Source organism: Bufo bufo, chromosome 1 (assembly GCF_905171765.1).
Source record: "Bufo bufo chromosome 1, aBufBuf1.1, whole genome shotgun sequence".
NCBI classification, from domain to species: domain Eukaryota; kingdom Metazoa; phylum Chordata; class Amphibia; order Anura; family Bufonidae; genus Bufo; species Bufo bufo.
In genome coordinates this window covers 123,016,417-123,088,505 of record NC_053389.1, presented here as the reverse complement: position 1 = coordinate 123,088,505, position 72,089 = coordinate 123,016,417, and the positions used below count along the sequence as shown (strand labels likewise).

Below are 72,089 nucleotides of genomic sequence, written 5' to 3'. Positions count from 1 at the left end.
CATAGCAACGTGCCCCTGCGCTTTGGGATGTGCTGACTGACCCCCTTTTTCTTTGCAGTTTGTACTGGAGGTGTGGCTGCCTCCCCAGTCGTGCACTCCTTCCAGCTCGTCTGTCCCACAGGTTGATTTTAATTAGTGTTAGTATTTAGCTTGGCCTGCTCCCCCCCACTCACTGAAGCCATCTGGCACCAGCAGAGAGATAGTGTGTGGACTCTCATTGCAGTCCTTGGTGACCATGTGGCGCCAGGGGTGGTGTGGAGTGGGCCCGGCGTGCATGCTGGTAACTGCTTTCCCTGGATATAATGGAGGCCATTTTGGCACCGAAAATGACGGAAATTCAGGCGGATCCAGCATGTAAGTGGAACCTACACTTTCTGAATTTTATGATAGCCGCTACGGCACATAACAGGTATATTTAGTGTTAGGAACCCGTCTAACTAGAGATTGCCTTGACGTTCGGCAGACGGGCTCAAATAATTTTGTACAAAACGATTTGCCAAGTATCTCTAACTTATTAGTTCAGCATTTGCTATTATGATGCAATTTTGTACCTTATTTGATTTGCAGTGAGCTGTTGCATTGCTTGTTTTGTTTAAAAGAATATGGCGCATGCAAATATCGCCATATGTTTGCATGTTCGGCGAATCGTGAACGAGCAAACCACAAGGCCATCTCTAATAATGAGCCACAATTCATAAAAATCTGCCGCAAGGTAAGCCAACAAGTAGTTGGTATAGAGTCAGAGAAAAACATCTACCCTGCACCAGATTTATCATCCAGCCTGAGCCACTGTGAAAAATTTAGTGCAGGTCTAGAAAGCCTGTCTAAGCTTATACCATCTTTAGGATTAGTAATTCTAGTCTATAGTATTAGTACTCTATCCAGTTGCAATTTTTTTTTCAAAAAAAAAAAAATTATTGTCTTGTTCTCAAAAAGTTGATGGAAATTGTTTTGCAGTTTCACGGTTTCAGCAAAATTGTTTAAAATTATGTTGTCCTCAAAAAGTTACTGAAAACTATTTTTGATAAAAATTTTCTTTTCTCCACAAAAATCGGTTGCGTGTGCCTGTGTATACCAAACCAGTCTGCTTTGTCCATTTTATAAAAAAAAAAAACATTTTAAAACATATTTCTCAAAAAAGCCATATGTGCCTTATACTCTCATGTGGTGGAGAACACGGGCTGCTCCTAGGAATTGTCATTGTGCGACTATGTGCATACCACCATGGACACATGGAGCAGCTGATACAGCCAAGGACAGTGCTTCTCATTCACAGCCCACAGGGTCAGTATTCTGACTCCAATTGTTGTCATAGCGATCTATCCCTTGTAAGACCTCTGTACTTGGCCTGTATAAGCGGATATAATCACTGCGGACAATCAGAATGAGTGGATCTCAGTATTATGCGGTCAAAAGATGATACTTTCTTTAGCGTACCATGAAGAATACATGTGTCCCTGTTAGCTGCATCCATGATACAGGAAGTGCTGAACTCGAGAAGAAGGGTGGAGCATTGCAACAAAGCATATGAGTCATAGATCTCATGTTAGGGAACATGGAAAACAAGTGCATTAACAAAAAAGGCCATAAAAATATCCATAGGAAATGGTTCAAAGAATAAACTATATACATTTCCATCTACATTAATGTAAATATTAACTGTGTAACAGTATACTCCCCGTCTGGCATTGTAAATGTCACTATTTATACCATAACGGTAGTTATGCAAATACTAATAAACAACAGTGCAATTTGCTTTGATGTCTGAAGACCTGAAAGACATAAAGAGAACATACGTATAATGCAACAACTATAATGTAAGACTTCAAGTTGTATCAAAGTTCAAGACACTTGCTTCTTGAATCTAGTAGAAAACAGGGCGGCACTACCTTCTTTGAATTCGCGGTGCACGTGTCCGTGGAATGGCGTCCAAACAAACGTTTCAGAGAAGAAGACCGGCACTTCGCAAAGATGTAGATCACAATGTAGATTTATTCAGTCTTGCCCATGCAGCAACAATACCTGCATCTGGGTAATCAACATGTACTGTTCTCAGTCTTTTAACACGATCTGCAGATTCTGGTCCCTGCCACCTTATGAGCAAGTCAAGTTCCTCCTTAGTAGTAAGGTTGAGATCAGCAATAGCAGCCCTGAAGGTTGATCTCCAGGGCCTGTAGCTCTCTGGACAGTGGTCAAACCTTAAGAGGCTGGTGTTAAGTAGCTCAAGATGTACCATATACAGTACAGACCAAAAGTTTGGACACACCTCATTCAAAGAGTTTTCTTTATTTTCATGACTATGAAAATTGTAGATTCACACTGAAGACATCAAAACTATGAATTAACACATGTGGTATTATATACATAACAAACAAATGTGAAACAACTGAAAACATGTCATATTCTAGGTTCTTCAAAGTAGCCACCTTTTGCTTTGATTACTGCTTTGCACACTCTTGGCATTCTCTTGATGAGCTTCAAGAGGTAGTCCCCTGAAATGGTTTTCACTTCACAGGTGTGCTCTGTCAGGTTTAATAAGTGGGATTTCTTGCCTTATAAATGGGGTTGGAACCATCAGTTGCGTTGAGGAGAAGTCAGGTGGATACACAGCTGATAGTCCTACTGAATAGACTGTTAGAATTTGTATTATGGCAAGAAAAAAGCAGCTAAGTAAAGAAAAACGAGTGGCCATCATTACTTTAACAAATGAAGGCCAGTCAGTCAGCTGAAAAATTGGGAAAACTTTGAAAGTAAGGACTATTTGACCATGAAGGAGAGTGATGTGGTGCTGCGCCAGATGACCTGGCCTCCACAGTCACCGGACCTGAACCCAATCGAGATGGTTTGGGGTGAGCTGGACCGCAGAATGAAGGCAAAAGGGCCAACAAGTGCTAAGCATCTCTGGGAACTCCTTGAAGACTGTTGGAAGACCATTTCAGGTGATTACCTCTTGAAGCTCATCAAGAGAATGCCAAGAGTGTGCAAAGCAGTAATCAAAGCAAAAGGTGGCTACTTTGAAGAACCTAGAATATTACATATTTTCAGTTGTTTCACACTTGTTTGTAATGTATATAATTCCACATGTGTTAATTCATAGTTTTGATGCCTTCATAGTCATGAAAATAAAGAAAACTCTTTGAATGAGAAGGTGTGTCCAAACTTTTGGTCTGTACTGTATATGGCAAAGTCATTCAAGACTGATCTCTCACTCTTTGGTGCCAAAGTAACTTGTGGAACCCCTTGGGTATGAAAGTTCTCTGGTGATATAGGGTGAGGTTTACCAGGGTAAAATGATGTTGCATGAGCGTTTAACGGTGGTGTAGTCTCTAAGGCTTGTGCTGGCTGTGGCTTGGGCTATGGCTTATCACTGGAAGTCACCTTGTTGTTGGCATGAGTTGATGTGGTTTGCTGCATAGATGTACTTGTGTTGTAGACTTGAAGAGGCTTAGGCATATAGAGCTGAGATGTCTCTGTGTTGAGAGTCAGAACAGTGTTGTTAGTAGGAGGTACAGGAGATTACTCTGTATATTTACAAATGTTATGCTTTAGTACGTATTCACTGGTGCGTTCAACTGGATCTTCCAGTTCTGCTGGGATAAGGCAGTCTGAATTAGTACTTCGTCCCATTGCTTGTTCAAGGACTTTCAGCCTTGCTAGGGAAGCTGCTTCCTCCCTTTCCATTTGCAGAATCTTTATTTGTGAATCTGCCTCTGCTTGTTGAGCTTCCTTGCGTGCTTCTACCTCTGCTTCCTTTCTGGTAAAAGGGCTTTGCGCTTTTTATTATTCCGTATCAGCGCAGGCCTCTATTAGCTTGTCGCTTAATGTTCACTTTCTGGAGTGAGAGGATCTACGGTAGAAGAAAGTGCAGTGTGCTTGGTTGAGATGGATCTGTGAGATCTGGTCTCCTGCTGTTGAGTGATGTGGAGTCCTGCCTTAAACTTTGCACTGCGAGATCCCTTTTTTGGTCCAGTGTATCAGTCCTGGTCAGTTCTGCTGAAGAATCCTCTATATTAGAGTCCTGCAAGAAAGCTGATTATTTTGCAGACAGCCGCTGGTAGCGTTCATACGCAGCAAATAGGCAATTTATAGAGTCTCTTAATTCAGCTGGTTGATCATTAGAGTGTGACAAAACTGACATGCAGTGTGAGGTTCTGTCCCAGAGGTCTGACAGATTACTGGAGAACTCCTCTCTAGTGGCTTCATAGTTTACTCTGAGTTTCTGTGTCGGTTTTATTGTACGTTTGGGCCTTACATAGTGTTGGGCGAGCATGCTCGCCCGAACACCATTTTGACTCGAGCATCGCGATCCTCGGCACATCGCGGTGTTCGGCCGAAGTAATGGCACTCACTGTAATGCCGTTCCATATTGGTTAAAGTAAAGAACCGCGCTGCCTGAACAAGGAATTTTTTCCAACCGTGCTGTAAGCCCACCGAATTGATACAGGATAACAGTGCTTCCCAGCTCTGGATTCCAAACACACCTCCTGGATTCCTCTGCAGTGCACCAAAAATCACACTATAGTGAAGCACTTCGGATACAGGTACCACAACTTGTGGTTTATTATACTCACAAACGAGCTAAAATTCATAGCATATATAAAATCCTGGTAGTAACACTCCGCTGCCCGACCCGGGTTTCGCACTCAAGCTTCGTCAGGGGCGAAATCCATATTGGTTACTGGCATTACAGTGATTGGCTGGTCGGAACACGTCATTGGGTTCGGGTTCGGCTCAGTCTTAGTCAGGGAGAGCTGCAGCAGAAGGGACAGATAATGTAGGGACAGGAATTGGGTTGTTTTTAGGCAGGGTTTAGTGTCGAAAGGTGTTAGAGACCCAAAAGTCCTTTAAGGACTATTGTTTTATTTGGCTGCAATATATATTATTAGAGCAACATGCGTGAAATTGCGTGCAATTGTTTGACCGCTGCTGACAGTGACACAACCTCTGCTACATCTGTTGTGCTAAATTTACGCATCCTAAATATCTGTGACATTCAGCGCAATTGTTTGGCCGCTGCTGACAGCGACATTACCTGTCCTACATCTCCTGTATAACGTTTGCACATCCTAAAATCAGTGACATTCAGTTTAATATTCTCGCCGATGGTGACAGAGTCATTACCTGCGCTACATCTCCTGTATAACATTTGCACATCCAAAATATAAGTGACATTCAGTTGAATTTTTTTGTCGCTGGTGACAGCATCATTACCTGCGCTACATCTTCTGTATAACGTTTGCACATCCTAAATATCAGTGACATTCAGTTTAATTTTTTCACTGCTGGTGACAGCGACATTACCTGCGAGCAGTAAAGGACGGGGAAGTGGCCGTGCTGCTGATGGTGCACGCAGAGGCCATGGCCCTGTGTGCGGTGAAACTGTGCCTGCTGCCAGAGCACAAAAAACACACTCATCCACGATACCTAGCTCCATAACCCAGTTTACAGGGCAGCGCAAGACACCACTCTCGAAGTCACACCAGTGCAACCAGGTGGTTGGTTGGATTGCAGCAGATAATGCTTCCAGTTGGTTAAGCACCACCCTGTCTTCCACAAAGTCCAGCCTCAGTAGCCAAGAGTCTGGTCAACAGAATCCTCACCCTGATCCTCCTTCCTCCCACCATGGAGAGTCTTGGCCAACAAGTGATCCCACACTCGGATATTCCGAGGAGCTCTTTTCATCGCCATTCCTTGATTTGGCCCTCTCGCCAATCCCGCTTGAAGAGGGACATGAGGAGATCTTGTGCACTGATTCCCAAACTCTTGAGCAATCACAGTCAGAAAAAATTTATGGTGGGGAACGGCAATTAGTGTTTCACGAGGTGGATGATGATGAGGAGACAGTTGCCAATAAGTCAACGGCAATTAGCTTCTCAAGAGGTTGGTGATGAGGATGAGACACAGTTGTGAATAAGTGAGGCTCTTGTTAGGTCAACAAGTCAGTAGGATGACCAGAGTGAGGAAGTGGAAGATGAGTTGGTGGACGATGAAATTACTGACCCAACCTGGGAAGGCGGGCCACACCAAACAAGCCCGCAACTGTTCCCCGGAGCACCCCCTTGCGGCATTCTCCCTTGCCAAGTGGTAGGTGTTCCGCAGTCTGACGCTTTTTTGAGGAAAGTGTGGACGATAAAAGAATTGTCATTTGCAACCTGTGCCGTACCAAAATGAGCAGGGGCGTGCACCAGTCAGTCACCAGTCAGTCATCAGTCGGTAGCTGGAAGCAGTGTAGCACTGCAGTGGGGAAGTGGCAACAGGCTGTGCTGAAGCGGATATGCTTAGGGGACAAACAGCACACCGCTGCAGAGCTGTGGCAGGGAATAAGAGACCAGACTGAGCTGTGGCTCTTGCCACTCAACCTACAACCAGGCATGGTTGTGTCTAATAATGGCCGTAACTTGGTGGTGGCTTTGGAGCTCGGCAAGCTCAGACACATCCCATGCCTAGCCCATGCTTTCTCAAAACCTACCACAATTTGCCCGAGCTACTGGTGAAGGTGCGCCTCGTGTGTTCACATTTCCGTAAGTCCTCGACAGCTTCAGCCGGTTTGTCAACGCAGCAGCAGCGCTTGAAATTGCCAGCTCAGCAGCTGTTGTGCGACATGAGCAGGCGCTGGAACTCCACCTTCCACAAGTTGGCCAGGCTTTGTGAGCAGCAGAGGGCAGTAGTGGAATACCAGCTGCAGCATGGTCGTCACCTTTCCAGTCAGCTTCCGCTCTTCACAAGCGACAAGTGGGCATGGATGTCTGACCTCTGAGGTTTTACGCAACTTTGAGGAATCAACATAGATAGTGAGCGGCGATGCCACTATTATCAGCGTACCCATCCCACTTCTGTGTCTACTGAAACGCTCGCTGCTCACAATGAAGGCGGACGCTTTGCATGTGGAAATGGGGGAAGACAGTACACAGGGTGATAGCCAGACCACCCTCCATAAGTCTTATTAGAGCGAATTGGACGATGAAGAGGAGGAGGAGGAGCAGGAGATGGTTGACTCCGCTACAGAGGGTAGTAGTCATAGCAGGTTTATTCCATCTGTTCAGCGTGAATGGGCCGAAGAGGAGGAGGATGATGAGGAGATTGAGAGTCATCCTCCTGATGAGGACAGCTAAGTCTTGTCTGTTGGGACTCTGGCACACATGGCTGACTTTATGTTATGCTGCTTTTCCCATGACATCCCGTTATTCGCGTTTTGGCCAACACTGATTACTGGTTGTTCACCCTTGACGACACCTGCTACAAAGAGAACTTCTCATCTCTCATTCCTGTGGTGGAGAGGACTAGCAAAATGATGCAATACCAGAAGGTCCTTGTGGAAAAATTGCTCCAAAAATTTCCAGCTGACAACGCTGGCGGCAGAGTACGTAGTTCCTTGGGCAACCGAGGAGGAACACACAGCAGTTCTAACAGAGGCAGGGCAACACTCTCCAAGGCCTGGGACAGTTTCATGACACCCCGTCAGCACTCTCACCCTGATGCGCTGCCTAGTGTCACAAGGAGGGAAAAGCTTTGAAAGATGGTGAAGGAGTACATAGCAGACTGTGTCAGCGTCCTCGTGATTCCTCTGTGCCTTACAACTATTGGATGTCCAAGCTGGACACGTGGCATGAACTGGTGCTCTACGCCTTGGAGGTGCTGGCCTGCCCTGCCGCCAGCATTATAACTGATAAGCACGTCCGCCTGTCAACTAAAAATGCTGACAGGTTGACTCTTTTTAAAATAAACAAGGCCTGGATTGCCCCTGACTTCCCTACTCCACCAGAGGAAAGCGGCTGAACATAAAGGCACTTTAAATGTGGCTTTTATGGTGTATTGAATACACTGTATTCCCATGCACCCCTTCCACCACAAAAAAAAGGGTATATGATTCATTCTTCCTTTTCTCATCCTCCTCCTCCTCCATCATATCAACATGCTTATTAGGCTGCGGTCGCTCCTAATGTTTTAGAGGGTCAGCTCAGCAGCAGACCCTCACCCCTAATGTTTTAGAGGGTCACCAGCAGGCCCTTGCCCATAATGTTTTAGATGGTCAGTTCAGCAGCAGACCCTCACCCCTAATGTTTTAGATGGTCAGCTGAGCAGCAGACCCTTACCCCAAATGTTTAAGAGGGTCACCAGCAGGCCCTCGCCCATAATGTTTTAGAAGGTCAGCTCAGCAGCAGACCCTCACCTCTAATGTTTTAGATGGTCAGATCAGCGGCAGGCCCTTGCTCCTAATGTTTTTGAGGGTCACCAGCAGGCCATCAATCATACTTTTTCAAGGGTGTGTAGGATGCCCTCCTTTATATGTAACAAAGGGTATATTGGAGTGCCGGTTCCTTGTAATTTTTGGCAGCCCTTTCACTTAGTGCATAGGCTTTATGAGTGTAGGAGTACCACTACATGAACAATTGTACCACAATGTGAATGAGGCCCTCCTTTATGTGATATACAGGCTGTATCGGAGTGCCTCTTCTTTGTAATTGTTTGCAGCACTTGCACTTTATATACAAGTAAATATAGAGGAAAGAATGTTTCCTAACAATTTTTCCTCTAAAATGGATTTTATCTTCGTTTGTGTGTGTATTATTGTCAGTCTGTAAAAGTGACATACTACTCGGACAACATCGTTCACAGCAGCGACCGTGGAGTCCAAGATGCATCCATTTTAGAAAACTAACTGATGGTCACTAGGGACCTAAATACATCTTTGTATGTTTTTAGAGCTCCCCCACTACCACTGTCTAAGGCTTAACACTCAAGCATGGGATGCATGGAATGGGATGCATGGTGCCTGAGTGTTAAGCCTTAGACAGTGGTAGTGGGGGAGCTCTAAAAACATACGAGTGAATTTATAGCTACATCGGTGGCAGCAAACACAGCCACAATACAGGCTAGTAATATCAGTTGAAAAGAATTAATAGGTGTATAGCAGCAGCAGTAGTAGTGATAACAGCGAATAGCAATATAGTAAAGATTACACCACTGATCCTCTACATGAAGGTAGTGAACCTCATTAATAGGAGCGTACAAACAGCTATAAAGGCGACAATAGAAGTAATGCCAGAAAAAATAGGCCAGAAATAACTGTGGCAATAAACAGTAGAAAATATAAACAATAAGATAGAGCCAGCCCGCACCACTGATAGTTTTAAAGCAAACCTTTCACCTGCATTTCACTTAATAAACTATCAAAAGTACCTTATAGATCATCCTCATTGTGTTATCATACAGTCTTGTCCCGCTTTTCTGCCATGTATATGCATGAAAAAAAATCGCCTTATAAAGTACTCTTCTCCAGCTCCACAAGTCACGTTAGAAGTCAAGGGGGTAGCCCTTCCCTCACTCCAGGCTGTAACTCCCCTGCCCTAATCCCGCCTCTATGCAGTCTAATTGACACCCGGCTCAGTCGCCGGGACCGCGCTTGTACAGGCGGCGCATGCGCTAGTAGACATGTACTGTGAGGTCAGTTGATACGTAGTTGCAAGATGCATCCAGACATCCTCCCCATGCTGTTTGCTGTTCCCAAACCATTTCAGTGATGTTTCCATCAATTTCTGACCTTTTCCTGTGAACCAGACGAGGGCTGGCCCTAGGTGTTCAGGCGCCCTGAGCGAGCTAATCTAGTGGTGGCCCCTCCCCCGTTCACCTAAACATACACAAAGAGGAAAACAATCTTTGTAACAGTTTTTTTCTAATACAGATAATTTAAGTGCAAGTGCAAACAAGTACAATCATACCCAGTGTCACCCATAACCAGTCTCCTGCCCAGCTTAATCATACCCTGTCACCTTTACCCAGTCCCCTGCCCTTCTTAATTATACCAAGTGTCATCCTTACCCAGTCCCCTGCCTCCTCAATTAGACCCTGCCCCCCTTAAATTAAGGATGACAGACACTGAGTATGATTAAGGGGTCAGAGGACTGGATAAGGGTGACACTGGGTATGATTAAGAGGCAGAGGACTGGCTTTGGTTGACACTGGGTATGATTAAGGGGGGCAGGGGACTGGGTAAAGGTGACAGGGTATGATTAAGGGGGGCAGGGGACTGGCTATGGGTGACACTGGGTATGATTAAGGGGGGCAAGGTCTAATTGAGGGGGCAGGGACTGGGTAAGGGTGACACTGGGTATGATTAAAAAGGGCAGGGGACTGGGTAAAGGTGACAGGGTATGATTAAGGGGGCAGGGGATTGGCTTTGGGTAACACGGGGTATGATTAAGGGGGCAGGGGACTGGGCAAAGGTGACAGGGTATGATTAAGGGGGGCAGGAGACTGGCTATGGGTGACACTGGGTATGATTAAGGGCCTTAATCATACCCAATGTCACCCATAGCCAGTCTCCTGCCCCCCTTAATCATACCCTGCCACTTTTACCAAGTCCACTGCCCCCTTTAATCATACCCAGTTTCAACCAAAGCCAGTGCCCTGCCTCTTAATCATACCCAGTGTCCCCCTTATCCAGTCCCCTGCCCCCTTAATCATACCCAGTATCTGTCACCCTTATCCAGTCCCCTGCTCCCCTTAATTAGACCCTGCCCCCATTTAATGAAAGATATTTGGTTAAAAAAATATATATATATATATATATAAAAAAAGAACAGGTACTCACTATTTGAAGTCTTCTGCTCCCTCCCTGTCTGCAGAGCACCGGCCGCCGCCCTCACACATTAAGCGGATCCTTCCGCAGCTCTCTGTGAAGGCGCAGCACTTGGACGCTGCGCCTGCACCCTAAGCTCCTCCTCCACGCTCCAGAACCTGACCTGGCAGCTGCAGCGGCTCAGCTCGCCAGGCTCGCCTCACACAATCTCGGGCCGGCCTGCTGTAAGAGACTGACTGCGAGCTGTGTCGGCCGCCGGGCGCCCCTGTTGCCATGGCACCCTGTGCGGCCGCACAGCTCACACACCCAAAGGCCGGCCCTGAATCAGAAACCCTCCCCTCTTCAGAGCAGGGGGTGCCTGGTTTAATGCTCGGGTTCTCCCATTGACTTCCACTGTGCTCGGGTGCTCTGTAGAGCACCTGAGCATCCCAAAGAGTTCTATTTGAGCACCCGAGCAGTTTGGTGCTCGATCAACACTAGTCTTACACTCTGTTTGGTAATATCTGTAGAATCTGCTCCCTGTATGTCTGCCGTTTCAGAGGCATGATATATCTGCGTTGGGTCGGCCATAAAAGAGTGTTCAGAGCTTTTTCTAGACATTTTTTACGGTTTTGCAAAAAAATGGTACTGTCTCTTTAAGAAGACAAACAGCAGCTAGACAGGTGAGGTAACACAGTTCAATGTAGAGAAACAGTTTTCAACATTCACGTGAAGTGCAGTAAGCTTGTGCGACCGTGTGCTTTCACAAGATGGCACTGAGCTTGATTGCAGATTAGGCACCCACATATACACAGCAGGCTGTAGGAATTCTATACATCTTTTGACTATTCTGACTCCGATTGTTGTGATAGCGATCTATCCCTTGTAAGACCTCTATGCCTGGCCTGTATAAGCGGATATAAACACTGCGATAATTCTCAGCAGATAGCTGAACTCACCAATACCCTGTTCATCCACAAAGTTGCTTTATTCTGTACATCAGACAACAGGATACAGCAGAATGAATGGATCTCAGTATTATTCATTCAAAAGATGATACTTTCTTTAGTGTACCATGAAGAATACATGTGTCCCTGTTACATGTGGCCTGTTAGCTGCATCCATGATACAGGAAGTGCTGTACTCCAGAAGAAGGGTGGAGCATTGCAACAAAGGAAATGAGTCATAGATCTCAGGGAAGGGAACATGGAAAAAACAAGTGCATTACCAAAAAAGGCTATTAGATGGCAGCATATAACTAACCATAGAAATATCCATAGGAAATGGTTCAAAGAATAAACTATATAAATTCCCATCTACATTAATGTAAATATCAACTGTGTAACAGCATAGTCAGTGACACAGCACCACCACAGCAATGGTCCTTTTGACATCTCCATGTTAGCACTGGTCTGGTTTCCACACCAAGGCTCTTATCCACATCCTCCCTCCTCCCGTCCCAAAAAGAAACAGGGCAGAATGGTTCTTCTACTCCTTTCATAATTGTAAACTGAAGCGTTGCCATGCAGTCTTAGAACTGATCAGCCTTGGTGAGAGAAGCCAAGCAGCAGATCATTTGCACAGCAGCAGCCATTATAGTTTTATGAACATGATGTAGCAGTTTTTTTAAGTGCTATGTCAAACTGGCCCAGTTTGGTATCAGTGTACAGTTTTTTTCAGCCTCCAGTATATTATCAGAGAGGGTATTTAGTGCAGCAGGTGGCGTTGTCACTCTCAAGCAGACAAAATTGGAGCATATATCCATGCCACAATCTGCCATTGCTGGCAGTAGCTATTTATTGCAGACCCAAAATCCACAGCCACCATCTACCTGTCAGTCATGACATACTGTATTGCTGCTGCAGCCGAAGCAGCTGCTGCTCCAGCTATTACCGCCACTGCTGCTACCTCTACAAAGCAACACATCTCCTGCCTTATCTGTCAGACTCCATACTGTACTGCTGCAAACGTGTCTATTACTGCTACTAACCCTATACAGCCACATATCACCTGCATTGTCCATGAGGTTCCATATCCACACTCTACTGTCTGTTATGCAAGCGAGTGTGAACCCACTACGCCACTGACTGGCTATACTCTGGAGGGGCATGACTAAGCAACTCCCTGGTCTTCACTAGAACCTCTGATGGTGAGGATAGGCTTGGGCCATCAGGTTAGTTGCCAGGTGCCACTCCAGAGCAGTCCCCGAGTCAGTGGCAGCTGACCAGGCGGTCAGAGATATCGGTGCATGTACTGAGGGGAAGTATGTGGTCAGGAAGTCCAGGGTCAGGGCAGGCAGCGATCCAGCAAGGTCTGTAAACGAATTCCGAGGTCAGAGGCAGGCGGCAACAAGCAAGGTCCATGAACAAAGTCTGAGGTCAGAGGCAGGCGGCAAACAGGCAATTCCAAAAGCAGGGCCCAGTACACAGGAAAACAGAGCTTGAAAACACCTTCACACTTGGATCTAGAAAAGCTAGTGACCATGAGTTGCTCAGGCATCTTCCTGTGGTAGGAAGCACCTTTAAATACTTCCTGCAATCCAGCCATAGGCTGGTGAGACAGAGGGCGGGTACGTGCTGCCTCACAAGTGAGGAGAGACACACCCATGCAAGCAGGTCTCCAGCAGGAAGTTAACTCTGGCATGGAGCACAGATGCAACAGTTAAGCTACCTGCTGCCCGCGCTAGTCAGCACGGCGCATGGCAGCAGGAGGGAAAGAGGGAGCTTGGCGCCCGTGCCTGCGGGTAGGGGCAGCAGCGCTGGCACAGACCATTGGGCTAACACTATTGCTCCTCCAAAAAAAGGGGAGAATTTTTTAACGTCTGTTCAGAATAAGCCACTGCTCCTTCCATGTGTATATATAAGCATGGGCCGGCATCTGTCCCTTTTAAGTATAATTTTTGGACTACTTGTTCAGAACAATCCACTGCTTCTTTCGATGCTATCATGTATTTATAGCCACAGGTAGGCAATTTTTGTACTTAAAAAAAAAAAAGCATAACAATTGTGCTTTTTTTTTTAAACAGGCTGTTTGTTAACACTATCGACCATGCTTTTACCCATACCTATATACGTCAGTGTCACACTGACATAATTCACTATTGCTGTCATTACATTAAAGAGAGAGAAAGATAAGAGAGAAAAAAACATTAATTCTAGGAGACCTCAGAGTGTTATGCACCAATTTCAGGTCAATTGGAGCCCTTTTGATTCAGGTAGAATTGATTTGGACCCAAATAGATTTTTTTGACAGATGTTAGAATCGGACCCGAAACAAGTTCACTCATCTCTAGAGGGGATTCTTCAGTGAGAAACACCCGTGTTTGGCTGTGGATTTTCTACAGGGATAACCCCTAAAAACCATAAAATGCTATCCCTCCTCAATGGCGCTCTACTTGGCTACCCCTTTATTTTGCACAATAACCCATAATGGATCTGTACTTACATACTGTACCATTATTGAAGCTGCCACTTTTACTGATCTCCTTTTTTGTAGTATGCATGTATGGAGGACACCTGACCATATTGGGATGGTGTACAGGGACTGGGGGTCCCCCACCCCCCTTTTCCTAGGTTCCCTATCCTTGTTCTAGGGCCCCATTCATTTTGGTCAGGATTTGGTGCATTGGGGGTTAATGATATCATCCTGCCGTGCAGGAAGGGGCGTTTTGCATGATGCCCCTTTATAAGGCTCTGCGTCCCCTCCTTCTTCCTCTTTGGCAGAAGCGCTGTGTCCCTCCCTCCCTATTGTTTGGGTACGAGGGTTATTTTGGTGTGGGTTTTGGTCATGGAGGTCTTGTGAAGTCTGGACCGATGGTTCATGTTTTTATTGTGGCATCCTACTAAGTCACAGCTGGCGGCTGGTAAAGAGAAGTTGGATACTGAGCAGGTGAACTGGCGTAATCTGCCCGCTGGGAGTTCAGAGGCTGGCGGATCGCACGGGCTCAGCTATGGTTATGCCGTTAAAAGAATTAGCTGTGGCCGACTACCACCCAACAAAATCGTTAAATAAAAGTTATAAACTTGACATGGTTGTCAGTGTCATTTGTGGTGGGTTGGCATGTCGGGGCCAGGGGTTAGATGGTTCCCCTTCCCCTTTCTCCTTTCCTGAGAGTGACTACCAACAGTCTCAGAGGGTGAAATACCTAATTTTTATATGCACTGTCCTTGGCCTTTCCCTTCCTGCTTCTCTATTGTCACCCTGTATATACAACAATTGAAACCAAAGCTGAGCAAACACACAGAAAATCAGCTCCTGTGTCATTACATAGCAGCGTAGTTTCCCAATAACACGATGTAACGTAGCTAATTCTATCAATGGTCGAATCAAATTCTATACACAGTGGTGCCGATTTATTAATCAAATCTCTGCCAGACTGAAACAGGTTTTTCTCAATTGCATCTCTTTCTTTCCAGAATTCCAGAAGAGCATGTATGGCCGATAAGTCTCCTCATGCGACTAAGGTAGGTGCTCTCTCCCCAAGGAGACTTAGGCCTCTCACCGAGTTAAGGCAGTACTCTCTGCTCTGCACTGATGAGGGGCAATCACCCAGAAACAGCTGTCTGCAGATGAGGTGCTGGCCTTTTAAATATATGAGTCATGTCTCAAGGCCTATTTAAAGGGTTGAACATTGCCTTATAGGCCTTACATCTGGTGGCATTATAGGCAGAGAGGGTTAAGAGCTCATTTGCATCCCTTTCTCCCCAGGTTTTTCTCAAGAATTGCCCTGCATTTACTGCCATCTTTCCTTCAAGGCTAACCAGTTTGTGCCACATTTCCTAAGATGGCCAAAAAGTTCATTTCCAGTCTCATTTGACCAGAACTCCTTCTCCATGTGTTTGTGGAGTCGGTCACATGTTGCTTGGAGAACTCCAAACATTTTTCATGTTTTTATTTATAGAGGTTGTCCAAGACTGTTAACCTATCACTGCTGCTGGTTAATCAATATCCTCACCAGTGATGTGTTAGTAAGTGGTAAACCCTTAGCGGCACTTGTGTGAGCGCTGCTTTTGCTTCAAAAATTACATGTGCATTGTCTTGTTTGAAGTTTGTAGTGGCAGCACAGTGTTATTAGAACTGCTCGTCCCATTCACTCGACCCTCACCAATCTGATATTGATATATATTTATGAGTTATCACAACCCCTTTAAGGCAATGTTTTCTTTTTCTGGCCACTCTCCTATAAAGCTCCCCTCTGTAAAGTGTACGACGTATAGTGGTCCTATGGACAGATACTTCCATCTCCACTGTGGATCTCTGGAGCTTCTTCAGTGTAATCTATTGTTGGTATCTTTGTTGACTCTCTCATTAATGTCCTCCTTGCCCTGCGTGTGAATTTTGGTGGACAGTCTACTCTTGTTAGTTTTGTAGTTCTGCCATATACTTTATAAAGGACTGAATGGCACCTCATGGGATGTTCAATGTTTGGGATATTTTTTTTAACTCAACCCTAATCTATACTTTTCATGTGATACTTTCAGGACAGACAGGGTGATCTTATTCAGCTAATTATTTTAATATTGCTATTTAGGCTTTCCATAGCTAAGTAGGTGAATACATATGCATTCACAGCTGTTACATCTTTATTTTGTATTTTTTTTTTTCATTCCACTGTAACAATTTGGACTATTTTGTCAAGTCTATTACATAAAATTTTAATGAAAATCTATTTTTACTCCAGGTTATAAAGCAACTAAATAGGAAAAAACTAAAGGGATGAATACTTTCATAAGGCAGTGAATCGAGAAATGAACCAGTAAAGCAATTCAGACCCAAAAATGACATGGGGTTAAAAGGTGGCCACTGCACATTTTTCTGACATGTTTACAGACAGGTTTTATGCTGTCTGTTCTTTAAGCCAGACATTTCAGGTACATATTCAGTACAGGTAGGAGTTTCACTCGTACTACTTGTTTATATAACCTGCACGTTACCTGGGAATACAAACCCTGTGATTGCCACCTTCAGCGCCAAGGCTCCTTTCCTCAGTGTTTGCTGCACTCAGTGTTCTGTACAGAGACAATCTGTGCATGCGTCACCCATTGACTCAACAGTCCATAGAACTTAGTACAGGATGAAATATCTGGGGAAAATATTTATTTAATGGTGGCATGAGAATGAAAGTGTTACATTTACAATTTGACTTTAACCCCATTTAAAGAAAACCTGTCTCTGGAAAATTTATCTTTTTTGCTTTGTCCCCATTGATTTGTGCAAGGCATATGCTGCGACCTGCTGGGGAGTATGTGGAAGATGGGAGTGGTAGTTGCTATGAGGTTGGTAGTGGTACTCATGGTGGCAGTCTCCATGTTCATGATCCCTCGGGCTGTGCAGTGACTGGAGGGTGCACCCTTTCTTCGTTCAGGGCACTCGCTGGAGTTAGGGCTTCTGCCTGGTCGTTGGGGTGTTGGATGCAAGGCTGAAGAGTGGGTGAAGTGTCTGGCGGTTGACAGTCAGCAACCAGGCCAGTTGATAGAAATATATGTCTCTCTTTTCTAAAATGCAAATGGTAGTAGTAGTACATCCAGCAGCAACAAGGCACAGTTCTGAGGCATATACCTGTCACGTGGGTGTCAAGAACCACGCCTGACTCCGTTATACCCGGGGTCAGGAAGTCGCAGCGGTTGGCTGCGCGCTCTATGTAAGATAGGGCTGTTTCCTTATGGTAGCTTTCTGGGTTTGCTTTGCAACCCTTTTGGCTCACTCAGGGATCCGTAGCTCTTTCTCCTCAGCTGTTCCTTGTCCAGCACTCCCAACCTCCTTATATTCCCCTCTCACACTTCTCTGGTTGCCAGATATAGAGCTTCCTGCCTGGACATCTATTCTGACCCTCTGGAGCTGTGTTGCTGCGTTCTCTGGTTGTTGGTCCAGAACGCTACCCTCCGGATCCCTGTTGGACCTTTGTGGACTGCTGTGGTCGCCCACCTGGGTGTATGTGTTTGTCTGTATTGTCTGTCCTCTCCCTGGTGTTTCCCTCTTAGTGACAGTGGTGCGGACTAGCGATCCCACCGGCCCGTTCACTATCTAGGGCTCATTGTAGGGAAAGCCAGGGTTTAGGCACGTGATCGCCGCACGGGTGAGGAACCCGTCTAGGGACGTCAGGGCAGTCAGGTGCCAGCCGCAAGGTGAGTCAGGGGTCACCACCTTTTCCCTCCCTGTGCGTGACGCCGGTCATTACATTATATCTGGCCCTTATTTTGTGTAGGTAAAGAAAAAAAAATATATATATATATATTTTTTTTACCTACTTAGAATCCAGTATGGATCAAATTGCTGCTCTGACCAAACAATTTCATGGCCTGTCTTTGGAGGTGGCAGGATTGAAGGCGTCGGTCCTCCAGCAACAGCAGCAATTACAACAGACCGCAAGCCCAGCGGTTGCTACTGGTAACCAGGTTGTTGCGGAACCCAAGGTCCCTCTCCCTGACAGATTTTCTGGGGGAAGGGACAAGTTTTTGACACTCCGTGAGGCCTGTAAATTATATTTTAAACTGCGCCCTTACTCCTCTGGTAATGAAGAACAGCGGGTGGGGGTTGTTATTTCCCTGCTGCAGGGGGACCCGCAGTCCTGGGCGTTCTCTTTACCTACTGATTCCCAGGCTCTTCGGTTATGGATGAGTTTTTCGGGGCCTTGGGTCTCATATATGACGACCCTGACCGAGTCGCACTGGCTGAATCAAGATTACGGAGACTCCTACAAGGAGAGCGTCCGGTAGAGGAGTATTGCTCTGACTTCCATAGGTGGGCTACGGATACCCAATGGAACGACCCGGCTCTCAGGAGTCAGTTCTGCTCTGGGTTATCCGAAAGGGTTAAGGATGCGCTTGCATTATATGAGACCCCCTTTTCCCTTGATGCGGTTATGTCCCTTTCTATCCGAATAGATAGACGCATTAGGGACAGGTTGAAAAAACCGGAGCAATTGGTAACCCCTCCCAAGCAGCAGATAGTCTGTACGGACTTAGACGAGCCTATGCAGTTAGGAGGAACTACTCGTCAGGTCCGTCCTCCTGAGGCTCGCCGTAGGCGTGGAGTTTGTTTTTTTTGTGGGGAGAGGGGTCATTTCATTAATAAACGGAAAATGCAAATGTGATCGCACACTACATCCAGCACTCTGCCCTCCATGCTGGATGAGACATTGGTTTATATTTTGGCCAAAGCATAGTAAGCCACTCACCGCGTCAAGGTTGTCTCATGAGTGGTCCCTAACTCTTGTTCCTACCTGTTCATGGGCCATGACAGCCACATAAAATCCAGGGAATGCAGGTCAGCATGCAAGCCAAGTACACTTTGCTTGTAACCCCGTCCGGTGCCATTACAGCTTTCATCGGATCCAGGGATGCAAGTACCAACATGCATGCTGAACCCACCATATACTTCTCCTGGAGCCAGATGGCTAATGGTAGGTTCTATACAAGCAGACTCAGTTTTATACTGACTTTAAAACCAGCCTCAAGGACAGATTAACTGGTCAGGTGTGCAATGACTCCAAGGAGATCGCCACGCCTCCAATATATACTACAAAGAAAAAAATAAGGGGTTGGGTCAGCACAACCTGCCTGTAGGTGCAGATCACTATGGCGAAATACATATACAAACGGAAAATGCAAATGTGATCGCACACTACATCCAGCACTCTGCCCTCCATGCTGGATGAGACATTGGTTTATATTTTGGCCAAAGCATAGTAAGCCACTCACCGCGTCAAGGTTGTCTCATGAGTGGTCCCTAACTCTTGTTCCTACCTGTTCATGGGCCATGACAGCCACATAAAATCCAGGGAATGCAGGTCAGCATGCAAGCCAAGTACACTTTGCTTGTAACCCCGTCCGGTGCCATTACAGCTTTCATCGGATCCAGGGATGCAAGTACCAACATGCATGCTGAACCCACCATATACTTCTCCTGGAGCCAGATGGCTAATGGTAGGTTCTATACAAGCAGACTCAGTTTTATACTGACTTTAAAACCAGCCTCAAGGACAGATTAACTGGTCAGGTGTGCAATGACTCCAAGGAGATCGCCACGCCTCCAATATATACTACAAAGAAAAAAATAAGGGGTTGGGTCAGCACAACCTGCCTGTAGGTGCAGATCACTATGGCGAAATACATATACAAACGGAAAATGCAAATGTGATCGCACACTACATCCAGCACTCTGCCCTCCATGCTGGATGAGACATTGGTTTATATTTTGGCCAAAGCATAGTAAGCCACTCACCGCGTCAAGGTTGTCTCATGAGTGGTCCCTAACTCTTGTTCCTACCTGTTCATGGGCCATGACAGCCACATAAAATCCAGGGAATGCAGGTCAGCATGCAAGCCAAGTACACTTTGCTTGTAACCCCGTCCGGTGCCATTACAGCTTTCATCGGATCCAGGGATGCAAGTACCAACATGCATGCTGAACCCACCATATACTTCTCCTGGAGCCAGATGGCTAATGGTAGGTTCTATACAAGCAGACTCAGTTTTATACTGACTTTAAAACCAGCCTCAAGGACAGATTAACTGGTCAGGTGTGCAATGACTCCAAGGAGATCGCCACGCCTCCAATATATACTACAAAGAAAAAAATAAGGGGTTGGGTCAGCACAATCTGCCTGTAGGTGCAGATCACTATGGCGAAATACATATACAAACGGAAAATGCAAATGTGATCGCACACTACATCCAGCACTCTGCCCTCCATGCTGGATGAGACATTGGTTTATATTTTGGCCAAAGCATAGTAAGCCACTCACCGCGTCAAGGTTGTCTCATGAGTGGTCCCTAACTCTTGTTCCTACCTGTTCATGGGCCATGACAGCCACATAAAATCCAGGGAATGCAGGTCAGCATGCAAGCCAAGTACACTTTGCTTGTAACCCCGTCCGGTGCCATTACAGCTTTCATCGGATCCAGGGATGCAAGTACCAACATGCATGCTGAACCCACCATATACTTCTCCTGGAGCCAGATGGCTAATGGTAGGTTCTATACAAGCAGACTCAGTTTTATACTGACTTTAAAACCAGCCTCAAGGACAGATTAACTGGTCAGGTGTGCAATGACTCCAAGGAGATCGCCACGCCTCCAATATATACTACGGGTTCAGCATGCATATTGGTACTTGCATCCCTGGATCCGATGAAAGCTGTAATGGCACCGGACGGGGTTACAAGCAAAGTGTACTTGGCTTGCATGCTGACCTGCATTCCCTGGATTTTATGTGGCTGTCATGGCCCATGAACAGGTAGGAACAAGAGTTAGGGACCACTCATGAGACAACCTTGACGCGGTGAGTGGCTTACTATGCTTTGGCCAAAATATAAACCAATGTCTCATCCAGCATGGAGGGCAGAGTGCTGGATGTAGTGTGCAATCACATTTGCATTTTCCGTTTGTATATGTATTTCGCCATAGTGATCTGCACCTACAGGCAGGTTGTGCTGACCCAACCCCTAATTTTTTTCTTTGTAGTATATATTGGAGGCATGGCGATCTCCTTGGAGTCATTGCACACCTGACCAGTTAATCTGTCCTTGAGGCTGGTTTTAAAGTCAGTATAAAACTGAGTCTGCTTGTATAGAACCTACCATTAGCCATCTGGCTCCAGGAGAAGTATATGGTGGGTTCAGCATGCATGTTGGTACTTGCATCCCTGGATCCGATGAAAGCTGTAATGGCACCGGACGGGGTTACAAGCAAAGTGTACTTGGCTTGCATGCTGACCTGCATTCCCTGGATTTTATGTGGCTGTCATGGCCCATGAACAGGTAGGAACAAGAGTTAGGGACCACTCATGAGACAACCTTGACGCGGTGAGTGGCTTACTATGCTTTGGCCAAAATATAAACCAATGTCTCATCCAGCATGGAGGGCAGAGTGCTGGATGTAGTGTGCGATCACATTTGCATTTTCCGTTTGTATATGTATTTCGCCATAGTGATCTGCACCTACAGGCAGGTTGTGCTGACCCAACCCCTTATTTTTTTCTTTGTAGTATATATTGGAGGCGTGGCGATCTCCTTGGAGTCATTGCACACCTGACCAGTTAATCTGTCCTTGAGGCTGGTTTTAAAGTCAGTATAAAACTGAGTCTGCTTGTATAGAACCTACCATTAGCCATCTGGCTCCAGGAGAAGTATATGGTGGGTTCAGCATGCATGTTGGTACTTGCATCCCTGGATCCGATGAAAGCTGTAATGGCACCGGACGGGGTTACAAGCTAAGTGTACTTGGCTTGCATGCTGACCTGCATTCCCTGGATTTTATGTGGCTGTCATGGCCCATGAACAGGTCGGAACAAGAGTTAGGGACCACTCATGAGACAACCTTGACGCGGTGAGTGGCTTACTATGCTTTGGCCAAAATATAAACCAATGTCTCATCCAGCATGGAGGGCAGAGTGCTGGATGTAGTGTGCGATCACATTTGCATTTTCCGTTTGTATATGTATTTCGCCATAGTGATCTGCACCTACAGGCAGGTTGTGCTGACCCAACCCCTTATTTTTTTCTTTGTAGTATATATTGGAGGCGTGGCGATCTCCTTGGAGTCATTGCACACCTGACCAGTTAATCTGTCCTTGAGGCTGGTTTTAAAGTCAGTATAAAACTGAGTCTGCTTGTATAGAACCTACCATTAGCCATCTGGCTCCAGGAGAAGTATATGGTGGGTTCAGCATGCATGTTGGTACTTGCATCCCTGGATCCGATGAAAGCTGTAATGGCACCGGACGGGGTTACAAGCAAAGTGTACTTGGCTTGCATGCTGACCTGCATTCCCTGGATTTTATGTGGCTGTCATGGCCCATGAACAGGTAGGAACAAGAGTTAGGGACCACTCATGAGACAACCTTGACGCGGTGAGTGGCTTACTATGCTTTGGCCAAAATATAAACCAATGTCTCATCCAGCATGGAGGGCAGAGTGCTGGATGTAGTGTGCGATCACATTTGCATTTTCCGTTTGTATATGTATTTCGCCATAGTGATCTGCACCTACAGGCAGGTTGTGCTGACCCAACCCCTTATTTTTTTCTTTGTAGTATATATTGGAGGCGTGGCGATCTCCTTCGAGTCATTGCACACCTGACCAGTTAATCTGTCCTTGAGGCTGGTTTTAAAGTCAGTATAAAACTGAGTCTGCTTGTATAGAACCTACCATTAGCCATCTGGCTCCAGGAGAAGTATATGGTGGGTTCAGCATGCATGTTGGTACTTGCATCCCTGGATCCGATGAAAGCTGTAATGGCACCGGACGGGGTTACAAGCAAAGTGTACTTGGCTTGCATGCTGACCTGCATTCCCTGGATTTTATGTGGCTGTCATGGCCCATGAACAGGTAGGAACAAGAGTTAGGGACCACTCATGAGACAACCTTGACGCGGTGAGTGGCTTACTATGCTTTGGCCAAAATATAAACCAATGTCTCATCCAGCATGGAGGGCAGAGTGCTGGATGTAGTGTGCGATCACATTTGCATTTTCCGTTTGTATATGTATTTCGCCATAGTGATCTGCACCTACAGGCAGGTTGTGCTGACCCAACCCCTTATTTTAGTCATTTCATTAATGTCTGTCCTTCTTTCCTCAGAAACAAAAGACCGTCGGAAAACTACTAACCCCAGGCTGTGTGGAGGATGTCAGCCGGGGGGTATACGTTTCCTCCATACGTACATCGCAATTTGTGTTGCCAGCGGTTATTGTTTTTGGTGATAAGACGGAGACTATTTTTTTCTTTCTAGACAGTGGAGCAGGGGTAAATTTGATAGATGCCCATTTTGCCCGCACTATGGGTTTGTCTCTCTGTACGCTACAGAGACCTATTCCCATATTCGCTATTGATTCTGCTCCTCTGTCTCAGAGAAACCTCACCCACATTGTTCATAATTTACACCTTCGGATAGGGGACCACCATAACGAGAGGGAGGACAAACTGACCTACTACAGAGACATCGTATGTAGTCAGTTGGCCGCTGTCTATCGGCCCCATTGTCCATCCTTTTGCAGGTCTGACCGGGGGGCCCTCTGCGCTCACGTTCCACTGCCATGGCTGCTGGGGAGGGGTGGGGTGGCAGGAGCAGTACTAGCTCCATCAGCAGCAGCCTGAGTCTAGAGTCGCTGATGAGTAGCATTCTTCCCCAGCATAGTGAAGACACTACTCACCAGTAGCAGCAGGTAGACCTGGAGCAGGATCTGAACCAGCAGGTGGTGGCATATTTGGACAGCACCCTGCCACCCCACATTGAAGATCCGCTGGACTATTGGGTAGCCAAACTGGATTTGTGGCCGCAACTAGCAGAGTTTGCCCTGGAAAAGCTGTCCTGCCTGGCCAGTAGTGTGGCATAAGAGCGCGTGTTTAGTGCGGCGGGGGCCATAGTTACCCCAAGGAGAACTCTCCTGTCCACCCAAAATGTGGAGAGTCTGACCTTTATCAAGATGAATCAGGCGTGGATCAGCCAGGATTTCAAACCACCAATTCCTGATGCATCAGACTAGATCATCCATGGTGCCACACCAACACTTTGATACAAGAGACCAGTTTCTTCTGACTACCTTCCTCAGCTACTACTTTGATGCTGCAACCCGCATTATTATCCTTATTTTACCCATCTTCGTCAGCAGGTACTGATATTGCCACCCACCTCCCCACTCTGTTACCGGGTCACTTTCTGGTCTCCTGATGCAGCTGCTGCTGCCATCTCCAAACTATGTCACCTTGCCACTCTGTGGTCTCCTCGTGCTGCTGCCATCTACACACTATGTCAACTTGCCACTCTGTGGTCTCCTCATGCTGCTGCTGCCATCTCCGCACTATGTCACCTTGCCACTCTGTAGGATCCTGCTGCTGCCATCTCCACACTATGTCACCTTGCCACTCTGTGGTCTCCTCATGCTGCTGCCATATCCACACTTTGCCATCTTGCCACTCGGTGGCATCATCATACTGCTGCCATCTACAGACTCTGTCATTGTGCCACTTGGTGGCCTTCTCATGATGCTTCCACCTCCAGACCCTGTCATTGGGCCACTCTGTGGTCTCCTCATGCTGCTTACACCCCACCACTATTTAATAGGTCCACTCTGTGGACTTGTCATGCTGTTCCCACCCTCCCCACTTCATGACTGGTCCACTATTTTGGCTTTCGGCCTGACTGACATCATCATTTATTTGACCTTTCTTCTGATCTGTCAGAAGGAAGAAAAAATGAGACGCACAACGGATCCTGTCTGTGTAGCAGCTGTAAGGCTTGTAAGGTCCCATCAGAATGGCTTATTATTTGGTAGCCAAAAGCAGGAGTGGGTACAAAACACAGAAGACATGCAAATATTTCATTCACGTGTTATCTCTGTTTTAGATCCACTCCTGTTTTTTTTTTTGGCATTAGCAATACTGATGGATTATTGAGCAAATGCTGACCGAGTGAAGGCGTATGGTCCACAGACAGGATCCATTTTTTGTGGGTTATTGTTCTGACGGATCAGAGGAAGGGAAAATGAATCAGTGACGTCAACACAAACTTACTGCTGACACCCTCTCCACTCTGTCGGGGGGCTCTACTTGTATAAGTGTTTAATAGAGCAGGTTCTCTAGACATCTATGTGAAATCAGCTGACGAGGGTGTAAAAGGAGTGTGCTTCTTTACACTAACATGGACCTGTAAGGCTGAGTTCATACTGGAGTTATTTGGTCAGTTTTGGCGAATTTAAGTATACTTTATTATCATTTTAATCAAGTTTTGGTTCAATTTAATAATAAATATTTAATAAATTTACTAATAAAAATTACATGTTGCCTAAGACAGGAGAGAAACGTGGTGTTGCAATGGAAAAAGCATGCCAAGAAAACAATTCCTCTCCACCTGGAATCCTGTCAAGATTGCTGCAAGTGGGGTATTGGCTGCTCATCGACCAAGATACTTCTGGGGGAAACCTGCCTGGCATGAACAGGCCTCCAGTAGCTACAGACAATGAGAAGACAAAGCTTCAAGATAGCTTGGAGCCCGGAAGAGTCGCAAAGTTAGTCAAGATTCAAACCAACCAACCAACCAGGCCCCAGTCTCATAGGTGAAAACATCACGGGTTCCCAGTCATCATGGAAATAAAAGGAGGGCATCCTTATTATATTTAATTAATTTAATAATAACATATTTAATACATTTACTAATAAAATTACAATTTTGTCTACGACAGGAGAGAATCGGCCAGTCTTCGGTTTATTCAACAATGTGTTGTTGCGATGGAAAAACTTTTGTTGTCTGTTGTCTTATGTACTTACCTGTGGTTCGGCTGTGGCCCTGTCTAGTTGGTGGTCAGTTGCTGGGCTTCAGGAGACACCATTCATCCGTGGTGAAGGATGAATGGGTGGTCTCTGCCCTGTCTTCAGGATTAGGGCATAGCAGGGATTCCCAGGGTCCTAGGTCGGTGAGCATGAGCCCCCTTACCATCTGAGGCGGCTCATGCGCTAGGAGTCTAGAGAGAACCTAGGGTTGCATTAGGAGGTGACTTGCTCCCTGTTCCCTGCTACCTGGCTAGCAGCCACCGCCGTGACAGTTAAATGTTGTGATTTGCTATGTTCATTTACCTAATAGCATTGTATGGATAGCTTATAGTTAAATTTTTGGCTGATTGTGTTGGGTTGCCAAGAGATGGACCTGGGTTCGCCCCATGATTAGTTAGTGGAGTTTAGTTCTGCTTGAGGAACAGTGAGGACCTAGAGAACATTCATCTCGGAGACTTTTACAGACAAGAAAGCACCTATATCACCAAAGTGCTCAAGAGAGAAGGAAGTTAGAAGGTCTAGGACCCAGAAGGCTGTGTATTGGAGTCAGTTACCAAGGTACTGTGCACGTTTATGGCAGAGAGACTTTACCGCTGTGAAGGAAATATTGCTAAACTGTCCCCCACACTTTGAGACATTTGGCCAACCGTATCCTATAACTGCTCCCCTTAGCCTGTGAATTGCAGAAATATTCAACAAGAACCTCATGCTGGTGGTTTTCCAGAAAGACTTTAGAGAGAAACAGAGCGAAGGAATACTACAACCTCCATTATTATCGCTGTCAATATGCTGCTATTGGGGAAGGATAGCACTGTGGTATTGTAATGACCGGCGTCACGCACAGGGAGGGAAAAGGGAAAGCCCTGCCCAAGGGAGAGGGAAAGGTGGTGACCCCTGACTCACCTTGCGGCTGGCACCTGACTGCCCTGACGTCCCTAGACGGGTTCCTCACCCGTGCGGCGATCACGTGCCTAAACCCTGGCTTTCCCTATAATGAGCCCTAGATAGTGAACGGGCCGGTGGGATCGCTAGTCCGCACCACTGACACTAAGAGGGAAACACCAGGGAGAGGACAGACAATACATACAAACACATACACCCAGGTGGGCGACCACAGCAGTCCACAAAGGTCCAACAGGGATCCGGAGGGTAGCGTTCTGGACCAACAACCAGAGAACGCAGCATCACAGCTCCAGAGGGTCAGAATAGATGTCCAGGCAGGAAGCTCTATATCTGGCAACCAGAGAAGTGTGAGAGGGGAATATAAGGAGGTTGGGAGTGCTGGGCAAGGAACAGCTGAGGAGAAAGAGCTACGGATCCCTGAGTGAACCAAAAGGGTTGCAAAGCAAACCCAGAAAACTACCATAAGGAAACAGCCCTATCTTACATAGAGCGCGCAGCCAACCGCTGCGACTTCCTGACCCCGGGTATAACGGAGTCAGGCGTGGTTCTTGACACCCTCGTGACAGTACCCCCCTCTCTACGAGGGGCCTCCGGACACTCAGGACCAGGTCTCTCAGGATGAGAGGCATGAGAAATCCGAACTAGCCTGTCGGCGTTTACCTCAGACGCAGGAACCCACATTCTTTCCTCGGGACCGTAACCTCTCCAATGCACCAGATATTGAAGAGAGCGGCGGACCCGACGAGAATTAACAATTATGGATATCTGAAATTCTAGATTACCATCCACAACAACAGGAGGGGGTGGCAGCGGTGACTGTTCTAGAGGTGGAACATATTTTTTAAGTAACGACTTATGAAAAACATTATGGATTTTAAAAGTCTGAGGTAACTCCAGGCGAAAAGCCACGGGGTTGACGATGGCTACAATTTTGTAAGGACCAATAAACCTAGGACCCAGTTTCCAAGAGGGAACCTTCAATTTAATATTCCTAGTAGACAACCACACATAGTCATTCACTTCTAGGTCCGGACCTGGCGACCGTCTCTTATCAGCCATGCATTTGTATTTACCTTTCATATTTTTCAAGTTAGCTTGCACCTTCTGCCATACCGATGAAAGAGATGACGAAAACCGTTCCTCTTCGGGAACCCCAGAAGACCCCCCCTCTTTGAAAGTACAGAATTGGGGATGAAAACCATATGCACCAAGAAATGGTGACTTGCCAGTGGATTCCTGACGACGATTATTTATGGCAAACTCAGCTAACGGTAAATATGATGACCACAACTCTTGGTTTTCAGACACAAAACATCTTAGATATGTCTCCAGGTTTTGGTTGGTACGCTCAGTCTGTCCATTCGACTGAGGATGGAAAGCTGAGGAAAAGGACAAGTGTACCCCCAAACGGGAACAAAAAGCTTTCCAAAATTTAGAAATAAACTGGATACCCCGATCCGAAACAACATCGGAGGGGACCCCGTGAAGCTTCACGATTTCACTGAAGAATACCTGAGCAAGAGTCTTAGCATTAGGTAGTGCGGGTAACGCAATGAAGTGTACCATTTTGCTAAACCTGTCCACTACTACCAAAATAACTGTTTTACCCGCAGACAAAGGTAAGTCCGTGATAAAATCCATTGACAGATGTGTCCATGGTCTATTGGGAATGACGAGTGGTAATAGAGACCCTGCAGGACGTGTATGTGAAACTTTTGCGCGCGCACAAGTAGAACAAGAAGACACAAAAATCCAATACATCCTGACGCAACCTTGGCCACCAAAAACTACGAGACAATAGCTCCAAGGTTGCTTTACTACCCGGGTGCCCAGCAAGTGCCGAATTATGATGTTCCTTTAATAATTCGGCACATCGGAGCCACGGTTCTCCCAGGCCACTATGGCAACGCTGCATATGTTGACGCAGGGCCCTAGTGCCAACATTGGCACCCTGGCCACGCTTTACCTTCTGCTCACAGATGCGACATATGGCCACGTTCACCTCCTCTTGTGCTTTGGAAAAAAACTGCCACACCACCGAGTAGGTGATTTTCCCCCCAACAGTCTGCACTGACTGATTGCTACCGCCACTGCCTCCATGAACCCCTGCACCACTACTTCCCGGGCACTTAGGCTGCTGCAAATTAGGTGGTCTACCCCGGGCACGTTTGGCTCCCGACTTCCCACTGCTGCCACCCTGCTGACTCCCAGCCATTCTACCACCTTGCTGGCTCCGCCGCTGCCTCATGGGCAAGCTGCCACCCTCTTCTCCTGATGATGATGAAGCCCCTTCTGCATCTGGCTCCCAAGTGCGATCGGCTTTATCATCATCGATTAGTGTCTGCACATCACTTATGTCCTTCTCAATGGCTTCTGGGTCAGGAGCCTGACCACTCTCAGCACAAGCTCCCGTGCCACTCTCCTCATCACTACTTGCCCGCCTAGAGGAGGAAGCGGCAGATGTCTCCTCCAGATGTTGGCTGGTCAATAGCTGCTGACTGTCCTCTAGTAGCTCTTCCTCGCTGAAAAGTGAAGCTGAGCCTACAGCATATACTACTTCTCGCGGTGAGGGAACATAAAATGACAGAGGCAGGTTGAGGACAGGTGAGGGCACAGGGCCTGCTCCCGGGCCATGGCAACTAAGGGTTGTGTCTGATGAACCCACCGACTGTTGGCTGGGGGTGTCTGATGTCACTTGGGATGATGTGGATGACAGAGTTAACCAATCAAGGACCGTTGGGTTGCTGGTCAAGACACGACCGCTAGATGGCAGCTCAGGCCTCTCGCTGCAACTACTGCAGCCACGACTCCTTTCTCTGCTGCGACCTCTGCTTGCGCCAGAAACATTCATGCCTGGCCATGGCCGGGCATTCTCTGCCTGACATACTTGTAGCTGAACTAAAAAAATGAAACGGAAATTAAAACACCCCTGAAAGTGACGAATATATTGTTCTTTTTGTACTGAAATAGGCCACTAAATAATTTCTTTGCAAATAACAGCAAACGTGAACTGAATATATATTTCTTGTATTGTACTAAAATAGGCCACTAAATTATTTCTGCGCAAATAACACCAAATGTGAACAGCGTGTATTTTTCTTTTTTTCTCTAGAAATATGACAAGAAACGCTGTTAGCGCAAATAACACCAAATGTGAACGGTGTGTATTTTTCCTTTTCTCTAGAAATATGACAAGAAATGCTTAGCGCACAAATAACACCAAATGTGAACGGCATGTATTTTTCTTTTTCTCTAGAAGTATGGCAAGAAACACCAAATGTGAACAGTGTCTATTTTTTTCGTACTGTACTGAACTGACAATAGATGTTTTTAGAGCAAATAACACCAAATGTGAACAGTGTCTATTTTTGTCGTATTGTACTGAACTGACAAGAAATGCTTATAGCGCAAATAACACCAAATGTTAACGGAGTGTATTTGTCGCTTTTTCTCTAGAAATATGACAAGAAATTATTTTAGCGCAAATAACACCAAATGTGAACAGTGTCTATTTTTCTCGTATTGTACTGAACTGACAATAGATGTTTTTAGAGCAAATAACACCAAATATGAACAGCGTCTATTTTTCTCGTACTGTGCTATAATAGGGCACTAAACGCTTTCACCATATATAGCTGCAGAAGTGAACAGAGTATATATTTATTTTGCTCTGAGGATTAATGGGGCCAAGAATCCCAATGGATCAAATATAGAAGCCACTGCGGAAAGAATGGTACGTCTAGTTGCAATTTTCGCTTCAAAATGCCTTTTCTTGTCCGAAATTGCGGGCAAGAATAGGACATGTACTATTTTTTGCGGAACGGAAGTGCGGATCCGCAAATGCGGATGCGGACAGCACATTCCGGCCCCATTGAAAATGAATCGGTCCGCACCTGTTCCGCAAAATATCCTAACGGATGCGCACCGATTTTGCGGACATGTGTGTGGGTGAGCATTATCCTGCTGTATAATGCCAGTTCAAAGCCCTGCCATGAGAGGAACACATGTGGCCGGAGGATGTCCTGCACATATCTCTGAGCCTTAAATGTCCCTCGTATCACTATTTTGGGGTGACCAACTGTAATATGAGATGGCTCCCCAGATCATCACACCAGCAGCTGGGTCGGTGTGTAGCTCCATAGCGAAGAGAAGATTGAAGCGGTGACCCCATATTTGAATCTGACTGTTGTTAGATCCCAAGCAGAAACTGGATTCATCGCTAAAGATGATTCTGTTCCAGGAAACCACTGTAAATGAAGGTGACGGTAGCCTGCTGTCAATGTTAGGACATGTAATGGGCACCGTGAATGATACGGGTAGAGATAGGGGTGTGTAATGAATGAGCCACCTGTCTTTGGATGCTGAACAACAAAACTCTACTAGTGGTCTGTCTGGGCTACCTAGAGGTTGTTTGCTGTGTGTATATGTCCTCGCGTAACCAACTCCCAAGAGCTCCTAATAGTTAGGTCAGAACTGTCTAGAAGACAAGCACTTGGTCAAAATGACCTTCCTGCTTCTCTTAGTCTAAAGATGTGCCCCTCTCAAACTTGTCAAAATGTCTTCGAGTGTGTTTTAGAGGCATGTGTAGCAGTCAACAATCTCTTACCAAGAGGTACACTACCCAAAAGGAGCCTCTGAAAGCCTTTTGTGGCAAGACCTGTAATCATTTATATTTGCCTGTGACACAACTGCATGTAGAGTTTTGAAGCATTCTGTTATTTCTATATGGGTGTGTTATTTTTTTTATTTTTTTTTGCTACTGAGTGTGTATCCATTAAATGACTTATCCTGTTCTGATCCTGGTTTACAGTCTATATTATGCTCTAGAACTGCATTCTCAAAACTCACAATTTTTGCATGGAGCAGTACAGTGATCTGATGTAGTTAAAATGAACTGCCCTAGCACAGGGATGCCCAACCTGCAGCCCTCCAGCTGTTGCAAAACTACAATTACCAGGATGCCTGGATAGCCTACAGCTATTAGGGCATGCTGGGAGTTGTAGTTTTGCAACAGCTGGAGGGCCGCAGGTTGAGCATCCCTACCCTAGCACATTAAGGCACTGAGCTAAGCTATTATGGGGACATCTGATGACAATCTTGTTGACTGTTTCCAGTAGGAATTAGCAGAACTGAAGGTGCAGCTGTAGGCTATAATATCTATAACCTTTTATGTATATTGTTTGACTAGATCAACTTTAAAATAGTGTTTAAAGGTAAGCATAAACTTAAAATTTTTGCTGCCGATCCCCCACACCATGTCATACGACCATTTTAAAACTTGCAGGTTGTGTTAGAAATAAATGAGGGATTACTGGGCAAAGCATGAGCTGTCATTGATACCGCAGGTCATTTCTTGAGGTTTCTCCACTTCCTGAAATTGAGCTAGTGTCAGTGGATGCACCATTAGATTCACAGTCTGTTACACAGATAGGTCTGTGCTGGTAGCAGGTGCAAAATAGCACAAGGTTCAGACATCAACAGCTGCATGTTACTCGGCCATATGTGCCGGAGAAGAACTAAGCCTATAGCTGGTCTGGACATGCCCCTACAGACGTGTACAACTTTGTGTGAGAGAATGGATATTTTAGCTTATTTGAGGTGGGGGTTATATCACATGTAAAGCAAATGGCCAGTGATTTGCTCAGATCTTCTTAGGAACCCGTGTACCACTATTGACAGTAGTTGTTGGGCTCCTGGGCCCAGTAGTGACTGCTACCTCTGCAGTAGTTGAAGTTATAGCAGATAGAGAGGGACACAAAGTAGCACTGGGAACTATTAAAGCAGCCAGCAGGGTACACTGGAGACGGAGACTAACACCTGCCTCTAAGGAAGCAAAAGAGACCTGTTCTGGATTTTAGAGCAGCGAATAAGGGAAAAGTGCATGATAAAGACTGTGGACATAATTTGAGTGTGGTTCAAGCTCCACAGTGCACTTTTCTGGATTACGAACTTCAGGTACCCAGGCAAACAGGAGATTGCAGGTCTGCTAGAGGTCTACACCCCACAGCAGGGCATTGTAGTCCTTTGGCTGGATAAAAAACAAAGAAAGGATATATTGGAAGAGTTACTCATAGAGAGAAAGTACCAGTACTATTTACCCAACAAGCAGCCAGTATCTGTGAAATCTTTGAAAGGGAACTGTATTGTAAGGGTATTTTTAAGTACTGCTTGGTTCTGTCCCCTTTAATTATGTTTATCTTTCGAATTCACATTATGTCACAGGAACTAAACCCTGAAAAAACATAAATAACACAAATACATTTAATCCATAGTGCACACACAGCGATGTCTATAAAGTGGTCCCCAAACTTCTGTCACAAGCAGTTTAGGAGAGATCTTTTTCTTTCCCCATCTCTATCTTTGGCTACAGAATGGCTAGGTGAACCTTCCAGATACCATAAAGACGTACTGAACCGGAAGTTCAGGCGAAGGGCAGGGCTTAACCCTGCTAAAATGCTGGCAGATCAATCTGCCTGCACTGGTATAGGTCTCTGCCCTTGGTCCCCAGATCCACTTTCTCTCCCACTCCTCTGAAACCTATCATTTGCCTCCAGCTAATTTCATTTTATGCCATTTACCCTCTAAGACAGAGCTCAGCAGTGCAGAGAAGTGGTGAACGACCTGTAAGGACCTGTGTGATGTCACCAAGTGGGCAGAGCTCCTGTGCTGTGTGTGTGAGAGGTTATTGGTTTCTCTCAATAAGTTGTCTACTAGGCATTCCTTATACCTTCTCCCTGTAATTTCCTCTGATAGCCCATAATAACATCCTAGAAATGCTAGGAGTTGTAATTCTCTCTTCATATCCTTTTCCATGTAATGGCCATTGATGCTCCATAATACCAGTCTGAACTGGCTGAGAGTTGTAGTTCTGTCCTTTTATGCAAATAGGAGTCCTGGGTACAGAGATCACAGGTTATCTATCTATACCTCTATCATTTACAGCATAATGTATGAGCTCTTTTTGTATGCTTGGTGGACTTTATGTTGACTGTTAATATTGATGAATCTTAAAATAGCATAATAAATGTGCACTGCTATAAATTACTTTTGTTTTCACAGCGCATTTTACTTTATTATTTTTCAATTTGCGTTAAAGGAGATAAGTGTCACGAGCGGAAGGGAAGAGTGCAGCCCTGATATCCACCTGCACCTCTATCCTTACCTACTTGCATGGCCCGTCCTAACTGACAGCGTACAACTTGGTGGCACTCCCTCGCTTAGATACGTGCAGGGGCCTAAAGAAGATAAGATGAGTACCGTAACAGAGTCAAGGAAGCCAAAGTCAAAGCCGGGAGGTCACGCAGGTATACAGGGAGCAACACAATAACAAGGTCACAACAATCCGAAGTCAGAAGCCAAGATGTCACATCAATTCCAGGGAGGTCACAGGGTCGAGGTCAAAAGCAAAGTCAAGGTCCAAACACACGAAAGACACAATATGCGAAAATGCTGGTGAGGGTAGCAAGACCAATCACAGGCAACCTGTGGCCAGAAGGCTGCCTCTTTAAATAGCACCGACTGGTGAGTCACGTGACGTGGCCAGCGTCACGTGACTTGCATCACACATCTCAACACAGCTGAGCGCAGATTCATCCTTGTCTAGGGGATGGAGGACGCCGGCCACGCTGAAGAGGCGTGCGCCGTCGGGTCCTCCCCGCCCCCTGGTTACTGTGGAGATGAGGACGCCAGCCATATCCTCGCTCCTCTACCTGCGCGGGATGCCGGCAGCGCTGCAAAGGGAGAGCGCGTCGCCGGCTGCCCGTAACAATAAGGTTGCAAACTTGTCATTGATAACATGTTGAAGCTGTCATTTTCGCATTGTGTTTATCCATCATCAAATATCATAAAATGAATTTCTATACAGTTTGCGTGGGGTAAAATTTAAAGATTTGTAGAGTTTATTGAGCGCTTTTCAACCTTGTTTAATACTGGTATATTCAGAAACTTTTTGAAAAAGGAACGTTCAATAAGGGTTTTTCAAGCAGTCAGAAATTATTTTTAAAAGGTGATTGACCAGAGTCCCCACCTTAATTACCGTATTAAGAGCTCATTAGTACAGGAGGACTGGGGAGTGGTGAATACAGCGCTCCCTGTGCTGGCCGTGTACTTTTTTTCTGTCGGCACAGACTGTGCTGTGACCTGCGCACAGTGTGAGGACATAAGCGTGCTCTGTGACCTCATGCTCTGAGGCGTCAGAGCAGCAGAAAAAGTGCTGGATCTCAGGAGCGGCAGCCAAAAGAGGAGAGGTCTGATTAACATTGGGGTCTGATATGAGATCTGATTAAAGTCAATGGGGACGGATCCGTTTTCTATGACACAATAGAAAACGGATCCGTCCTCCATTGTCTTTCAATGGTGTTCAAGACGGATCCGTCTTGGCTATGTTAAAGATAATACAAACTGATCCGTTCTGAATGGATGCAGACGTTTGTATTATCTGAACGGATCCGTCTGTGCAGATCCATGACTGATCCGCACCAAACGCGAGTGTGAAAGTAGCCTAACACTGGGAGTCTGATTGGGTGTCTGATCTGAAGTCTGATGAGGTTCATTTATGGGCAGGTGCATCTTATAATGTAAAAATACGGTACCTGAACCCATCTTTGTTTGCCTTATCCCTTGCTATCTAACCTTACTGTAATAAACATATACACCCACTTAAACATAATAAACCTAGACGGTCATAAAAATAAAAATAAAAATGAGTGTGACTTGTTTAGATTGAACCAACTAAAGTATCTCTTGACCAATGCTACTTAACCTTTTGGCTACGATCAAGTGTAGTATCAGTGATTGAAATGGTATTGTGCAGAATGGCCTACCAATGGTAGACAAAACACTCTATGACTTGTCAAAGTCAACCATTAAATAAAGTCATTTTAAATGGGCAGATAAATTGCCTGTACAAGTGCCTGTCAATGATATAGGAAGACGATCAGCACTCACTTTAATTTTCACAGGGCAATTATTGGGAGTATTCTGGACAAACAGTCCTTCTTGTGATAACTCAGACCACTGCTCTTATTTAGTACACTGTCAGAAGAACATCTTCTGTTGTTTACACACGGAAAAGCATGTGCTCATTTGTCAGCTGATCACTGGGCATGTTTACATGGGACAATGATCAGAAATGAATGTTTGAGAACCTTTCATTCAAGCGATCATTGGCCCATGTGAAAGTGACTTCACCCAGAGTACCAGGATATGTTCTCTTGGTACTTTGATGGTGGTTAGAGAATACTAACTATCCTTGGTCATTAAACTTCAACATGATGGACAATCAGTTGTTCACACCGTTCTGGACCTATGACTAGGGTTGAGTGAATTGAAGCATTCAAAGCAGAATTCGGTCCAAAGTTTAGGAAGACTTCGATTCGCAACAAATCAGAATTTCCTCACGTTTCATGGTAAGAAATCAGTTTTACCTAAAATTGTGACTGCACATGTTACAAACTGAAAGTAAGAAGCCCGGGAAAACACAATATAACCCATAAAGCCGTGCAGCCAGCCAATCTGCCGATGGCCATCCCCTGTGTTGTCACAGCCCTATAAAACCCCGTCCCGTGCAGTCTCCACCATTTTCCTGTCAGGAGAGACATGGCAAGCGCTCATGCACTATGGTCAGTGTTGCTGCAATAATCCAGCGGCCATGTTTGATCCATCCAACATATTCGGCCATCTTGTCTTAACCCTAATCATTTTAAAAGCAAAACACCACTAGGTTCATAGTGACCCCCACAAGATTTCTTTCCAGGTAGCAAGGGATGTGTATACCAAGTTTTGTTGAAATTGATGGTTGCGTTTTTGAGTGATCGAGGAACATACATACACACATACTGTATATACGTCCTTCTTTATATATATAGATTGTTCGCTACCTAGGTCACAGTTCTGATGACTAGCCCTAAACCTTGTGCTTGCACCAGCAAGACTTCATCAGCCAGACTCGGACTGGCCCACAGGGGTACAGGTGAATCCCCTGATGGGCCCCTGAGCAAGGTGGGCCCCAGTCTCCTACCCCCTGCACAAGTGGTACATAACACTGTAGAGTTACTGCACTACATACATTTATTCCATGTACAGCACCTCAACCAGCCTATGTTCATATAAAAACTTGATAGATTATTAAAGAAACTCCCCAGTTTATTATTATAGACACGATCAGAGCTGAGATGACGTCTAGATAAGAGGAAAGCTAGTCAGTATCCTCTGCTCCCCAGGACCTACCTTCTCAAAGTGGTTGCAGGGACCTCCATATTCAATCATCTGGTAGCATCTTGATGCTATCTGAGCAGGTAATATTTGAATGTATCCGTACGGTGGGGTCCCAAAATTAATTTACTGGTGGGCCCTAGGCACCCCAGTCCGACACTGTCATCAGCAGATAACGACATGGGCGCTTGCACAGTGCAGATCTCAGGTTTTTACCCCTTGTGTAATGCACGAATATAGACAGTAAGCTCCTACCTTGCCTCTTGTGGTGGCTGAACGAAGCCAGAATGTATCATTGTACTCTATATCTATATATTAGATATGGACTGTGTATTAGAAAAACGGAGCTCAGACCTACAGAAAGACATAATATGACATTAATCAGCACAGGATTTTGGACCTAAAAACAACATAGTGTTAATAGGTGGATGATCATTTTAAGTCATCAGGCCCTGCAAAGAAGAATGAACTTCCTGACTATTGTGCCATTTCATGACACTTGCACACATCAGAAATTCAGAAAAATAATGGAAATGCGTTCATCTACCTGTATTTAGTTTTTCCTTCCTTTTTTTGGGGTGGGGGGTGCAGGTATTGGTGACAATGTTAAAGAGTAGGTGTCAAAGCAAATTACACCCTTACAAAAGATCATTGTCTGTAACTATCTATACATCCCGGCTTCCACACCCCCACACTTTGCTTTCTATCACTATGACGCAAGGTTGAGCATACATTCTTCTGTTTGGACAGCTGTGCTTCCCTATGATCTTTGTAGGAATCTATCACCAAATTTTCATTGTTAATTTTTTATTTATTTTTTTCTTTAGAAAAATTCACCTGGAGCAGACGTCCCCTATACACTGTGGGTACAAGCAGAGAAATTCCCCCAACAATTGCTATTATAAGTATGAGTCTTGTGGGGGAGATAGTAATGCTCAGTCCAGGAGAGCTTCCTCTTCTTGCCTTTGTATATATCCCAATGTGCTGTAATTGGATTATGGGGTTTTCCATACATACATTGAATCTACAGGACAAAATACTATATTTCACTTTATTTTTCAATACAAAGATGTTTCCTGTGAATTTAGAAGTTTCTAAACCCAAATGCAAAACCTATAACATGGCCTCCACCTTCCATATCCCATTTTTAATACCAGTGTATCTTATGTTGTAGTGGAGAATTTGTGCTCCCTCAGGCCCCTGGGTTGGTGGCCTGCCTATAGCTACACCCATGGCCACGTTTCTCCATCTCACCATTCTGTAGCATGCGGGGAAATAAAATATAAACAATATTATTATTATTATATTAAATATTCAGAAATGAAGTTACATTCAGTCATAAATCAGTCCTGACATTACGTCATATCTGGCCATAGTCTGGGTTTATTTGCCCATCACATTTTCCTTCCCTTATGTTCTTTTGTAATTGGGTGTGTATATTTTATATGTCTATGTTTGTTACTCTTTATGATTTCTTCTGTCCTCTAGTTATTATGGACATCAAAGGTTTTGGCAAAGATACTTGAAAATCACAGACGATTTCCTGAAATGTTTCCCTTCCAGGCCCATGTAGACTCTCCACCCTGGGCACAGTATACAACATCATTTAAGGCCAACTCCAGGACGGCTTCTCTTAAATTGTGAAACCCACACATAATGAGTGTTCCTGAGCACTGAGAGATTCTTACACTCCCTGGTGAGGTTATGTCATAATTCACTTGTTTACACCATAAAATACACATTTTAATATTTCTTATTAAAATATTTAAGGTGATATTTCATGTTGTAGGCCAAAAACTGTAAAGTCCTCTTCAAAAGTTTCCTCCACCGTTCTCCCGTCTATGGCGTCATGCTGTTTATTCAGCTGGGTCTTAAAACATAAAAGTTGGAGCATATAATCTGTCCACCCACTCTCCTCCTTTATGTGCCTAGCGTTTAAATTTTTTACACTAAGTCAGATTTTGCAAATGATTTTAGACATGTGACAAATATTCTTCGGTCAATTTCTCCATTACGACGCTCAGACATTGAAATCGACATTAATGTGTAAGAACAGATGTTACTTTCCACAGGTTTAACATTTCAAACATTTCCACAGTTTTAACATTCCCAATGAATGTTTATGGAGCCTAAATTGAAAAAAGTTTAAATTACCGGGAAAACTATCAGTGTATAATATTTCATTTCTGTGTTTGCCCTATAGGGACAAAATGTTATTTTAGGCTCTATTCAGACTACCGCCATGGCTTCTGTTCTTAACAGGTATGATGAGAACTGGGAATAAATAAGCATCATCTTCACAAGGGATTGAGGAGAACCAAAACCTCCCATTTTGGAAAGAGGTGCACCATAGCATAAACCAATAACAGTAGTTCTTCTGGTATTTGAAGACAATAACATTGTGAAGAACCAACATTTCTTCCAGCAGTAAAGTCATGTTCCATAAATTAATCCAAATTAATCAATACAATCATTATCAACACGGGCCAAGCAAAAGTTGAGTTGGCCGATAAGTCTAGACTCATGGATGTTTACAGTATGACAGGCGTATCCAACACCACAGTGTTTACATGACCATGATGGAACCGGCAGATGGATCAATTACAGTCTGTGCTGTGTGGGGATTCGCTCTGGTAGGCAGGATAATCGGACGCAGTATAGAGGCACAAACCAGTTCTTAAATCAAACAGTTCAGTGTTTATTCATACTCTTGGCAAGTTCATAAACAAAATGTCATATTCAACACAAAAAGTCACCTTGTGGTTTTGGTGTTAGTTCACACCCTGCTGGCAGTTCTGCCTCAAAGAGTCCATGAACAGGCTTTAGGCAGCCTGTTTCCCCTCACACGGGTCTCAGCCCTCCAAGCCCATCACAAGCCTCAGATCCCCATGCAGAGCTCCTCTGTCAGAGAGAGGTAATCACTCTCAGCTGACACTGCCGGCTGGGTTTTTATAGGCCATTTAAGACCCGGCCTGGAAAGTGGGGAGTAGTCACCCACCCAACACTTTGGCTACTCCCAGTAAGAGTCGTCCCGGATCAGCTATACAGCCATACTAAAATAGCAAAGTGTCAATCAGCATTAGCTGCCGCTGACACCTGAAAATACCGGCTCTTACTTCAACGAGGCCAGGAACCTTGGTGACACATACCTTCCATCAACGACGGACCCTTGCATCTTCCTACAGCTGCTTCTGTGGAAAGTGTGATCTCAGAGTTAAACCAATAATCCTACTTTAGGTTTTCCATGGTAGTTTATGAGAATATGGTGCAATGACATGAAGTCCAATATGAGATTAGGTAAACTTATCTAGTGCTAGTTGATCATATCAATCAAAACCTTGAACATCTCTTTGTCACCCTGCTGTATTTGTGTCCTGTAGCATGGCAAGTGGTTTTGAGTGAATGATACATACAATATAATCCAGTGTCTCTCTTTCGTCCTTTATTAGTGGCAACTGAATAAATGGTGGTGAATGAATGCAATAATTGGACCTGTATGGAAGAATTTTTTGGGCAGAGAGAATAGTATCACATAATCTTGCTGTGGTGGTGTAGCATCTAATTATCAGGGCTGTGTACCCGACTTCATTTTTTGGCGTAACAAGACTAGCATAGTGCTAGATTCAGAAACCATGAAAGATAGGTCCTGCGGAGGCTCCAGAAGGTTCATCAGGGCAAAGCTGATAATATACACAACGCACAACTTCACGGGTAGTTCTCCCTTTTTCTTGGTATCCTGCTCAGTAATATTAGAGCCCTTAAAGGGGTTATCCTAGAAAAGATAATGATGACCTATCCTCAGGCTAGGTCATTATTATCACATTGATGGGGTCAAAGTCCTGGTACCCCTGCCAATCAGCTGTTTCAGGGAGCCGCTGCACTCACCAGAGCTGAGGCGAATACTGTGGGCTCTTGGCGGCTTTCCAAACACAGCGCCATACATCATATAGCGGCAGTGCTTGGTATTGCAGCTTAGCCCCATTGACTTGAATGGTGCTGAGCTGCAACTAGGCTACGTTATCAATATAAAATGCTGTCACTGGCGTATCCTGAGGATAGGTCATCAATATCTTTTCCCAGATAACCGCTTTAAGGATCTGCAGAGGCAAGGTATCAACATTAAAGGGATTTTTAGGGATCAGAATATTGATGGCCTGTCCTCAGGATATGCCATCAATATCAGTAAGTAGACATCATGCAAATAGACAGACCAAACTAAAGAATGAAGACTCTGCAGCACTTGGATGAGAACCACTGCTTCTTCAAACAGCTGATCAGCGGGGTGCCACGAGTTGTACCCCCATGATCTGATATTGATGTCCTATCTTGGACATGCAATCAATATTCTAAACACTGGAAACCCCTTCATAGCTTTTGGGATGGATGAATGGATTGTACTCTTGAGGGCAGCTAGGACTGGGGAAAGATACCCAAGGAAGTCAAGTTCAAGACTCTTGATAGAGGGTTACTTGCATGGGCTCATTATCCAAGATAAATAAGATTACTTGAAGGACTACAAGGAGTGTGAGTCTTCCACCCTCGCATGCATCCTGCTTACACCAGTTTTTCAAATGAACAAGGAACTAACAAAGACTAATGGGACTGTAAAGTTTATACAAATTAATGGAATCTATCATTGAAATGAATAGGACAGAGCAGCAATACCACACACAACCTATGGACAGGTATTGCGCTGTTTTAGTTATATAACCTGCTGCGGGGACTCGGTAATCCATGCCGTATTCAGCATTGATCATTTTCCACAAATGGCTACAGATTGTGTGGGTATGACTTCCGTCAGTTTCCAAGTAATGTTTGGTTAGTCAACCAGCAATGAGTTACACAAGCTTTAACTGAAATCATGATGACAAATAAAAGATTCGTTTGCGTGAAAAATATAGTGATGTGAGCCAAGATCACACTTGTTCCTGTGTAGAACTGTCTTCTTGCTAAAGGCAAATAGGCAAAGCTATAGCCATTTAGAAAAACAACACAAATATCCACAGTGGAAGTACTGAAGATTTATAACTCCCTATCTAATCATAAATGGTTTACAGTTAATAGATTATAGATCAATGCTATAAAGATACATACATTGATATGGGCAGGATATGGTGATTTCTTAGACAACTTGCCATTAGGCCCTTGGGCCATGGAACTATCTTCATTCTCTAAAGTGGAAGAAGGTTCCAGACGAGAGTAATTTTGCTTGGTATACGATGGGACCCAAAACCAGACATCCTGCAAAGGTTCCACATGTAAAAATGTAACTGTATAGCTGGTGCCATGACTTGTATGTCAATCAGACATTTAGAAACTTCACATCATTACAGGTTCAGGAGCCAGAACCACCATTGTTGTTTAAGCTAGTAAATCCTGAAACTGATTTTAACAAAAATAAAATGTTTTTTGAGACCCTGAGAATCTTGATATCTTGAATCTTGAATAAAATGAAAAGGGTTCTTCTTAGTCCATACTATCAGCATTTGATATTGCATTTGATATCTCAGTATACTCCATCTGTACTGTTACCATTCTGGATTTTTTCAAACCCCAAACCCATCTTCATTGTAAGGAGCCTCCAGCCTTTCACTTCTATTTAGTGTTGTGTGGCTTGAATACAGCAGAGAGAACTTGCCTGCCCCTATTTATAAGATTTGTGAGGATGTAATAACATGGAGCCCCAATCAGGACTCCCTTCTTTTCTACACATCAAAATCACCATTGAAAGAGAGGTTTACTAACTGAAAGACCTGGTTCATCCATCCACTACATGGATGGGCCATTGATTTCAATAGACATGGAATGTTTCAAAGTGGGATCACCAAGCATTTTGCTCATCCTCAATGTGCCATTGTTTTCTAAGGAATTGTAAAACTTAAGAAGTGTTCTCCTGATTTCATCACATCACAGCCTACATACAAATTACTTCAAATTAAAACCACTAAATGGCTTAAGTATTAGACCAGCATTTTATGGATGTGGTAGGGTTAGTCTTAAAGGTTAAGAAACTAGGGGCCCTGAAGAACTACAAGAATGAATGTTATTTAGTGGTGTATGTTATTTAGTGTTGTATGACTTTATTTTTTGGATTGAATTTCAGTATTATATGAGTATTATAGCAGTAATATGTGAGCTCTTTAAGGGAGTTACATAGCTACGTAGCTGATAAGGTTGAAAAAGACACAGATCCATCAAGTCCAACCTTGAATCCTTCAAAAAAGAAGCGAACATGTATCACACATCCACATGCCATGCATTGATCTATTGCTTCTCAGCATAATTAATACTGCTTATCAGCATGATTTAAAAGCTGTATACTACACCATAATTTATAAACTGTGTATGAGGCCACTCACCACGTCAAGATTTGCTATTTCAAGTGGGTTATAACTCTAATTTGGCACAGCACCACTGGCGACCATTGCAGCCACAACATAGTACTCACAGGAGGCAAGACCCAGAGACTAAGCTTCCTTGGCACTGGGCCACACCAACCCACAGACACAGCACCACAGTTAGGTTGTAAATTTTGCTAAGAAGCAATAGATAAATGCATATGTGGATGTGTGACCCATGTTCTCTTCTACTTTGGATGCCAACCTTGAAGCCTACTGTATTGATCTACAGGTCATCAAAATTAGCAAAATGACCTACAGTATGAAATGGTTGCTCCAGAAATATACTGTAGATGGAGATTTATCAAGACCTTTCTGCGTTAGTCTTGATATGCCCTGCACTGCTGGAGGATGCACCCAATTCGTGAAAAGGCACACATCTCGTCGTAAACTAGGCACAGCCTCAACAGCAGTCCATATGCCTAAACAAAAATCTACAACAGTTCAGAGCTGCCGTAGATTTCAGGCTTCATTTATGCCAGAAAACTGGTGTAAATGAAATGAAATTTGTCGAGGCTGCTTGCCATGCCCCCTCCCACCTTTACCACGCCCCCTTTAAGGAAAGTGGTGAGTGAGGCATAAAAGCCGAGAGGTGCAACTATTTTTTTTTAAGTCACAAGTCATTGAAATGTTTAATGAATCAAACAGCACAAAATCTTGAGTTGCAGAATATCACTGCTCTTACCATTAAGAATGCCTGTATATGAGGATTCGGAAACCTTCTTTACTCTAGACATAGAGGATGCCCTCTTGTCATGGTGTTGTATACAAAGATCATTACATCTGCATGGAGTTTGTATGTTCTCCCCGTGTTTGCGCGGGTTTCCTCCGGGTATTATGGCTTCCTCCCGCACTCCAAAGACATACTGATAGGGACCTTAGATTGTGAGCCTCATTGGGGACAGTTGGATGCTAATGTCTGTAAAGCGCTGCGGAATATAGTAGTGCTATATAAGTGCATAAAATAAATAAATTAATTAATTACAAATATCTCTGCACTGTCCTTTAATCTATTTGGACATTTCAGGATATGTATAACAGCTTCAACTGTTTCTGCTCCAGTAGCCAGGCAAAGAGGCAGGAGAGGACATAGACTGACAGCCATGGAGCAGATACAGGGCCGGCTCCACCCATAAGCAGAGTAGACCACCGCGTAGAGTGCCACTCTTGCTGGGGGCGTCGGCGCTCTGGAGTCTGGCCGCCAGTGGCGTTGCGAGGTGGGTGCGGCAGGCCGCACCGGGTGACACCTGTCTGATGGGGTGTCACCCGCCGGACCCAAGTTCCCCGAATCCCCGGCCGGACTGAGTGACAGCCAGGAGGTAGAGGAGGAGAGCTCGGCCACGCTACAGAGCAGCAGTCAGCAGAGGAGGAACTCGGGAGGTAACCAGGAGTGCTGCAGCCGCCTGAGCAGGGGCGTAGCTAGAAATGCATGGGCCCCATAGCAAAAAAAAATTATGGCCCCCCCCCGTGCCATCCACAGATCCCCCTCCCCTAAACAGTGCCATCCACAGATCTCCCCCCTAAACAGTGCCATCCACAGATCCCCCCCTAAACAGTGCCATCCACATATCCCCCCCTAAACAGTGCCATCCACAGATCCCCCCTAAACAGTGCCATCCACAGATCCCCCCTAAACAGTGCCATCCACAGATCTCCCTCCCTTAAACAGTGCCATCCACAGATCTCCCCCCTAAACAGTGCCATCCACAGATCCCCCTAAACAGTGCCATCCACAGATCCCCCCTAAACAGTGCCATCCACAGATCCCCCTCCCCTAAACAGTGCCATAATGGCACTGTTTACTGGAGGGGGGATCTGTGGATAGCACTGTTTAGGGGGGATCTGTGGATGGCACTGTTTAGGGGGGATCTGTGGATGGCACTGTTTAGGGGGGATCTGTGGATGGCACTGTTTAGGGAGTATCTGTGGATGGCACTGTTTAGGGGGGAGATCTGTGGATGGCACTGTTTAGGGGAGGGGGATCTGTGGATAGCACTGTAGGGGGATCTGTGGATGGCACTGCCATCCACAGATCCCCCTACAGTGCTATCCACAGATCCCCCTCCCCGACACTCACAGCAGTATATTTATAAACTAATCAGTAACTACTTTAACTTTAATCATTGCTCATTGCTGAGCTCTTTACTTGGATTATTTGGATATCTTACTTTGTCTTAGCTCCGGTAATAGCAGGCAGTGCGGGGGGCGGCGCTCACTCACTGACGTCACGCGCCTGCGCCGCCTAGTGGGAGGAGCAGGCGCATGACGTCAGTGAGTGAGCGCCGCCCCCCGCACTGCCTGCTATTACCGGAGCTAAGACAAAGTAAGATATCCCATATCCAAATAAATTATAATCCAAGTAAAGAGCTCAGCAAAGAGCAATGATTAAAGTTAAAATAGTTACTGATTAGTTTATAAATATACTGCTGTGAGCGGCGTGGCCCTGTATATTCTAACCCCCAGGCAAGCGTCCCTGTCACCATGGGAACGCCTGGGGGTTAGAATATACCATCAGATTTGAGTTTTTACGATCTCACTGAGCTCGTAAAACTCAGATCCGATGGTATATTCTAACCCCCAGGCAAGCGTCCCCGTCACCATGGGAACGCTTGGGGGTTAGAATATACCATTGGATCTTCTGAGTTACTCAGTGGCCTGGCTGGAAGTTGGCCCAGGGCCAGCTCGGGGCCCCAAGCAATTACTTGTTTTGCCTGTCTGTTAGCGACGGGCCTGCATTGGAGGAGATGTCACCTGGAGGCCCTGGATGTGAGATGTACGTGCTGCTGTATATGTGCAATGCTGCTATTTTATGTTTTGCATATGAGAAAATGTTTACAATTAAAATGTTTTAAATAGATGTTCTATTTTACTATTTTTATTATTTGATCGAAAGGCTGATTGGGGAGGAGGGGGGATTGTAACGGGACTGCTGTAGAATATCTAAAATTAGCTGGTCAAGTAAAATGTTGTATGCAATAATCATTAAATAGGTGGCCGACAAAAGGGTCAATGGGCGGTGTCAAGGGGGGCGGCAAAATTAGCTTTTGCCTAGGGTGGCAAAAATCCTTGCACCAGCCCTGAGCAGATGGCAGTAGGGGGTTTGGCTTGACCGCCAACAAGTTAGATCAGTGTTCTTTATAAATATTGCTGTCCTTTTGCTCTGTCTCTCTGTACATTTTGTGAGTATACTTTTGCCTTCTCCTTAATATCTGCTACTGTGTATGAACTTGGACTCTTTCTGACTATTGTTCTGTTTTTTATAACTATGTTTTTTGTCTCTCTTTGTTTGACCCAGCGTGTCTCTGTTGTGGATACTGGTTACCGATTTGGCATTGACATTTTTCCCCTCTGGTTCTGACGGCGGCTAGTACATTGACTCTACCTGCTCACTTCACCTGCTGGCAGCTACCCAACCTAGTATTCCATACCACAGCCACTGAACCACTCAGTAAACTAATTTAGGTTCCAGTGCGGGATCACCCTTATAGGGGCAGCTATTCTGCAGGGTTATACTTGCTGTAGTACCAGAGTGTTTCCGGATAAGTCATCCACACCCTAGTTCTTGCTAAACCAGGTGGATAGCATCAAGTCTGGCAGTGGATCTGTATTTTGCTGGACAGGTTTCCAGTACATTGACAGTGTTGTTGCAATATGCAGGGAGGCACAAAAGTAGAGAATCCAGTAAGAAATCTATTCCATAAAATCACAGCTTTATTGAGGTTTTCATAAGATCCAAAAATATATAGTAAATTAGCAGACGCTAGCTTAATAAAGCCATGATTTTCTGGAATATTTAGACTCTGGAATTACTTTTATTTAGATCATAATTTGAATACTGAGCATTATTTGGGCACTATATGGCAGTATTAGGTGGCCTGTAGAAGGCATTATTTTCTTGGCACTATATAGCAATATGGTAATATCACGTGGGCTGAAATTTTAAGAAAAACTATAAAATAGGCCCTTTTAGATGGGCTATAGTAGACTGAGAAAATGTATGACACATGAATCACATTACGTTATGCACCATGTGAAAAATCATAAGTGTGGGAAATGCATTCATGTTTCCTTAGGGTCTCCTCCTAGTGTTTCACGTGGCAGACAGGGTAAATAGATTTAGGTTTCAGGCAATGCAATGCAAATAAGACTTCATCCAATGCCAAAGATATTTCTTGGAAGCAATGGCTGATAAATAAACATTTTTTTTAAATATTTATGTAAGAGTGTATCTTAATAAAAGCAGTAATCAGACTGTATCATAGAAAAAAACCTAGCACACGGGTTACAGATGAAGATTCACTGACTGATCTTGGAACCTGGCAGTTAAAGGGGTATTCCAGCACAATACAAAAGCTCTACCATAGTCTGAAAATAATGAAAAAAATAAAATAAAGGAGCTTATACTCACCTCACTGATCCCCCACGGCGGCCGTTCCAATGGTCCCCGGATCCCCGCTGCGCTCTACTTCCTGTTTTCAAAATGGCTGGTAATTCCACTCAGCCTATGCAGTGATGACCCAACCGAGTATGACGCCCAGAAGAAGGAAACTTTGCTGTCATCGCTCGTAGCTGCCAAGTGTTTCATGGGGTTTAGATATTCATTTGTTTTCATGGAAAATGTTATTGAACGAAAATGAACATAAATCATAGGACATGAGTCCAGAATCTTATTGCTGCAATGACACATAATCACAGCTCTGTGTTCTTTTGAGAGGTTTTCTCTTTTGATCATGCTCTCTGTAACTTTTTGTGTGTAGACTATGCTGTTTCATTTTATTAGTTTATTGCCCATCACCACTATCATAACGTATAAAATTGTAGTTGCATGTTGCCATACACGTGTCATTGCGAACCCGCAATCACAACAGCTGTGCATGCACAATCTACCACAGGAATGTTGCTGTCCTTGTCTTCTGCCCGTCAGCCCGAAGTATACAAACTCCTGTGCAGGCCCATGACCTTGACCAGTGGCATGTACCATATCTGCCACAGAATGCATCACTGTTTTCGCTGTTGGTCTATGTGCCCCTTATTAACAGGTACAGACTGGTCTAATGTGGAACTTTCTGTACGAAAATATTGCATTGCACAGAATATGGCTGAAATGTATGCAGCCGCCTGCAGGGGAGGTGTAACAGCGGAAAGGATGGGAATGGTGGCAGCAATAAGGATGGTGGTGGTGGTAGTACTAACAAAGGCGATCCTTCTCCAGCTTTTCTCAGGCTGGTGCACAGTGAAGGGAGAGGCTCGTTAGTTTTTCTCCTTGGGGCACACCCTGGCGTGAAGCATCTCCTGCCTGGTAGTAGTTCGTGGTGCCCTTGGTAGAGGTAGTATATTGTGGAGTGCAAAGCAGGTAGATGGGCAGCAAGGTTCCTGACAACAATCCACAATGATGACACCAGTTTTTGTGTAACAGTAAACAGTTTTTTACTTGCGATAATCATGGTAAAGTGTAAATAAGTAGTCACAGCAATGGTCACAGTTCTGATTATGCATGGACTGGCAGATCTTAAAGAGCATCTTTCAGTAGACCAAGTGCACTCACATTGCTGAGAAAAATGAAGTTTTGATATAAGTAAATGAGCCTCTAGGACCAATGGGGGCTTCTCTCCTGTACTGCAAGCGCCTCTCCTGTACTGAGCTGGATACTGAAGCATACGGCTCAGCGCAAAACTTAAGGAGAGGTCAGGGCCAAAACGATGAAAAGAAACAATGCCCATCCAATGGTTGCACATAACATCTTAATATCACTTTATAACATCTTATGGTACAAGAAGTTGTGACCATTCAAGCAACCAAATCAAATGTTATATAAGTAAAATGTCACCATGATTGCTAGGAGTGCAGTCCTCAAATTATAAAATTAAGAAAGCTATGCTATAAATCCTAGACTATACTTAATGTTAACCCAGTGCTGCCAAGTGGCAGAGACACAATAAAACCTCTCATGAGTTTCTGCCATTAGCCATTCCATCTTCATAAAAAAAAACTCAATTTCTGTTGCCCATTCTTTAAGCGAAGGACCCTGAGATGATTCCAATGACATGGGATTGCCGTCTAATTTGCCACTAAAAAAGATCTAAGAATACCCTTTGTAATGGCTGCTATAGTGCCTGGTAGGAGGAACAGTGGGGCAAACTGAGGGGAAACCTGGATCTGCCTCCCATGCAAAAGTGTGTACAACTTAAAAATGGTATCACAGGGATTAAGGCAGGGATAATCCCACCAAATGTGAAGCATAATCCCTGCCCCTACATATTGGTTGGTTTCCTTTGCGCCAGAATTGTGTGCCCAAATTTTGGTTCAATTTTGGTGCATGTTACATTCAAGCCAAACTCTTCCTACTATGTCATGCCCCCTTTTACACTAAAAGGCACACTGTCTAGTGAGGCACACAGGTTATCTGAAATACATAATGAATGTCACAAGACATGTATACCTGTCTTGCGGCTCAATTTGAGATAGAATTCTGCTGCATTTTACTTAGTAAATCTCCCCAGTGAGTATGGTGTAGAAGGTAGCTGTAGTGACTCATTGTGTACACCTGTATATATAGAGAGAGTCACATACTCCTGTGCTGGGTAAGTCATTTCCTGCAGTTGTTTTGGTGATGATAGATCCATCCATCACATCAGTCATTGATCATGGCAGCTGACAAGAGGAATTTACTATTCTAAAAACCTTTTAAAAGAGCACTCAAGGAACAATTCATAGGCTGCCTAGGTTGGATATTAATAGGTGGAGCATTTGTATATTATGTTCTTTGAATCCCTGAGTCATGGCCCACCTCCCCAGAACCCCTCACAGTTCTTCATGGAGTGTTCATGTAATCAGATGGTAGAAATTATAATTAGTCAAAAGCTACATGGCTGGCATTAATGTGCCAGTGTACACCACAACATACGGGCCAACCGGCTGCCCATTAGATGTCACCAGTAGCTTAAATTGAAGCGAACTCTGGGCCAAAGGTGCGACTTTTTTAAACAGTACCTGGCTTACAGTACCTGTCACTGCTACAAGCTCCAATATTTAGGAATTTAAGGGGCCTGTCTATTTTAGAAAACACAGCGACAAGCCAAAACCTCCAGATTGTGGACTTTCTGAACATTATGATCAATTCCACTAATTTTGTTATCCTCATTTTATATTATGTATGTTATATATATATATTCATATATTTTTATCTTATAAAATGTTTTTGGACAATATATATATCCAAATATGTTTAATTCTTCTTTTACACATGATTTTAGAAAAAACCCATATGCGTTTTTTACTAACAGATGCGTTGTGTTGTTTTTTTGGTTTTTTTTAAGCATATTAATAGTACATAAACGTTTGAATGTAATTTTATTTAATGTTTTTAATGCAAAGTCTTTGTACTGACCACATTTGATATATAGGGTCTATTATGAGTCATATATTGGAGGATTCAGATCCGACCCAGGTTTTGATTAAGACACAGCTGAAATACAATCAATTGGGGCAGACACCCTATAAAAAGACCTCCATATCAGTAATATGCTGTTGACCACTGAAGAAGGAACAGTGTTGTTCCGAAACGCATTTGGTACACAGCAAGGACCAACAAGGAGCCATTTTATCAAAGATATACAATAAGGATTCATCGCTTACAAGTTACTTTTTTCTCTTCTCTTCCGGCACCAGTTTTTTCAGAGAGTACTAGTATCATCACACAGCTGATGGACTGAGTCACGTGATTCACTTTAACACACGTGGGACGCCACGTAGTGAGAGTAGAACGTGACTCCACGCTGAAAGATCCAACGCCGACTCCTCAGTCCCGCAGTGAAACTCCAATTGTGCAGCCACAACACCCACCGGACCGGTAAGGTACACAAAAAATATCTGTATGTATGTGTCCGCATTATAACAAGTTTGGGTGTGAAAAGTGAACCACGGAGTGCTGCTAAAATTGTGAGGAAAACAGGTGCTTTCCTTTGAGATCTTGAAGAGGTGTGGATCTGCTGAGCAGGACATTTTCTTTACAGATACGCTGCTTTATATGAACGATCTGTTCACTTATAACCAAGTGCAATTATTTGACATTGACCAACTATTGAAGTATCATATTTATTCTGCAGATATATGACTTTGGTTTTAATATTTATCCCTTATGGTATGGATTGCAGATTTTTTATCTATCTATGTATAAATAGGTTTTATATATATATTAACAAATATTTATTGTTCAGTCCACATTGCCCCAGATATTTTGTGTGCCCTCCATCTATACACAACAATTTGATCTTCTTGCTACAACCTGGGGTGGGTTGTGGAGTGAGCACCTATATATATCCACTCACCAAGTGTAGCCACTACTACTTTTACTATATTTTAGAAAACCCATTTTCATATAACCCTCTAGGCCAGTCTGAGTTAATGGAAAATGTATTCTGTTCAGGATCTTCATGTCTTGGCCAGTTACAAAGACCATCTTTCTCTCTGGAAGACCTGTACTGTGCTGCTTTACACAGACAACCCATTGATTTGAATAAGAGCCATGTAATGCTTCATTCCTCCTGTGGCTGCGCTACAGGAATATAATTACTGGCTGCCAGGTTTCCATGGTTAAAAGTGATCACTGAGGTCCTAGCAGGGGCACATTTGTCAATCAACCTGTTGTCAACGGACCTTTCTAATAAGGCTACTTTCACACGAGCGTTCGGGTGTCCGCTCGTGCGCTCCGTTTGAAGGGGCTCACGAGCGGCCCCGAACGCATCCGTCTGGCCCTAATGCATTCTCAGTGGAGGCGGATCCACTGAGAATGCATCCGCCTGCCAGCGCTCAGCCTCCGCTCCGCTCAGCGAGCGGACACCTGAACGCTGCTTGCAGCGTTCGGGTGTCCGCCTGGCCGTGCGGAGGCGAGCGGATCCGTCCAGACTTATAATGGAAGTCAATGGGGACGGATCCGCTTGAACATGACACCATATGGCTCAATCTTTAAGCGGATCCGTTCCCCATTGACTTTCAATGTAAAGTCTGAACGGATCCGCTCAGGCTACTTTCTGACGTAGAAAATTTTCTAAGTAATAATGCAGACGGATCCGTTCTGAACGGATGCAAACGTCTGCATTATCGGAGCGGATCAGTCTGATGAAACATCAGACGGATCCGCTCCGAACGCTCGTGTGAAAGTAGCCTAAGTAGGGATGATAAAGTGGACCTCTTTAATTATGCAAGCTGTGATGTGATGCAGATTTCAGGTAATTTTTGATCTTTACAGGGGTATACACTATGGATGGAGGGACTCATGGCAAACTGAAAATGTTCTTCCTATGCAGAACATTACAGAAGGTTCAAGAGGTTGAATGAGCAGCCCTAGTCCAAAATGCCTACAGCTAAGGTAGGTATTTGAGACCATCACATTCTGGGCCCCAGAGCATTTCCTCTTTTACAGGAACACCCCTGGCTTTTAATTGCATTATCACATTAATATTGCAGCCATGAAGGCGCCATGGAGTCACTAAAGCTGTGGCTAAGCCCTTCTTAGGCTATAAAACTTGATTCCTTCTATTGGGCAAAACAGATTTTGTCATACTCAACAAAGGTCCAACATGAGGAGAGCAAACAGCAAGGGACACAGAAGATGTTTACAGTAATTACAATGTCATTGACCCTTAGTGGATGATGAAAACTTTATCGCACTTTCTTGGAACCGTGTTTCACCCATTGAAAGGTCATGAACGTTTAAAAAAGTTAAACTTTTCCATGAAATATGTTGGGATGCCATTGACCTAGTCTCTAAATCAACATATTACAGGAATATTTACAGGTTATTGCTTCAGTGCAATAAAATACTAAATAAATAATGTTACCAACAAACAAAACAGTCTGCAGATAGTCTTCATTTAAAATCTTCTACCATGTTGTATCTACTGCTTCTAAGTGGGCCTATACCTCTCCATGGAAACAGACTACAAATGATCTCTGTGTAGTCTGATCCAGCAGTCTATAACTACGCTTACTTATACAGTTCTGAAGTATTTCACACCAGTACTTGCCAGCCGCTGAGGAGAGAAAATTATATTTGTACAGTATTGTGGACAGTTCCATATACACAGATGCCATTTTTTTTTCTCCATTAACTTTAATGGGGGAACTCCCAAATCCATATGGCATCCAGTGGAGCATGGCATGTTATGCTTTACATGGTAGTATACAAAAATACCTACGTACAAGTAGCACAGATGTATGGGAAACCATTGTGATCGTACTACAACTCAAAACTGCTTGGAAATGGTATGGAGCTATAATAGTTGATATCGTGCTATAATAGCCATACAGATGCATTCATGAGCACCAACATATCACTGAAAAAACTACTGGTTTGTTTCTTGTCTGTAACTGCTGACTCACATAAGTCTGCATAGAACCTGCATACACAAAACAGTATCTATTTTTAATCTACACTATTTGCTAAAATAATTATTTAATTATTTGATTCGCCTCCAGTGAAATCTGTCATTCCAGTTGTAATCACCAACAAACCACTTAATAAACCAATTAACCAGGGTATTAACTGTTGAAGTCATAAGTTTAAATAAACCTAAGGTTGGGTTCACATCTCATTTTTGCTGTATGTCAAGTGGATACGTTTAGACATACAGTAAAAAAAAACGTACACAAACGTATGCAATTTTGTGGTCTACTTTTTTAACCTGTATGTTTGACGCTGTGCACACATTTGAATTTGTTTGTGTCCTTTTTTTAAGAAAAAACGTATACATTTTTGTGAAACCTTTCTTTTTTTAACCACTCTTATCTGTATAAAAGTTCGGGTTACATCGTAATTTTCCGTCGGACCGTGCCACCGTAGATTGCTGTGACCGCGCTGTCATTAGGCAGCTGCGGTCACAGGGAGGTGTGCCGTGGCCAGCTGGAGAGGTCAGGCAGTAATAGATGCTTGTAGCATCCAGCTACAAGGGTCTATTTCATTGTAAAATCGAAAAGCCGTCAGGGAGCGCTTTTTGTTAGGTAAGAGCGCCACCTGCTGGCTTTAAAATTAAATGTCAGCCTGCAGGCTGGGAATTAACCTCTTCCTGCCTTGACTGGTGCAGAAAGGGGTTAATTCACAAAAAAAGTAAATAAAAAATAAATAAATAAAATAATAAGGCGCTTGTTGCGTTTTAGCGCTGTACAATATTTTTCTGGCAGTATGGTGCTATAGAACCAGCAATAGAAAAATCCAAAATGCGCTCCAGTCTTTTGAAGTCCCAGCCAGTAGATAAATTACATAAATAGCGTTCATTTTCAGGATACAAGCATACGGGAATGGTTTTAGAAATGTTTTTTCTTGAAACCTTTTGTAATAGTTAGAAAAAAAAATTATAAGAAAGGAAAAAATATTTTTTTTTTCAGAATTTTATAATTTTTTCCTTAAATAATTTTTTTTTTAATATTATATCCATCATGTAATGGCACAAAAGAAAGGTCTAAGGTGTCCCGAGAAAAATATTATCAAATACATGTAGGCTGGCTCAGAAATGAATCAGTTATTTGCAGTTAGATACACGCATTGCTACAACTGAAAAACTGGCCTGGTAAGGAAGGGGGGTAAACACTCCAGTAATGAAGTGGTTAAATGAAGATTTGAAGGCATCATCTGGAAAAAAAAACCTGAAAGGTTTAATGGATGGAAATGTATTGTTTTAAATTTTTAGGCCTCATGCACACGACCGTTGTTTTCGTCCGCACCCGAGCCGCCGTTTTTGCGGCTCAGGTGCGGACCCATTCACTTCAATGGGGCCGCAAAAGATGAGGACAGCACACAGTGTGCTGTACGCATCCGTTGCACCGTTCCGTGGCCCCGCCCAAAAAATAAAGCATGTCCAATTCTTGTCCGTTTTGCGGACAAGAATAGGCATTTCTACGATGGGCCACCCGTTCCGCAAATTGCGGAAGGCACACGGGCGGCTTCCGTTTTTTTGCGGATCCGCGGTTTTACAATTTTCTACGCCTGTTTTTAGAAGCTATCTTACATTTTGCGGCAGTGGATATGTTAAAGTAATGAAGAGGCCTGCGCCTCTTCCTAACTCCGAAGGATCGACCGCTAGGTATAGGGCTTATTCAGACTGGCATCTAGGGTCCATTCACACGTCCGCGTTTTGTAATCCGCATCCGTTCCGTTATGTGGATCCTCAATAAAAATAGAGAATGTCCTACTATAGTCCGCAAATTGCAGTCAATGGGTCCGCAAAAATGCGGATGACATGCGGAAAGCTGCAATATGTCATCCGCATGTCATCAGGAATGGCAGATCCGCTGGAAACAGAAAAAAAATAGGCCTGCACCCTGTGACATTTAGAACCCAGGAAAGCAGAAAACAGAGTACAGTCTTTAAAAATGTCCTCTTTTGATGTGGAAACATGGATAGTACTCATACAGGAGCACCCATCCCTATGGGACACCTGGTGAGAGGTGTATCATGACCGTGTCCAAAAGGACCGGTCATGAGAGGAGATAGCGACACAATTAGTACCCACAGCGTAGTCTTCAGCTTCTGCACAGAAAAAAAAAAAAAAATTGTAAGTATATCAATTTATTAAAATGTTTAATGTTTATTTTAAAGTATTGCTTCATACTTATGGTCCGTGAGTGGGCCATATGTCCTGGAACAGCATAGACAGTGTACATTTGAGTGATACAGTAGTTTATCTGCTCATTTGCACATATTCTATGTTTCTTCATGACTAGTGTTGAGCGAACTTCTGTTTTAAGTTCGGCGTCTAAAGTTCGTCTTCCGGTTAGCGGAGGATCCCGATATGGATTCCGAATTCCGTTGTGGTCCGTGGTAGCGGAATCAATAATCGGCCATTATTGATTCCGCTACCACGGACCACAACGGAATTCGGAATCCATATCGGGATCCTCCGCTAACCGGAAGACGAACTTTAGACGCCGAACTTAAAACAGAAGTTCGCTCAACACTATTCATAACATATGCCAACTCACTTTAGTGTATATATTGTAAATTATATAATTTTTGTGCAAGAGGCCTAGTCTGAAAATGTCTTGCATTGCATACATTTAAAATTCCCTTTCTGCAATGCATAACTTATTGCATAGCAACCAATCTTTTTAACATGTAAAAAAAAAATGTTTTTAAACTTTAATAAGCACATTTTATTCTATATTTCCAAATGTGTTTGATATGAATTGAGTTTAATACGCCTCTCTCACAAATGTGATTATTTAACTAGAAGGATGTTTGTATCAGCCTCATACACACGACCGCATGCCCTCCGAGACATATGGTCCGTGAGCGGGCCATATGTCCCAGAACAGCATTGATCATGTGCACAGGAGCACACAGAATTATAGGTCACTGTGATGCTGTGTACATCGATCGGCCCGACGTGCGCAGCATCATTGTAATCTATGAATCTGTGCGCTCCCCTGCATACGATCAATGCCGCTCTGGGACATATGGCCTGTTCAAGGACCGTATTTCTCGGAGGGCATGCGGTCGTGTAAATGAGGCCTTCTGCAAACCTTCTCAATATGCAGGCATCAGCCATGTGCTTTACGCATTTCGGATGTTGACCCATTCACTTGAATGGGTCTGCAATCCAGAAGGATGCCAAGCGGAACAGAGAAACGTAACCCCAGGGAACAAAAACATTTTTTTTTTTTTTTTTGGAGTACAAGGATCAATGACCCATTAAAGCTGAATGGGTCTGGATCCGTCTCAAAATCCTTGCGAATGCCCGTTCATTATTGACCGCATATTGTGGTCTCCAGTGCACGGAACGGCCGTTATGGCACGATCTCATGACATAAATATTTTTTTGATATGTGCTTTTCTTTAACTTTATTTATACGAAATCTAACTGACAATTTAATGTCAAAATTATTATGTTAAATAAAGTTTAATTGACAATGCCTTGAACTTTATCAATCTGGAAGTATAGAATAATGTTCAAAATCACACTTTGAGCTTTAAAGAGGACCTTTCACCAGAAGAAAGCCTCTAAACTGACTATACAGAAGTGTAGAGCGGCGCCCAGGGATCCCGCTGCACTTACTGTTATCCCCGGGCGCCGCTCCGTTCTCCGGTTATAGCCTCCGGTATGTTTGTAGTTAGGCTCCACCCACTTGATCCTGCCACGGTCTTCTTCTCCTATGCTGTAGCGCTGGCCAATCGCAGGCCAGGCTATGAGCTGAGCGCTGCGATTGGCCAGCGCTACAGCATAGGAGAAGAAGACCGTGGCAGGATCAAGTGGGTGGAGCCTAACTACAAACATACCGGAGGCTATAACCGGAGAACGGAGCGGCGCCCGGGGATAACAGTAAGTGCAGCGGGATCCCTGGGCGCCGCTCTACACTTCTGTATAGTCAGTTTAGAGGCTTTCTTCTGGTGAAAGGTCCTCTTTAATTCATATTTTGTCTTGTAAATTTTAATGAATAATTATAAATTTATCATTTTAATTTTTTAAATATTATTTTCATTTCAGTAAAATAAATTTAAAAAAATGATGGAATACCTGCAGAGACCAATTCAGAAGGGAGATAAAATATCTTCAATTCTTAAAACCTATAATGGAGTTACGAACGTAAGTAATTTTATTATTATATTTTTATACTACGTAAATCTGGAAAGGAAAAATGCGGACGTGTAAATGGACCCTTACATGAAAGAAATAAAAAATGAAATAAATCATTGTCTCTAGTATTATTCTAACATTTCCCATTCTTGAAATATAGTAGTGATCCTGACTGACCTAAGAGAGGGAATGTGCATTAGGATTAAATGTCAGGAATTGTGAAAAAATAAAGGTGTTTAGGGTCCATTCACACGTCTGCATTTTTCCTTTTCAGATTTACGTTCCATTTTGTGTGGATCCGTGTTTCCGCAAAAACCTTCAGTTTTTTTACAAATGTTCATCGCATCCGTTCCGTGTTTCCGCCCAAAAAAAAAAACGGAAGGGGGATCATATGTTGCTAGGGTGCCAAAAAAAAAAAAAAAGATGTTTAAAACAGAGGACATGTGATAGTACAGGCACCATTTTATTGTGCTTTTGGTGTCATTCAGAGCTGTGTGAGAAACCTTTGCTTGGCTGGCATTGTTTTCTTCCTATTTCTCAGCGATCACCATGGCAGAAGACCTTATGAATGAAGTACTATTTCACAGGATTCTTTCTCTGCGATTCAGATGGCAGTTAGCGATGCTGGACGAAGGACCGGTAGGAAGAGGAGACGGCAGAGGGTCCATCTGCAATGTCCGACAGCGGCAAAGGGTCCCTTTAAGAAATATTCATGACGCCAGTTGCAGTGAAGCAACGAGACAGAGTCCCTTTAAGAAATGGTGTTGGTGGTGGTACCCAGGTGTAGGAATGGCCGAGTGGTATAGGGTGGCCTACAATGTCCCTTACTGTTTTGTATGTGTCACGGTGCTCCTACCTGGATATGTTGGACCCCAGGTGTTGTCTTCCGAAGCAGCAAATAAGGGAGGTAGTTAACTTATGGATGAAGAATAAATTAATTCCAGACCTTGTGATGAAGTTCAATAACAGCTTTACTTGGCATAAACATTTCTCCATGTGCCACTCTGGGGCGTTACACATCCCATTGTTGCTCAGCGCCTTCACAAAGGACAATTTCATATCTTGTATAACGAGCTGCGACATGACCCCATCAAGTTCAAGACCTATTTTCGGATGTCCATGAAAGCATTTGATCACCTGCTGGTGTGTCTTCATCCTGACCTGGACACCAGTATGAGGTTCAGCATTGCAGCAGAGCAAAGGTTGATTGTCACCTTGAGTTAAGTGAATTTTATAATTTGAATTAATACTATATATTAAATATTAACTTATGTAAATGAATATTAAAACATTTTTTTTCTTTTTTTTTTAGATTCCTTGCAACCGGAAACTCATTTGATGAGTTTCTCGTATAGAGTTTCTCCTTGGGATCTCAACAATCTCTGGGATCGTCTGTCATACCTGCAAAGTCATCTGGCAGCGACTCCCACCCCCAAGGCAAAAGATTGGCTTTGTATCGTCGAGGGATTTCACCAATTTGCAGTTTCCTAACTGCATTGGGGCCCTGGATGGAAAACATATTCGTGTAAAGAAGCCGCCACACTCAGGGTCCCGGTACTTCAATAACAAACTTTTTTTTTCTGTAGTGCTGATGGCCTTGGCTGACAGTAACTATAAGTTTGTAATTGTTAATATCGGGGCATATGGGAGCACTTCTGACGCCCGCATCTTTAGTGTTTTCAGAATGGGTCAGCGGCTTCAGACAAACCAGCTTGCCCTGCCAGAGCCCAGAAGACTACCCAGATCAGCAGGTCCACCAACTCCATTTGTGATTGTGGCAGCTGAAGGATTCGCATTGTCACTATCGATTGACTCGCGCCTGACGGTATGTGGAGTGCACTTTCGGAATACTGTCCACAAAGTGGAGAGTGTTCATGTCATCCATACAGATGAATCCGGACAATGCCATCCTGGTGATACATGCCTGTGTACTCCTGCACAACTTCACCAGGATTCACGATGCCTCCACAGATGCAGAATTGGGCCTAAATATGACATCTTCTGTCATTTTAGACCTAAACTGGCCTGGACGCCCTGCAACAGTTGGACTAGCTATTTGGGAACTCTATGCCGACTACTTCTGCAGTCCTGAGGGGGCATTGTCATGGCAGTTGGACGCCATCCGTGGAAGTTGCTGAATTCAGCTGGAATCTGGTTTTAAATTTTATTAAAATTTATATTTTTTTAGTTTAGTTAGATCCCCTGTTGTTAGTTTAGATTAGGGACTCGCAAGAGAATGAGGACCTTTGACGCGGGCTTGAGGTCTGAGGTATTTTGTAAAATTCAAATATTTTTATAAATTTGGTGTAAATACTTTCTAATACCTTATTTCTAATTACGTCTTTAAAAAATTATTTAATCATTTTAATATTATTTTAAATTTGTGTATGGCTTCACAGTTAAACACGAACATGTCCCATTTTTATAATGTCTTCTTCCATAGCCTGTGCAGATGGTATTTCTTCTATTTGCTCTGAAGGCTATAGTTGTTCTGTTGTAGACGCCTCTGCTGTAATCTCCTCCTGTGTTTCTACCTCCACATCCGTAGACTAAGGTCTTGAGCCAGATTCATGAGAGATATTGTCTACAGTTCTGTTTAAAAAAATATATATATATATTTTTTTTATATATATTAAAATTTATATAAAGTATAAGAATATAATATTAAAATTACTTACATTCGTAACTCCATTATAGGTTTTAAGAATTGAAGATATTTTGTGTACATATAGGGTTTCTTTTTTAACCCGCCATCTCCACTGAGCTGTTTTGCATTTATCTCCCTTCTAAATTGGTCTCTGCAGGTATTCCATCGTTTTTTTTATTTGTTTTACTGAAATGAAAATAATATTTTAAAAAATTATAAATTTATAAATATTCATTAAAATTTACAAGACAAAATATGAATTATAGCTCAAAGTGTGATTTTTTAAATTATTCTTTTCTTTCAGACTGATAAAGTTCAAGGCATTGTCAATTAAACTTTATTTAACATAATCATTTTGACATTAAATTGTCCGTTAGACTTCGTATAAATAAAGTTACAGAAAGGCAAAATATTTATGTCATGAGATCGTGCCATAGCTTGGCAGTTGTGTGCACTGGAGACCACAATATGCGGTCAATAATGAACGAGCATTCGCAAGGATGTTCAGATGGATCCAGATACATTCAGCTTGAATGGGTCATTGATCCATGTACTCCAAAAATATAAATAAATTTAGTTCCCTGGGGTTACGTGCCTCTGTTCTGTTCTGCATCCTTCTGGATTGCGGACCCATTCAAGATGGGTCAACATCCGAGATACGTAAAGCACATGGCTGATGCCTGCAGCGGGGCACGGGGACCTGGCTCTCACATGAGAGCCACGGCCCTGCTCTAGCAGCCCGGACCAGCAGGAGTGCCAGTCTGGGCTGTTTAACACTTTACATGCCACAGGCAATGGCGCCCACCGCATGTAAAGTGCTGACAGAGGCATTGGACTCCCTCTGTCTCCCATCGGCACCCCGCAAATGTGATCGCGGGGTGCCAATGTGTGTGAAGGCTGGCTGGGATCTCATGTAGGCCCCAGACCAGCCTTTAGTAATCTCTCGCAATGTCAGAATAGCATTGCCATTAAAATGCAATGCACTATAGGGATAGTGCATTGCATTTTAAAAGCAATCAAAATACTGTTGGTTATAGTCTACTTGTGGGACTATTAAGTGGTAAAAAAAAGAAAAAAAAACACATTTATTAAATAAAAAAATGCCATTAAAAAAATATGCTTTTCATAGAAAAAATAATAATAAATTTCCCCCATATTTTTGGTTTTTCCACGTCGGTAACAACCCAGACTACATAAATATCATGTAAATTATCCCCTACGGTGAACGCCGTAAAAAAAAATAAAAAATTACGGAATTGCTCATTTATTCTTAGTTACCACCCAAAAAATTTAATAACAAGCAATCAAAAAGCGTAATTTACTCCAAAATGATACCAATGAAAAATACAAATTGTCCCACAAAAATCAAGTCCTCACACAACTCCATAGAAAGAAAAATAAAAAAGTTATGGGTTTTGGGGAGGAGCGATGCAAAAACATTTTTTTCCTTTTAAAAAAAGTGGTTTTATTGCAAAAAAGTAGTAAAACGTTAAAAAATATATATGTATTTGGTATCACTTTAATTGTACTGACCCAGAGAATAAACATATTATGTTATTTATACGGAAAAATGAACGCCTTAAAATTTATAACATAAAAACGCAGTGGCAGAAGTGCTGTTTTTCCCATCTCCCTCCCCCAATAAAAATTTATCAGAAACTTATGTGTACCCCAAAAGGGCGCAATTAAAAACTACAACTTTTCCCACAAAAAACAAGCCCTCATACACCTAAATAGACAGAAAAATAAAACAGTTATAGCTCTTGGAACGCGACAATGAAAAAAGGAAGAAAAAAAACGCTTGGTCAGAAAGGCCAAAAACAGGCTGGTCACTAAGGGGTTAAGACAGTATCTGAAGAGTCACATATTTATACACCATAGTACATAGGAATAATGAGGTAGATGAGACAAGTGACGTAAAGCAGATCAATATTAGTGGAGGAGAAAACAAACAGTTGTAACAGTAAATTGTTGGAGTAATTATACATGACGATATAAGATTGTCCTCTAATTGATGTCCAGTCCATGAATGTGATGAACCCAAGAGGTCTGAGGGCTACATTCTTTAAGAGATGTAGAAGGACATAGATCCATGAGACACATTCATCCCTGCTCTAGTGTGTCAAAGGTTATCATGAACTTGTATTTCCAGATTCTCCTGTCCCTCTGAGATTTAAAAATTCTCTTTTTAATATCAATACTTTCAAGCTTGGCCATGAGTTTGCATATTGTGGTGCCATTTTGCTCCCCATTGCAATACCGGTCTTCTGTAGGTATATGGTTTCACCAAATGAAAAGTAATTATGGGTCGGGATGCATTTTGTAAGTTCCACCACAGATTCGGTGCCAATTCCTTTATCTTTCATAAGAACCTCACAGGCGTTTAATCCATCCTGGTGTGGAATGTTAGAATATAAAGATTCTACATCCATGGTAGCCAGGATAGTTCCCTCTGATAGGGGACCTATTTCAGACAGTTTATTTAGTAGATCAGTTGTTTCCTGGAGGTAGCTGGCTGTATCTCTCACCATGGGTTTATAGACACCTTCCACCCATCCAGAACTTTTCTCAGTGATGGTGCCCATGCATGAAATTATCGGTCTCCCTGGGTTTTCAGGTTTGTGAATCTTGGGAAGCATGTCAAATTATAATTGCTCCCACAATTTACTGTTATACAAGTTAGCTTGTGGAAGGCTAACTAAAACATTTGCCCCAAATTAGACAGTTTAAAAACTAATACTAACCACATGTATGCAAACTTTTAAGCCACTGGGAATGTAATTAAACACATAAATAAAATAAATCATTGTCTCTAGGCTTCTTCTGTATGACATTTTCCATTCTTGATGCGTAGTGATTCTTACTGACCTAAGAGAGGGAATGTGTACTAGGATTAATCTTAAACAATTGTGAAAAACTGTGTTTTATTGAATGTGGCTAAGCTGTATGTATAGTTATGACTTCAACAGTAGATGGGGGTCCCAGGGCAGGGATCTTCAGTATTTCCCCAGTTGACGGAAAACCTAGATGTACAGTAATTCTGCTTTGGCAAGGAGTTTGATCTAATGGTGCCGGACATTCTATAGTGGGACTACTCAAGGGTTGATATTTATTTTGCTATTTGATTTATAGGGATTATTCATCTGCCATTTCCCACCAGCATAAACCAGCATAAACTAAAAAAGGGAACCATCTATAGCAATGAGGAGCATATATGAACAAGTACTGCTAAGCTGATAGCTTAATAATATTGTATTGGCCATCTATTATCTTCTCAGTACATTATGCTTTATTAAATATATTTCTAATCTTATAAATTTGACCTGGCTTTGCTCATACAACACTGTAACTCCAAATCATCATTCCATCCCCAGGTGGCACGGACAGGTCTTTTTTAATGACTTGACAGTGCCACCTAGTGACAGAAATATCCATTTACCAGTACTTGTCAAAAAAAAAAACTCTAAACAGCAGATAAATGCATCTCTCGGGCAGGAGATTGAATTTCTCTTTAATACATTTCTATAAATAACCTTTGCTGAGGGACGCGATTCCAGTGTAGTATTAGGATTGGGCTACAAAGACCACACAGGGGGCATCCAGGTAATTACACTAGAGAAGCAGCATCCTAATGTATATTAAATAGCTTATCATGAATTCTGAGTTAATAGAGACAGATCCTACTAGCACACAGAATGGCTACGAAATGTGAATCTTCTTGGAGCACCCGACATGTCCATGTACAGTATCATATGGGCAGCCCAGTGATTTCAATGGAAACTGTGTAATACTTAATTTCACCTGTGGAGGTGCTGCATAAAACAGAAGCTGCCATATTCCTCCACGGGTAACAGCTGATCACTAGGGGGGCACCTTGTGTTTAGCTTACTATAGCGTACCCTTGTACCAAAAAAGAATTGTCCAATGTAACATAGCAGTCCAAATAAAGTACCAGAACTTCTGTGGTCTCCTGGTTTGGGAGATGTTACTTGATGTGAGAAGGACTTTTAAAGTCACATCAGAAGAAGGAAAATCCGTCACCTCCATGTTAGATAAAACTATTTCTCTACTGTGTTTAATCATAAAAACACCATTTAGTGACATGTCTTAAACTATAAAGCCCAAAAGCATCAGTTAATGGAGTTCTCACAATGGTTGAAAACTCAGTAAAGGAAGATTTTAACATAGAATTGCTGTTTTTTCCATTTTCCAATGTGTTTCTATGCACCTGAGCCCCTGGGGAAGAGTGATGAGTGTTGCAGCAGTGGAAGAAAATTACTTTTCCATTAGAAAAGGGTCCACTATTCTGCCCTGTCTTCTTTATAAGTCAAAATGGAAGCATGATGGGCTCTGACATGTTGTCCAGTTGCACAACCCACTTTTAAAATGGAGCTTTACATGGCAGGATACTTCTAATCAGTAGATTATCTTTTCAGTATCTGGCCAAATTTATCTCCAAAAACCATCTGGAATTATTGCAGAGTTGGATAGATTTGGAAAATGCAAGCCCTCACATGTTATGCTTTATTTCTATTTTTTTTTATACAAAAATTGGGTGGGTGGTTGTGTGTATGGTTTATTGAATATAACTTTTTGAACTTCTCCTATACTAATTCCTGTGAATAGCTTCCCCTCTGCCTAGAAGAGCAGAGAGTCTCACTTAAAAGGGTTTTCCAGGACTTAGATATTGATGACCTATCCTCAGGATTTTTTCATCTGTTTCAGAATAGAGGGGATCGGACAACTGGCACCTCCACCAATTAGCTGTTTCGGGAAGCCACAAGCATCGGAAACTGTACAGTGGATAAATCCAGAAGCAGAAGGCTCCATCCACTGTGTAGTTGCCAGCATCGGCGTCCTGCAGCTCAGCTCCTATTCACTAGAATGGGAAATAAGCAATAGTACCCCAGCACAGCTACAACATAGTAGACAGAACCTTTTGCTTGAGGCTCTGTTCACTGTATAGTTTCCTCTGGTTTCCTGAAAAAACTAATCAGTGGGGGTGTTGGGTGTTAAATCCCCATGATTTGTTAAGAAGATAGGTCATCAAAATCTAAGTCCCAGAAAAACCCTTTATACCTCTTTATCAGGCCCTCAGTCAGACCAGGGAGGAGTGAGGGGTGGTGAATTACAGAAAGACACCTCTCCTATTGCAGAAACGTATGTTTATTTACAGCTATCAAGAGAACTTTAGAGCTGTCATCCTGTCAGTCATTCCAATCCTCCCTCTACAATTCTAATGAGACTACCTAGCAGAAAAATCCTACCCTGTGCAGCAGAGTCATAAACTATTATCTCTCCGTGCTGACTAGTACAAAAAGACTATATTTTGTATCTAATTCTAAATGGCTTATTACTGCCCAAAAAAAGTAGCCTAAAGAAATAAATAAAAAAAAGTGTTTTCTGTGAGTGTTCAGTTTAAAATACCCCTTTGTGATGAACATCTCCCTTTAACCTAAATTAAAAGACCCATATGGACCATTCACTAATTATAACTGTGATTATTAGAAATTGTGTTCCCACAGTGATCAACACAGTAAAAAGAAGCTTACGCTAATAAGTAAATCCAGGCGGAAGTGTGAAAGGATTATGGCTATAAATGGCAATGTTCTCAGACAGTCAGCAGGATTCATTGGGTGTCTCTGCACAGCTACCCACACACAGAAAAAGGTTGGAACATCAAGGGTTTGTCTGGACTGCAATGATCCTGTAAATGGGAATAGAACCACAACAGGGCATCAACTTTATACTGGAATATTTGCTATTTTCTACCATATATTTCATTAAAATGCTTGCTTCCATCAAAGTTGCCTACCCTTGGACATCACCAGAGACAGACTGGTAACTTAACATGGCCCTGGAAAAAAACTAAAAGTGTCCTCTCGTTGTAGGTAGGACCAAATTGGCAGAAGGCAGGAAAACACACGTAGAGAGGTCTAACACAAATAGATGGGGTCAACACAAGTAGGTGAGGTGAGCAATACCATAGTGCAGTGATGGCGGACCTTTGAGAGACTGAGTGCCCAAACTTCAACCAAAAACCCACTTATTTATCTCAAAGTGCCAACACGGCAATTTAACCTGAATACTACAGTCCAATATAGTATATCTTCCATTAACTTTATCATTTAGCTATAATAGCCTGCCTACATTCAGTGCACTGCCTGTGCTGTTCATAGTGCGACCTGTACTGATGAATGCCAGGAAAATTCTAAGGCATATTGGTACATAGACTTTTTCCATGGTGCAGGTGCCCACAGAGAGGGCTCTGAGTGCCGCATCCGGCACCCGTGCTGTAGGTTCACCACCACTGCCATAGTGCAATACAAAATACCATCCCAGGAGAACCAAATACCACAGCACAGCAAAAAATACTGCCTCAGCAGAACCAAACACCACTGTGCAACACAATGTCCTGCCCCAGAAGATGTTCCCCTGTGGTGCCCTCTGTGGTTGTATTGTTTGATCTATTTTAGCTGTATTAACATTAAAAGTTAAGTTTTAGAGGTCCCAGTTTGTTCACTGCCTCATATAGTCGCCTGTTGCCATTGAGAGTAAACAACAAGAAGCCATGCCCTGCCACAGTATTAAACTGTATCACCATCCTGAGGACAGCCATACAGTTGAATTCAGGAAGGCATCTGCAGCCGCTGGCCAGGTTCATAAGTACCTAGTGTTCCCAACATTTACTAATGCTGAGAGCATCAGATCATTATGTACCTGGCCAGTGGCAATGAGGAGAATTCCGACCCCACCCTGGGCATCTATAGGGTCTATGACCAGTCTGCCCCTGGACTTCATGGGCAATGGCAGCTGACATAGCATCAGGGTTTCAAAAAAGATAATGGGGGCGACTTCAAATCAAAATGTGGCAAAATTCTGGTGTAATTTGTGCCACAAAACTGCCGTACATGTTTTGCATCACGTTTATAAAGTGTTTTAGATACTTTTTTTTGCTTGTCCAACAAGGAGGTACTGTATAGCTTAATGTGGCCTACATGAAAGTATAACTTGTGAAGCAACAATGTGCATTAAAAAGGTTGCAAGATTTTGGCACATATTTCTGGGGTAAAGTAGGTCACCTAATGGTTGGTTAACCATTTACTCTGAAGGTGTGCCAGGTTTATCATCCAGCATGAGCCACTTTGATAAAACTGACACAGTTTTAGACTGTTTCGACAGTTTGCACTGTCTTAATCTCAAGCAGTATTAGAAAAATCTGCCCAATGCATATTTATTTCCATTCATTTTGCATATCATGTTCCAATTTGGAGGAGAGGATAGCAGATCTGTTAGGATTGGAGTGGTAGGGTACTACGTTTTCAAGGTTCGAGAACTAGGCATTTTGGTTGCAGAGGGTCACACTACTTAGTATTTATGGATCACTTGTAGTGTCCCACTAGGTAAAGGAGGGCACTACACAAGGGTCAATTGGGTCACGTTGTTCTCCACCTCCTGTGGAACCACTGTATATTGCAATGTTTTATGTGCATTTTCCCTGCTTTATATGTGTATCAGGCCTGTTAGGGTGCAGTTCCTCCTCCTAGACAGTAGAGGGAGCTAGGGAACCCCTAATATATATAGTCAGGTCCTGTTCAGGGAAAGGAGTGTAGAGTCAGTTCAGAGTGGGTACTTTAGCCAGGCAGGAGCTGAAGGCCAGGTTCTGACATGCAGCTAGAAAGTCCAGGCTTCTAGTTGCCCCACCAGGAGAAGGGACTGTCTCCTGAGAGAAACCAAGTTCCCATAACAGAGCAGAGCAGAGCCAGTATTCCAGCTAGACAAGAGAGCTGAAGGGCAGAAGGATTTATTTGAAAGCAAGGACATATACCTGAGGAAGTTTCCCTAACCAAGGATAAAGCCAATAATAGGGCATACGTGCCTTGGGATAAAGACAGACAGGATTTCTGAGGAAAAGTGCAGCCTGATCTGTAAGTGTGTTAACCCTCTTAGTATCTTGCAAGAACATTGTGCCTGCTATTTGTATAAGCCTGCTTGTGACTGCTGCTGACATATGGAACTGAACAAAAGACTATAAATAGTTGATTGTTTCCAGTATTCCTCAATTATTCCTATTATAAATCGGTGTGCCACTGTTACCGGCACTGGCGTCATGAACTTAAAGGGACCTTGCCACCGGCACATTAAACCTGCAACACCCAGGGCACCTACCACCGGCCTGGTCCCTATACATTGAGAGTGCCCCAGAGGACTCCTGTGCCAGCCTCTCCATCACTGCTGTACACCTGCCCAGGGTCTTTCATAAACTGTGAGTAACCAAGAGCAACCCTCGTTTGCCTATTAACCGTGACCTCACCATCGCAATACCCTGCAGGGCTGCGTACTGCACACTGAAGAAGCCTAAATAAAACCTCATGTACACAAGTGTATCAGAAGTTCCTAGTTGTACACTGCCATAATACAGCACCCAAAGAAAGCTACAGTATGGATTAATACAATATCTTCATATGTCTCCTGCCTTTGTGTCATGTTCTCTGGTATGACGTATTATGGAGGAATTCTCTGATAAAAGTGCTACCCTCTAAGAAACCATATGGGGGTATATGGAGTGCCTACTGGTCCATAATACAGAGGACTAGGTACTTCACCTGACATAGAACAAAGTCCATGCAAATAAAAATAACGTATAGATTGTGGACTTCGATCCGAATTTCAGGAGAAATTCAATTTGCCATGAAGCAGAATTTCCTTGCGCTTCGTGGTAACAAATGAACTTTTCCTGAAATGGCGGTAAAAAAAAAAGAAAATACATACTCACCTCATTCATTTGCTGGCAGAAAAGTCATTGCGGTCATCTTGATTGAAGAAAACACGCAAAATTTCAGTGATGATGTCACCGCGCCCATCCAGCATGATGACGTGGTGACGTCATCCCGTTACCACGCAAGATTTTGCACTGTTTCTTCAATCAAGGATGCCACGAGCAAATGGTTTTTTTTGTTGTTGTTTTTTTTACCCGTTATTAACCCCTGAAAGGCCTTAATGTTAATGTCAGATGCCGCGATCAGCGTTGAGAGATTGAACGTGGCATCTAAAAGGTTCAATGATGGGGGGGGGGGCGACATGAGCCACGTTCCCCCGTCATTGGGCCCGCTACATACAATGGGATGCGATTTGTGATGAAGTAATTCATCACAAATCGAATTTCTTTGTGAAATCAAAATTTTGATAACTTCGCTCATCTTTATTGCCAGTGTTAGATGGCAGAGACACGCCCCCAACTGTTAACACCCATTTTGACCTTCATTGCAAACTGCTAGAAATTAATTCATAATATCTAGCAGGGATAATAGAGGAATAGTACAATATAGAGTTACAAGAATAGATGCTACACAATTGTTATTACATGGGAAATTCTACAGTATAGTACACTATACTATAGTAAAAAGTGCTGGCCTCTCTGGTGGCTGGGACCATGGGAGCGCGCCTAGGCATTTATACGCAGCAGCTCCTTTCACAGCCACCTCGTATTTGCGCTGCAGCGGTGGCCCTCACCCCTAAATCAAGCCAGCAAAGGAGACAATATGGACAATCACAATACATTAGTAAGTGCCTTGCATTTACTTTTTCCCCTTTAATATTCTCTCTCAATGTCCTGCTAATTCAGACTTGCAAGACCAAGACGTACTGTCAGCTCACTAAAAAATCAGATTACAAGCTCCTATAGAAGTCTATGGAGAGGGGAGGTAGAGGAGAAGTGAGCTAGGGAGAGAAGCAGAGGCATAGACATACACAAAGATACTGCTGGAGATAACATTTCTGATCTGAGTTTGTGAGTGAGTGAGTTAGTGAGAGTTAGGAAGCAGAATCTCCGGTCTCCATGTGCAGTCTATGGGAGAGATCATAGCAACTAGTCTCCTCCCACCATTTCAGGAATAACTGAGAATTAGAAATGTAGCCTGCAGAGGGAAAACTGTTAAATAACGCTGACCACAAGTTGCATAACAGTACGATGTTGTGCTAACACTCATGTATACATGGCAGCTTTATTTGCAGATGGAGTGCACCATATTCAATCTGGTACTATTATTGAGTTCTGGGTATTTTAGAACCAGATTAATGAAAATTGGATCAAAATATGGGGTATTCTAAATTGATGTGTTCAATCTTCTGGAATTAACCTCTTGTTGTTTTAGGAACAGTTGACTAGGTATTCACACTACAGCCTTCTCAAGATCAGAGACTAGCTACTGCTACAGTAGTGAAAATTTAGGGTCAGAGGGCTAAATATTTTAGAGCCAGAGTACTATATGTTTTAGGGTAAGAGGCCTGGATATTTTAGGATTACCTTACTGGATATTTTAGGATCAGAGGACTGAATATTTTAGTGTTACAGTATTGGATACTTTATGAACAGTGGACTGAATGTTTTTGGGTCAGAGTATTAGATATTTCAGGCTCAGATGATTGGATAATTTATGTTCAAAGTGAAAGTACTGTAAGAAGCCTGGGAATGCAAGATCACCCATAATACCATGCAGCCAGCCAATCTGCAGGTAGCCATCCCCTGTGATGTCACAGCCATATAAAAGCCTCATCTGTGCGGTCTCCACCATTGTCCTGTGAGCTGAGCATTGGGAGAGACATGGCAAACGTTCATGCGCTGGGGACAGTGTTGCTGCAATAATCCAGCGGCCATGTTTGATCTATCCACTGTGTTCGGCCATCTAGTCTTAACCCTAATAATTTTTAAAGCAAAACACCACTAGGTTCATAGTAGGGAAGGATCCCTGACCTTATGAATAGATCCACATGGGATTTTAGTCATCCCTGTTGTGGATCCTTCCATTTTATTGCTTTGAGGAAGGTTTTCCCACCTCAATGCTGTGTACCATCTCTGGTACCATCACACAGGAGGACAGGGACTGGCAGGGATCTGGGGAGCCGGAGCACACCCGGATGACCACGGCATCTGAAGTGTTAAAAGTCATTAGTGACAGGTGTCTGCTCTTTAAAACAGCAGTACTCCTGGCCATGAACCCTTTGCATGCGCCAGCGGGCGCCATTTTTAAATGTCTGGTCACCAACGTAAATTTGCTGTCGGGAAAGGGTTAACTTCCAAGCCTTCACACTGGGATTTGGCCACCAAGTGGGAAGAATATGATTAGGCAGATTGGCCTGGGTAAACCTGATTTATAGCGATTCGTGACAAATTAATTTGGAACTAATCTAATTTCCTGGTGAACTCGGCGAATCAGCCGAATCAAATTTTTCTAAACTTCGCTCATTTCTAGTCTGAGTTTTTGATACGTTAGAATCAGAGGAATGAATATTTTAGGGACAGAGGAATAAGGACATCTGCATCTGCTTTCAGCAGAAATAAGGTGAGATATGACTAAGGAAGTGTTTAGTAGCTCCATGTCTACTCACTGGCTAAGAACAGGTTCCTCTAGTTCTGGCACTTTCACTTTACACTGTGTGCTAGGAGCCAGTGCACCTACTGTAATTAGTGTTGGTTATATGATGATTAAAACACTGGCAGCCATAATTTCCTATAAGCTTCACCTCTGTCCTATATA

The 72,089-nt window shown here is 43.6% G+C and overlaps 1 long non-coding RNA gene across 2 annotated transcripts; it reads right to left on the bottom strand.

Moving 5' to 3' along the window:
* Nucleotides 1-59,306: 59,306 nt before the first annotated feature.
* On the bottom strand, nt 59,307-66,437 carry LOC120998506. 2 transcript variants are annotated; one of them, XR_005778417.1, is made up of 5 exons: nt 66,105-66,437; nt 63,297-63,420; nt 60,584-60,738; nt 60,317-60,497; nt 59,307-59,409 (listed from the first exon to the last, which is right to left on the bottom strand). It is a non-coding gene; the product is annotated as an uncharacterized LOC120998506 (long non-coding RNA). The 2 variants fall into 2 exon arrangements; XR_005778416.1 differs by lacking the exon at nt 59,307-59,409 and having other exon boundaries at nt 59,754-60,497.
* Nucleotides 66,438-72,089: the final 5,652 nt, after the last annotated feature.